Below are 72,089 nucleotides of genomic sequence, written 5' to 3'. Positions count from 1 at the left end.
TGACTGGTATTTCTATCCAGACGGTTGGTGTCACAATGGTTCCTCCATGCCACCCTGGCTATTTCCACTATCTTCAGCCTGGCAAGAGCCATTTTGCTTCGCTCATTGTAGCCGGTGACATCAAAATATTCTTCCACGGCTTCCACCCATTTCTCCACAGCCTCGCCTAGGTTCTCCCCTTCTCCTTTGAAGGGTCCTGGCTGAGTTCTATGAAGAGCCTTGCGAATGTCAAGGTCAAACTCATCATCTTCAGAGAGAGGGTCTGGCTGATGGCCACAGTTTCCTCGTCTCATGATTCTACCAAAAATGATATATTATTAAATTTCTTTTTTTTGATATCGTCCACCCACGAGATCCTAAGACTTAAGAGTTTCGGAAAACAATTTCTTAAACAAGACAAATGATCTTATTGGAGATCTATGACATATGTCCGATAATAACTTTTTCTTTATCAGCTCATCCATAAACAATCACTTATACAGCAGAGAATTTTTCTCTAAAAAACATTTCTTTATTTATATAAAAGTTTTAATATGTACATAGAGCAGCTCGGTTCCAGAAATCAAAATCTCCTCGGAAGACGCATAAGACGGCGGTACTGGGCCATAGCCATGCCCTGATACAAACATTCACTTACTACCAAGGGAGCTATTAGGAATAAAGCGACTAAGGAGTCTGTAGATAGTGTCTGAAATTCCAAGGCGTTGAATGATATAGAATGACACCATGTACCACTTTCAACTTTATCAGAATCATGGCCAATGAGAGGTTTTGCCTCAGCGTTGCACGCCGGTTGCAAGAGGCGTGGACATACTGCCCTGCAACCCACTTATACTGTCATCTCTCTGCTAGGTCACGAAAATATAAATCCTCGAAATGGCGTGTGAGTCTAACTCGGCTTGTTCGAGTTTGCAGTGGAAGAGATGAGATGCCCAAAGGTGAACGCAGTCATGTCTTGCCGACTGGGTGAGGTCGGGAATACTAGATAAGTATGGAACTTCCATCTAAAAAAATAATTTCTTTGATTAAATTTTTTTATTAATGAGACTTGCGGAATGAAAATACATTATGAAAAATGCCTTTTCTGAGTTTTTTGTTTCAATTTGTGATAAGAATTTGTTTATCCTTATTAGCTTTCAACAAAGCTCTGATACCAGCTCTAAGGTCCCCTGCCTGCTCCGTGGCTCCTGACGGCGGTGGAAGCGACGTCGGCCTCCCACGCAGGGCACGGTCCACACACTCGGGGTCTTGCCCGCGGATGTCCGGGATGAGAGGCTAGCCCGGGCGCCCCCCGGGCCCGAAAGACTCCCCTTGCCTGAAAGGCACGGACGATTCTGCCAATTGGGAAAAATCTTCTAACAAGGAAATTACTCTAACGAGTCAAGTCTTAACTAGATAAACTGATTTGACCAAACCTGAAGTCACATGGTCAGAGACTTGCACTTGGTCCATGGATCACCGCTTTTTTTCTCATTTACGAGAGGAACAACCGATGATTCCCTCCCTCACAAAACAAGGTCTTCTCAGGATTTAAAACTAAATAATGTAACTAATCGTATCTAGTTGTTTCTCAAGAATCCTCTGATCCAGCCTACCCCATCCGGCCCATGGATTAGCCAACCACCCAACCACTGAGTTGGTGGGATTCCTTTATAAAGATTTGGTGGGTTTTTGCCCGGGTACCGAGGAAAAGAGTTCCAAGGCCCCCTAGCCGGGGATTCATGCAAAAATCAAGGTAGGCATACCACGTACACACCCAATATGAAATTGCCAGTTATCAGAGATTCAACTGGCTTTAAAAACAATCCTTCAATAGAAATCATAATATTTATGATCATCATTTTCTAAAATTCCGAGTCCATTGTATTACAAAAATGTATCCTTTGAACTCTCCCTTGAAGACGAGCTGGCCAACCAACGAGATCCAGTATCAAAATTTGGTTCCCAAAAATCTTTCCTTTTTGTTCATCTGAAATCTTCCTCGATGTACGCATGGGTGTCCTAGCAACCGCAAGCCCGTCCATTGCCTGGTCAAAACCCTCTAGGATCCTCCTTAGGTGTCCTAGCACTTCACTCAGGGATCGCTTCATCGGTCTTTGCCCATCGTATCAGAAGCGTACCATTTTAACCGTACCGAGGCTGGTGGTCTCAAGACCTCGGCAGGCTTTGCCGTAAGCAACGTCCCTTGACGACTCCCCGCCAGCTATTCCAACACACCTCCTCTTAGAAAAACATAAGCCAAATGCTTCCTCCAGTATTCTGGCATAAAAAAGTCCTTTGAATGAAAAAGCAAAGGTTCCAATGAAAGTAAAATTCTAGTTTGAGATCGGTTCCAACAACAACCCTTTTTCCATAATTGCTAGTTCCATAATGAGGATCCTTGATCTCTAATTAGGATAATCTACCCATCATTTTGTCCATTTGTTCAACTAGATTCTTAGTGAGTTTTGTCAAGGAAAAACTAGATTAGTTTCGATAGTCTATTCTTTGGATTTAGTAACTGGAATTGGTCACAAAGTTTTTGTCTGATTCAGATCGAGAGAAGGACAGTTAGGTTTACTGTCCGTCCCTCACGTAGTCTAACCAAATTCATTCGGTTTAGTTCTAGAAGGATTCCCTTCAACTAAACATCTAGATTTTGGGTAAATATAAATTTAGTGATTTCACTAATTAAAATATCCAAAGATATTCTTTATGCCACATAATTTCTCAGCCTTAATTCATTAGGTAGAATTATGGTGGAAATTCATCTTTTGACACTAAAATTTAATTCAAATCCATCTTTTCTTAAATATCATAAAAATTTTCCTTTTAACTAAAATATCAATACCTATTTTTTTTAATAAACTTGAAATCCTTCATTTTCTCATCTCAATGAGTGCAATCCAATTACTATGGGAATTCCTCTTTTACCATAAATTAAATCTACTTAAAGTTCTTCTTACATAAAAATATCCATTAATTCCATTAAGCTAAAAATTCCACTTTTCTCATTTAAACATTTGAATTCCAATATGGTGGGAATTCCTCTTTCATCATTTAATCTTATCTTTACAAAAAGATAAATTTAACTAATTTTTCTCTTAGAATTTAAATAAAAATCTTCATTAATTCCTTTACACTAGGAATTACACTTTCCTCATTTAAATATTTGGATTCCAATATAGTGGGAATTCCTCTTTCATCATTAAAAATTTATCCATGCAAAAAGATAAATTTAACTAAATTTTCTCTTAAAAGTTTAAATAAAAATCTTCATTAATTCCTTTACACTAGGAATTACACTTTCCTCATTTACATATTTGGATTCCAATATAGTGGGAATTCCTCTTTCATCATTTAAAATTTATCTATGTAAAAAGATAAATTTAACTAAATTGTTTCTTAAAAATTCAAATAAAAATCTTCATTAATTCCTTTATACTAGGAATTACACTTTCCTCATTTAAATATTTGGATTCCAAAATAGTGGGAATTCTTCTTTCATCATTTAAAATTTATCTATGCAAAAAGATAAATTTAACTAAAATCCTTCTTTAATTTTTAAATAAAATATGCATTATTTTAGCATCATAATTTTTCTCTTACTTCATTGGAGTACATGGATTTCCATTGTCATGGGGATTACTCTTTTAACTTAAAAAATAGATTACTAGAAATTTCTCTTTTTTGTATTTAACTATTTATGCATAAACATAAAAATCAATTTTCCATGATGAAAAGGAGAATCATTCAATTAATCTAGGATGATGGATCCAAGAATATGGTAGGAAGTCCTCTTTTCATATTATGAATGAAATTATTTGTGTTAATTTTATAGAAATTTTACCATAGCTCCGCTGCTACTATTACTCGTAATTTTCAATAAATTTGAAAGAACAAATTTTAGTATTATTCATGTGATTAGAATAACCACTAATTGGATCATTATCCAATTATGGATTGATTCTTAATTTTACCATAAATTTAATAACATAAAAATATAAAAAAAGTCATTATTTTGGCCTCCAACTAGACAAGCATAGAAATTACTTTTTGATTAGAGAAATGCTTCATGAAGCTTTATTCGAATTGAGAATAGGTAATAGGAATGACCATTCTTTGGGGGAGAGAGAGAAATGCTTAAAAATCATAATAATTTAAGCATAAATGGAAATTTATGTATTTCTTCATTACAATACATTAAAGAACTTCAATAGTATTCAAAAGCCATTCAAATTAATGCTTCTCAAGCTTGAGAGGGGTTGAGAAGAGAAACATTTGGAGATTTAAGAAAAAGAAGACAATAATCCACACTTTACCTCCTAAATTACTTGATTCTTTGATCACAGTAGAGGCCCCCAACCAATCAATTGGTTTGGTGTGTTATTGGAGTCTCCAAGGAAGATTGAAGAGAGAGAGAAGCTCCAATCTCTTCAATTTGTAGAGGGTTTTTAGAGGATAATAGAAAATAAGCTTAACTTAGAGTAATACCGGCATAGCTTAGTTCACAGATGAGAATACAAAGCAATGAGGGTCTATTTATAGGTGAGGGAGGCCACTAACTGAGTCCAATTGAGTTCTAGAATTTTCGAGCTTCAGTTTGGCTGAATTTGGATAAGTTTTGGACTAGTTTGGCTCCCTTTTTGATTTGGTTTGATTTAGGAGAGAGGAGAGATAAAAATATCCTATTATGTTTTAGTTTAAAACTCATCCACACATGTGAAATAGGCGCTTCCTTGAAGGTCCCCCTTTTCCTTACCCATGTGTCAAAAATGAATGATTACTCCAAAATATCTCATTTTTTTATTAATACTTCATAATTTTTAACTAATAAACCTAGTACTTAGTCAACTCTTCATCTTATGTGGACATTTACTCATTTTTGGATATTTTCTTTTATTCTCTAGATTTATCTTGTCCCAACACTTGGATTAATCTTATTGGTCCATAGGGACCTTAATTGGACCATAATCAAATTTTTTTGAAAATCTTGACCCTTAGGCTAAGGTCTTCTAAATCAAATTTTATTAATTCCAATTGCACCTTGGAAAATCTATTTTGATTTTCTATTTAAGAGAAATATTTTTTTGATATCTGTAGAATTTATTTATCCAAAAATATCCCAATATTGATTTACCACTCTCAAGAAATTTTTATCTCACTAGGCAAAGCAAGGAAAAATAATATATTCTTGTATTAAAAAACATAGAATGATTACAAGGGATTGAAGTAGAGGCTTAATCAATATTCAGCCTGAGGAGGAATATTGATTTACCACTCTCAAGAAATTTTTATCTCACTAGGCAAAGCAAGGAAAAATAATATATTCTTGTATTCAAAAACATAGAATGATTACAAGGGATTGAAGTAGAGGCTTAATCAATATTCAGCCTAAGGAGGAATCTTACAATTTCTGCAACCAGGACTCTAGTAACTGCCTGCCCATCTAAGGCTGCCTTTGTATGCTGTTTTGAATGACCACAATGCTGAATCTAACTTATCATCTTAGTCTGATATGTTATCTGAAATAATCTTTTTCAAAATCCTCACCAACACCTTATTCGTGCTTTCAGCCTGTCCATTTGCTTGTGGATGATATGGGGTAGATTTCTTATGGAGGATCATGTGTTTGGATGTCAACTCCTCAATGATTGAATTCAGAAAATGAACACCCTGATCTGACACCAATTCAATTTGGCATCCAAATCTAGTCATGATGTTCTTATAGAGGAACCCTGCCACACTTGCTGCTTTATTGTCCCTCAAAGGAACTGCTTCTACCCACTTTGTAGCATAATCTGTTGCAACCAAAATATATCTTGCTCTTGTCCTCCTGGCCTTTGGCTTTATTGGTGCAACAAAATCTAGACCCCATTTCTGAAACGATTCAAGTGACAGTACTAGGTGATCCTGCATCTGATCCATCTGAGTTGGTTGACCAATTTTTTGACATTGAACACATTCTCTGGTAAACTTGTGTGCATCTCTTAACAACAATGGCCACCATAGACCTGCTTGCATAAGCTTCCGCCTTGTAATTTCTCTTGAAAAATGTCCTCCAGCTATTTCGCAATGTGCCTCTTGCAAAATTGCTTTCTGTTCTTCATCTTGAACACATCTACGAATAATCTGATCTGCTCCTCTTCTATATAATGATCCCGCAATAATAAAAAATGGCCTACTCCTCAAGGAAAATTTCTTCTTCTAATCCGTTGTCATATTAGAAGGTAACACTCCATCTGTCCAAAAACTACAACATTTGGTCATACCAATTGTCAAAAAATTGACCTTCCACCCGAAAAAATTCCGCATCTGCTGGAACTGATACAACACTCCTGGTGTCTCTTGTGAATTTTCCAGCCTACTGAGATAATGTGTCATTGCATGCTTATTTTCAGGAGTATACAACATTGTATAATTGAATTCCTACAACAAAAGCATCCACCTGGCAAGTCTTCCTTCCAGCTTTAGCTTATTCACCAAGAATATCAGCGCCTAATGGTCAACATGAAAGACTACTTTGTTCCCCAACAGATATTGCCTAAACTTTTCCAATGCAAAAATCATCCCTAAAGCTTCTCGTTCTATAATGGTGTAATTCTTCTCTGTTGGCTACAACATCCTGCTGGCATAATAGACTGGTCGAAACCATCCCCGGATCTTCTCCTGCATCAAAACCGCTCCAACAGCCATATCCGATGCATCTACAAATACATGAAAAGGTAACTCCTAATCTTGGAGAATAGGAGATACTACCAACATCTTCTTCATGATCTGGAATGTTTTTTCCTGAGCCTCACCCCATATAAACTCCACATCTCTCTTTGTCAAATGACTCAATGGATCACTAACATTCTCCAAATACCTCAAATATCAATTATGCCATTTAATTTGACCCATAAACCTTGAAACTGCCTTCAACTTATCACGTGTTGTTGCTTTCTGAATTGCACTGATCTCAGCATCAATCGACATACCTTCTTCCGAGATGATATGCCCCAACAATTTCCATCTTTGAACTACAATAGCACACTTGTTGGATTTAGGGCCATTCTAAACATTCTGCATCTTTCAAAACACTTCCTGAGATACTCTAAATGCTTAACTTTCTTTCCAAACACTGAAAAGTCATCCATAAAGATCCGCATAAACTCTGTCACATATGGCTCAAAAGTTTTGAAAGCTGCTTTTGAAAATGAAGGTGGTCCATTTTTGAGACCAAAACTCATAACTGTATAAGCAAATGCTCCCCATTCAGTAATAAATGCAGTCTTTGCTATATCCTCTTCAGCCATCCGGATCTAATTATACCCTAAAAAACCCGTCAAGAAAGCTATACATCTCATGTCTTGCTACATCATCCAGAACTGAATCAATAAATGGCAATGAGAATGGATCTACAATGGTTGCTGCATTCAATTTCCTATAATCCACACACACACACACACACACACTGATTTTTCCTAACTTCTTAGGCACTACTACAATTGGTGACAACCACTCCGCCTGATCCACTGGCCTTATGAAATCAACTTGCAGAAGCTTATCCAACTCCTCCTTGACTTGTTTGGCATAATTCGGATTCATCCGATACCTCTGCTGAATCATTGGAACTGCACCCTCTTTCAAATTGATCTGATGCTTATACACTTCAGGATCCATACCCTTCAAATCAGAATAATCCCAAGCAAACACATCAATGAATTCCTGTAACAATTCCTTCAAATCCCCCTTGAATTCCTCATCCAAATGGACACTGACTTTGACTACTTTCAAATTTTTCTCTGATCCCAGATTTAGATCCTGCAGATCATCTTATTTGACTCTTGAAACCTTGTCCATCAACTTTTCATACAAAAACTCTGCTCCACACTGATTGCCTCCTTTGGTGCAACATCTCCATCTAAACAATTCGTACCCTCCTTCAGAGGTTAACTTGGACACCCTTATCTGACTTCTGCATTTGATCTTGTGCTGAACCGTTCTCCACCACAGGTTGACTAGACACCATCTTTGATCTTGTGCTGAACATTTCTCCACCCACCACAGGTTGACTAGACACCATCTTTGATTCCTCCTGCAAGGCATATCGATCAATAATTTGTTCCACATCTACTTCAAATATAGGAACTACAGTCGGATTAGCCGCCAAGAAACAGGCCTCTTCATCATCCTCAACTTCTTCTGCCAAATTGATTGTCTGAGCCATCATCGGCTTCAGTGACATCGACAACTTCTTCCTAGAACCCATCGAAAATCTTACCAAATTCTTCCCCTTTTGCAATATCACTTCATTCTTTTACCAATCCTGCTTAAGCTTTGCTGTTTTAAACCATGGCCTTCCCAACAACATTGTATAAGCATTCCTTGCATCTTGCATCTTTAAGACAACAAAATTTGCTTGAAATTGCAATCCGTGCACTTTGAGAGATTGGCGTCTAAGCATTCCAATTGGTTGAACCCTTGGCTGATCCGCCATCCTCACTTAAAATGGTGCTAGTTCGAACTTTGCATTTTTCAACTTCAACTAATGCACCCATTCATGAAATATCCCGCCACTAGAATTTCATCCGTAGGTCTCTCCACATTCGTGAGCCTATTTAGATACTGATTAAACTTTTGTGCATAATTTAAAATTGAGAAATGGTCAGCCATACACAGGAGGTTATGGTAAAAAATTCTTGAATTTTGTGGAAAATAAATTTTATTTTTATGTTATTCTAAAAGAGTAATTCCCACCATTTGTGCATTCTAAAAGAAATATTTTTATTTACTCCATGTACATATTCACCTATGAATATGCATGGATATCATTGATATTAATTATTGAAATTAATTTCTATGCATAGAAAGATGCATATTTCAAATCTTTTTATTATAAAAGTGTTGTTTTCATTGAATTTAATTTATATGCATAGAAAGATGCATAATGGAAATTTTTATTATAAAAGTAATATTTTCATTAAAATTGGTTTATGTATAGAAAGGTGCATAAAAGATTTATTTTTATTTCAAAAGCGTTATTCTCATTAAAATTGATTTATGCATAGAAAGATGCATAAAAGATTTATTTTTATTTCAAAAATGTTATTCTCATTAAATTTGATTTATTCATCGAAAGATGCATAAAAGATTTATTTTTATTTCAAAAGTGTTATTCTCATTAAAATTGATTTATGCATAGAAAGATGCATAAAAGAATTATTTTATTTCGAAAGCGTTTTCAAAAGCATTATTCTCATTAAGTGATTTATGCATAGAAAGATGCATAAAAGATTTATTTTTATTTCAAAAGCATCATTCTCATTAAAATTAATTTTATGCATAGAAAGATGCATAAAGGATTTATTTTTATTTTAAAAGCCTCATTCTCATTAAATTTGATTTTATGCATAGAAAGATGCATAAAGGATTTATTTTTATTTCAAAAGCGTCATTCTCATTAAATTTGATTTTATGCATAGAAAGATGCATAAAGGATTTATTTTTATTTCAAAAGCGTCATTCTCATTAAAATTGATTTTATGCATAGAAAGATGCATAAAAGATTTGTTTTTATTTCAAAAGCGTCATTCTCATTAAATTTGATTTTTTGCATAGAAAGATGCATAAAGGATTTATTTTTATTTCAAAAGTGTTATTCCCACTGAAGTTGATTTTATGCATAAATAGATGCATAAAGAATCTTTATATCAGAATTAGAATCCTCTTACAATCTATGTTTAAATTCTTTGATTGGATGTGATTTGAATAGAGAGATGTGAGGTGAATAGATGTGATGAGATGTGATGTGAATCAGATAGATGTGAATGGATGGATGGATGTGATGTGAATAGAGGTGATGAGATGTGAGGTGAATAGATGTGATGAGATATGATGTGAATTAGATAGATGTGAATGGATGGATGGATGTGATGTGAATAGAGGTGATGAGATGTGAGGTGAATAGATGTGATGAGATGTGATGTGAATGGATGGATGGATGTGATGTGAATAGAGGTGATGAGATGTGAGGTGAATAGATAAGTGTGGAGTGAGGTCGGAGGGTAGAGCCGCTAGGACCCAATCCCAAGCCTAGAGACAGGACGGGTGAGATCCAAAGATTCTAGCAATGAGGGTCGTTTTGGAGTCTTTCTCTATTTTGGCATAGAGGACCACGAGCTCGGCTTTGGAAAAAACAATAGTTCGCCCGGCCGAGGGAGAATGATTAGCCATGCTGCTAATCAAAGAAAAAGGCCGACTTGACATGCACCAATTTTAAAATCACCATTCAACATTTTATAGGATTCAACTGTGGACTGCTCTTCTTTACTCTCCTTAACATTTATTAAGGTCATAGAAAGTATCATGGTCTATTGCTTAATTATGGGAATTGTCATTATGATTACTTGAATCACTGTTTCCATTTGTCTTATCAATTCTGGGGTGATAAGTAGTGCATATATTCTATTCGTACCAATCTTCATAATCTCACAATAAAGATTGATCATGGTCAATTCTTTTCTTTGCAATCTTGTAATATACTCCATGCTCTAAGATATCTTAGGATTGTAACATACTTGAAAGCTTCTCTCTTTTTATCCACTGGTTTAGAGGCTATGTGATAGCCACTTTGGTGCATTAGAGTTATGGCATAGTTAAAGCATCGGCTCATGTAGTCAGGTTCACAGTATGAGATGCAGTCCCCATTGGAGACTAGCTGACTTATTGCTCATCAATTGATTTATGATCGGTCTCAATAGCAAGAGGCTTCATGACCTTCATGACCATCTCTACACGTCTAAACACTACATCTTTGATGAGTGTGTTGATGTCCGCCGGTCAAGACCCCTTCTACCAGTCCTTCTTCTATGGCAAGGCCCCCAGAGACAAATTTAATTGGTTTATCCAGGCCATACCTAGGCTCATAAACCCTCCTCCTGCTCTGCTGCTTACTCCTATGGCCAACCCTTCTGCTTTCATCCACCCTCTGGAACTGCACTTCGATGGGCTTGGCGTAGGGGTACTTCTTCCTAGCCCTTTCCATTGCCTCTATGGCCATCCGCGTAGCAAAAGCATGTGGCTCAATTAGCTCTCGAAGGATGGCAACATTTCTAGATAATGTTTGCGCATGCTCTCTAGCCCTTCTTATTTCTCCTTGGCTCCACTTCCACCCATAGGGAAGTCTACTTGTTGGCTCCAGAAGGGTTGTTGTCCTTTCTCTTTTTGCCATGAAGCTTCGTTGGCGAGGGGCACTGGCAGTTCTGCCGTGTGCGTGAGCTGTTGCTTCCTCACCCAGGTCCATGAGTCACAAGATTCCCCCACTTCCACGTATAGCTTGGGATCCGGATGAGGGGATCCTGCTGTGTGCTGACTCCCCTGCCTATGCTCTGCCCTTGCTTCTCCACCCTTTCGTCCAACTAGTTCATAAATAGTGCAATTTCATTCTGGTTGGATGGTTATACTGCTCCCGCTTGTTTTGCAGCCTGGATCGGACTCCTCATGTGTTTGAGAGCTATCTCCTTATAGAATTCCATACTTCCATACTTCCCCTCTTCTCGGAGCCTTTTCTATATTTCCTCCTTTTTTGCCTTCTCTCTTTTTGCCCACTCGTGGAAGTCTTCAATCATTTTTTCTTTGTTTCCTACTTCCATGGCATGAGCTTTTTTCATAGCGTCTAGCTATTCCTGTCTCTTTTTTAGATCAGCATGAGTTATCTTCATAGCGACGTTTAGCTCATTAACCGTCACTTTTCCCCCTTTCGCTCTTGTGATCTTGGCTCTAGCTGTTCTTGCCTCCTTCTTTAGGGCTTCGATTGGCTCCCCGTCTTCTCTTTGATGTTCTTTGTATTCTTCCACCAATCCTTTGTACTCTTCAAGATGGGCCCTCAGGGCAGCTTCATCATTAGCCCTCTCTTCTAGCCTTTTAGTTGCTGCTACCCAAACATGATCTCGTAGCTTGTCATTGGGGTAAATGTCCATTGATGTACCTTTGTAGATTACGAGGTCCTTCCCTTTCCCCTCGAAGTGCTCAGCTGGTTTCTTTCCACTCTCTTTCAAAAGCGTGAACCACTTTTTCTAGCCTTCTACCTCTGTTTCTAGCTGCTTAATCTTCCTGAAGCTCTTTTTCTATAGTAGACTCTCCCATGCTGTGTCCTGCCTCTATGCCCTTCTCGCTGTCTCCAGTAGTCCCCACAACTCCCATCAGTTGTATTCTTGTTGGTTCTGGGAGTGTTTGGATTTTTGGATCCCCCATACGGATTCCTGCCTTGAGTCTGGAGGGGAGCTATTTGCTTGCAAGTAGGTGTGGGGGCTCGCATGGCCACTTTCAGCTTCGTCAAAGATTCCTCCCATTCCTCCTTTATGTCCTCCAAAGCATGGTTCTCCCATTGCTCCATCTTCTCCGCCTCTAGCTCATAAACGTCTAGAAAGTCTTCTATGTCCAACACAGCCAGTCGGGCTTCCACCTTGACCAGTTCCACCTTATCCTTGTCTGCCCTGGCTTAGACTTCTCTTATGATCCTTAAATGTTCTTCTCTAATCATGGTCACCTATCCTTTGGCCCTAGATTGGCTTTCAGCAACCCTATCTACCTCTTCTTGTAGCCTCTTGTTTATTTGTTTTTTCTGGACTAGGACTTCCCCTTAGTACAGCCATCTCCTGTTTTGTTTCTTCATTTGCCCTCTCGAGTTTTGCTAACTGTCTTTTCATTTCCTCCATCTGGGCTGCTTTTGTCCTTCTTCTTCTTAGCCCCTCCTAGAGCCGTGCCTTTTGGCTTCTTAACTCTTGAATGGTGGCCTCCTTCTGCCTTACTTTAGCTTGTAGTGTGGTTATCTCCTTATTCATCATACACCTCTGTAGATAGTTTAGGCTCCCCTATACCCAGCCTGCATTAATACTTTCCGAAAAATGGTAGGAAAGGGTAGAGAGGGCTCTTTCAGTGCTTGCTCAAGGTGGATGGGCTCTATCATCATGATGTCCCTCTGTTCTTGACCCATGCGTAGAGGTCCTTGGGCAGTGCTCTCCTACTGTGTCTGCAAACATTGTGTAGAGGTCCTTGGGCAGTGCTCTCCTCCTGTGTCTGCAAACATTGTGTTGAGGGGGCTTCGTGTTGTTGTTCCTCGAGCCTTTTGCAAGAGGATGGACTTCCCAATCCTAGCAAAGTCCTCCTTGAGCTCTCTACTACTCTTTTCATCTCCTCCCATCTTTCCTTTCTTCCCCTTCATCTTGTCACCAAATTTGAATGCCCTTTTTCTTTCGGACAGCGTCTGTCCTGAGCTTCCTTCTTCCTGGGGATTTGCAACAGTTTCCTCCTCATGCTCCAAGCTCTTGCTCCTTCCTTCTTTACCTTTTCCTCTTCCCCAACTCTTGTCTATGTTTTGAAGTTATGTAAGGACCAATATTTGTCTTTGTGTTCAGGCAGTTGACCTTGCCAATCTGATCCTTGATGTTGTTATACAGAACCTCCACCACCACTTTAGTTCTTGCTTCTATAGCCTTCACTAGTCCATACACTCTTCTTGACATGCAGTACGGTGTGTGGGTGAGATTGATCATGTCTACCACAAAGCACATACGCTTTTGTCATCGGGTGTCCCTGTGATTTTGAATTCTTTTGCTTTCCTTCCAGAGGACCAAACTCCTTCATAAGATCATTGTCGTCTTCTTCCTTGATCTCTTCCTCACCTTCTACTGTGGTAGTTTGAACACCTCAACCACATAGAGGGGATCAAAGGTCCTCTTCTCCCCTCTCAAGAGTGTAATTGTATTGGTCTTCTACAGAGACAGATGCTCTAGCTACTCCGCTACTTTGTAGTTCTGCTAGAGCTCTTCCCATGGCAGTTCCACGAACTCTTTGAGCCCATCCTATCCAACTATTGCACATGTTTGTCCACCTCCTTGTATATTGTGGATGATAGGGCTCAAATGCCATCACATGTTTGTCCACCTCCTTGTATATCGTGGACGATAGGGCTCAAACGCCAGCACCATATCGTCTTCTTCGGGAACAGTCTGATGGCTTGGAAGAAGGCGTCTACCCATTTTGTGCAATAATAAGTGGGCCACCAAAATGTATTTGTTTCATGTCATGTGAGCAGTTGGCTTGAATGGATAAGTCCAGACCCCATTTTTAGAATGGCTTGAGCGGTAGGATTGGATTATGGGGCATTTTGTCTACATCGCTTGGTTGCCCCATCCTCTCGCACATGTCACACTCTTTTGAGAACTTATGCACATCTTTTAATGCAGTTGGCCACCACAAACTTACCTGAAATACCTTTCATCTTGTGACTTCTCCAAAACAAATGTGCACCGCTTACACCTTGATGTGCTTCTGCTAACACGGCCTACTTCTCATGCTCAGGGACACATCTCCTAAGAATTTGGTCGATGCCCATTTTGTATAGCTACCCAACCACTACCATGAATGACTTACCCTGGAGAGTCAGCTTCTTCCTTTGATCTCTGGACATGTACTCTTGAAAGGACATGTTAGATAGGAATTGTAGCATTTCGTCATACCATCTAGGCCTTTCTCTTATTATGAGGAAAAGCTCTGCGTCTGGGAAATTGTCTTCCACCTCGTCCGGTTCTTCTCCTATTTCTAGTCACACAGGAATTTTTCCACTGCATGCTTGTTACCAGGGGTGTGCCTTATGTTGAACTCAAATTCCTACAACAAGAGCATCCATCTGGCCAGCTTTTCAGCCAAGTCTGGTTTGTTTATTAATAAGTACACGAGAGATTTATGATCTACATGAAACTCAAACATCTTACCCAGTGCCTCAATTCTTGATGGAGTAGATCATTCCAAGTGACTCTTTCTCTATGGTGGAGTACTTTTCTGGTCTAGACAATCTCCTACTTCCTACATGAGGGCACTACCAATGGCCACATCCGAGACGTCGATAAACACATGGAACACTAGGTCATAGTTGGGATGTTGCAAGATGGGCGCGGCTGACAGTATCCTCTTCAGATTTTGGAATGCCTCTTGATAGGATCCGAACCAGATATATTCCACATCCTTCATAGTAAGGTTGTATAAGGGCATTATCACATTAGCTAGGAACCTCATGAACCTACTGGGCCACTTGATTATCCCTAGGAACCTTGCAAGCTCTTTGTCTATCTTGGGATGTTGCAGCTTTAAAATGACCACAACCTTGGTCGGATCCATTGCCAGTCCTTCTGCAGACACACTGTGCTGCCCAAGAGAGATCCATTGGTTACAACGAAGGCACATTTAGCTGGATTTAGGCTCAATCTGGCCCTCCTGTGTAATGTGTTCTTATTTCTTCCCGAACACGTCATCCATAAACACCCTCATGAAGGTGGTCAGATATTCATAGAATATTTCCTAAACCATCCTCTGGAATGTAGTAGGAGAATTTTTTAGCCCGAATGTCATCACATTGGAGGCAAAGGCTCCCCATTTTTTTACAAAGGCTCCTTTTTCTTTATCTTCCTGGGCCATTTTCACTAATATGTTTCATGTACTACTACTCCATCCAGCAAGGAATCAATGAAAGGCAGTGGGAATGGGTTGGATATAGTGGAAGCATTGAGCTTGCGGTAGTTAATACACACACTAAGCTTCCCATTATTTTTTGGAACAATAAATATCGATGATAGCCATTTAGCTTGATCCATAAGATAGATGAATCCTACTTTCAGTAATTTGTCAATCTCTTCTTTTACCTGCTTGGCATAGTTGGGGTTCATCATGTATCTGATTTGTCTTATAGGGGTTGCATCTTCCTTTAAGTTAATTTTGTGCTGATAGAAATCCGGGTCAATCCCTTTCATGTTAGAATAGTTTTAAGAAAATACATCCTTAGAGGAATTCAACAATTCAAGGAGCCTGTGAGATCCCACTGCCCCCTCTATGCACCGGCGGATTCCCGGATGGTAATAGCAGAAGTAGCTTCCTCTTGTGCGGGGCAGGGTTTCTCACACTGGGCCTTGCCCTCGAATGTCCGGGCACACGAGACTAGGCTGGTGGTCATTCCGAAAACCGAAACCGAGAAAATTTTCCATGCTCGGAAAGGGGGGACGATTCCACCATTTTTATTTTCTTAACAAATTTTTCTAACGAGGTCAAGATGCTGAACTAATCTTTATCTGAATAAACTAGATAGAAGGGAAACTATTACAAAGTTAACTTTTATGAATCAGCGCTTTTTTTCTGATTGAATCAGGCACAGCCATTGATTTATTCTTTAGAGAAGTCTTCAGGATTCTAATTAACTACTTTAGTTCTAATTAACTACTCGAGTTCTAAGTGTATTCCTATCTATCAATTTTATTATTAAAACTCTACAGATTCTAGCCTAACCCCATCCGGCCCATGGGTTAGCCACCGCTCGTAGAACCAGACAAGTACTCACCCACCCATAATTGAATGCCTTTCTTAACTTTTGCTTTAGAATACAGATACGCACACACTCCTCTTTAAACTTTAACTTATAAACCAATCCATTGTCAAACATTTACTGGTTACACATGTCATAACTCAAAATTCCCATTGAGTCTTTGTTTCTCACAAAACAGTATCACTCTGGACCCTCCATTGAAACCAGTGGGTCAACAACGAGATCCAGTAATAGATTATAATAAAAATTGGTCCATCATACAATATCTTCCTCGACATACGCATGGGTGTCCTCGGCACCGCGAGCCCGTGCATCGCCTGGTCAGAACCCTCCAGGATCCTCCTTAGGTGTCGTGGCATGTAAGATTCTTCCCCCCAGCTTTTGAGGTATATAGGAGTAAGAACCTCCCTTTCTGATCTTATAATTATTCCCCTCTTTGAAATAAAAGAAAGATTCTATTTTACCTTGTTTTGACCTAGAGAGAGAAAATGTCTAGAGAGAGGTAGTCTAAAATTGAGATATTTTTGGATATAAAAATCCTCCTAGTGTCTAAAATGGGTTCCCCTGAAACAAAAATTCAAAAAGAACTTTCCACTGTGCAATTGGAATTAATTGGAAATAGGTATAAAGGACCTTAGCCTAAGGGTCTAGATTTTCAGAAATTTTTGGATTATGGTCCAATTAGGGTTCCTGTGGGCCAATAGGATCAATCCATGTGCGGGGAGGAGATAAATCCAATTTGTAAAAGAAGATACCCAAAATTACACATAAAGCATTTTCATTCAAAGTATGAAAAGAAGCTACCATATTCTAGGAATTATCATCCTAGATAGACTAATTGATTCTCATTGTAATCATAGAAATATTGATTTTTAGGTTTATGCATAATTAATGAATTTTTAGATAAGTTTATTTATCTATGAGAAATAATTAAATGTTAAAAGAGGAATTCCCATTACATTTGGGAAAAGAGAATTTCCTATCATATTGGAATTATGGGATAATTCATTTAATTTCAAAAATAAAATTTTAAATAAATTTATTTATCTATGAGAAATAATTAAGTGTTAAAAGAGGAATTCCCATTACATTTGGAATTCCATGATTGGATGGGAAAAAGAGAATTTCCTATCATATTGGAATTATGGGATAATTCATTTAATTTCAAAAATAAATTTTTAGATAAATTTATTTATCTATGAGAAATAATAAAATGTTAAAAGAGAAATTCCCATTACATTTGGAATTCCATGATTGGATGGGAAAAGAGAATTTCCTATCATATTGGAATGATGGGATAATTCATTTAATTTTAAAAATAAATTTTTAGATAAATTTATTTATCTATGAGAAATAATTAAATGTTAAAAGAGAAATTCCCATTACATTTGGAATTCCATGATTGGATGGGAAAAAGAGAATTTCCTATCATATTGGAATTATGGGATAATTCATTTAATTTCAAAAATGATTTTTTAGATAAATTTATTTATCTATGAGAAATAATTAAATGTTAAAAGAGGAATTCCCATTACATTTGGAATTCCATGATTGGATGGAAAAAAGAGAATTTCCTATTATATTGAAATTATGGGATAATTCATTTAATTTCAAAGATGAATTTTTAGATAAATTTATTTATCTATGAGAAACATTTAAATGTCAAAAGAGGAATCCTTATGACATTTGGAATTCCATCATTTAGATGGAAAAAGAGAAATTTCTAGCATATTGAAATAATGGATATTTTAAATGAATTTATTTTATAAGAAATATTTGATGGCAAAAGAGGAATTCCCATGGTAATTGGGATTCTAGAAATTAAATGGGAAGAAGAGGAATTTTATTTATGATTATTTTACCATAAAAGGAAATATGGGTAGAACTGATTTCTACAAATCCCATGAATTCTTTTATTCAAAAGAAGAATATTGAATATAATTCAATTGAGGAATTGAGAAGGAATACAGAACTAGTTGTGAGAAAAAGAATCTTTAATTAGGCCAAGCAATTGGCTAAAATTTATAAAAAGTCCTATTATCGGTATCAATCTAGAAAAAGCTATTAAATGGTAATAGCATGTGACTGGATCTGATAAGAAGAAAATAGGATGTGATAAGATGTGTATGGGCTATGATAGGATGAGAATGGATGTGTGTATGGGATGCGATAGGATGTGAATGAATGTGATAAGATGAAAATAGGATGTGATAAGATGTGATGTAATGGAAATAAATGTAAATGCGAATAATGAGATGAGAAAAGGGTTGAGAGAATATGTGAAAGGGTGAGATGGGAAGTACACGGATGTGAATACGGATGTATATATGAAAGAAGGGATATGCATGTGTATGTGGATGTATAGATGTGGATGTGGATGTGGATGTATGAATGTGGATGTGGATGTGGATGTGGATGTATGGATGTAGATATGGAATGTGGATGTGGATATGGATGTATGGAAGTAGATGTGGATGTGGATGTATGAATGTATGGAAGTAGATGTGGATGTGGATGTGGAAATGTATGGATGTGGATGTGGATGTATGAATGTGGACGTGGATGTGCATGTATGAGTGTGGATGTGGATAGGGATGTATGGATGTAGATGTGGATGTGGATGTATGAATGTGGATGTGGATAGGGATGTATGGATGTAGATGTGGATGTGGATGTAGGAATGTGGATGTGGAAATGGATGTGTGGATGTGGATGTATGGATGTGGATATGGATGTGGATGTATAGATGTGGATATGGATGTGGATGTATGAATGAGAATGTGGATGTGGATGTATGAATGTGGATGTGAAAATGGATGTATGGATGTGGATGTATGAATGTGAATGTGGATGTGGATGTATGAATGTGGATGTTGAAATGGATATATGGATGTGGATATGGATGTGGATGTGGATGTATGAATGTGGATGTATGGATGTGGAAGTGGATATGATATGGAATGTGGATGTGGATGTATGAATGTGGATGTGGATGTGGATGTATGGATGTAGATATGGAATGTGGATGTGGATATGGATGTATGGATGTATGGAAGTAGATGTAAATGATTGTTTTAAAGATGGCTGAATCTCTAAAAAAGGCAATTTCATATTGGTTGTGTAAGTGGCATGACTGGTGTTAAATTTGCATGAATATCCGGCTAGGGGACCTAGGAACTCTTTTCCCCAGTACCCGGGACAAAACCTAATTAAATTCTTAATTGGATCCCATCATTACAGTGGTTGGGTGATTGGCTAGCCCATAGGACTAGATGGGGTTAGGCTGGACGGATGGATCCATAAAATGAGACTCAATTCTGTTAAAATACGATAGATGAAGTAAATCCCGGATAGTAATTGTTCTATGGATAAGAATCAACGGATGTGCCTCTCGATGGGGAAAAAAGCGTTAATCTTTATGATCCAAGTGCAAGTTTCTTCCTTGATCTAACCGAGTGTCTTTATAGATTCGGTCGGATTAGTTTGGTTAGTAATGACCTTGACTACGTTAGAGTAAAAATATCTTGGAGGAATCGCCCGTGCTTTCCGGGCAAGGGAAGTTTTTTCCGGGTTCGGTTTTGGAAGAACCGAGGGATTAGTCTCCTGTCCGGATATCCGTGGGGCGAGGCCCCGAGTGAGAGGACCCTGCACCGCGCAAGGAGTGCTACTTCTGCTGCTAGCACCCCCGAATCCGTTGCGCGGAGGGGGTAGGTATCTTTCATGGCACTTCACTCAGGGACCGCTTCGTCGGCCCTCGTCCATCGTACCGGAAGCGGACCATTTTAACCATACCGAGGCTGGTCAAGACCTGGGCAGGCTTTGCCGCGTGAGATATCCTTTGAACACTCCCCACTAGCTGTTGCAACCAAACTTCCCTTAGAAAACACATATACCAAATGCTCCCTCCACCAGCATTCTGGCGTAAGTCAGTCTTTTAAGAAGACACGGTTTCTATGCAAGTTTTCAGTTTTGATTTTCTTTTGAATACAAGGAGTATATCTTAATTCCTTATCCCAAGACTTCTAGATCACAATCTGGATTCCCAAGCAGAATTCCTCGAATTTTGAACTCTTAATCCTTAGATCAAAATCAAAGGTCTCAACTTAGTTTCAGATTCGGTGGGTGATTTGAGTGTAGATTAAGGGACTGGTCACATCGTCATTTCTTGGAGCTGACGAAGGAGTTATGTCTTGGTCATAGTCTGATTCAGGTTTTGAGTTTGGAAAGGTTCTTCTTGAGCTATCTTTATCAAAGGAAAATATTTCAATTACTATACTGAATTTTAAACTAATCACCGATTCCTATGAGGAATCTTTTATCTAAAATTTTGATTTCGATAGTTTTACTAAATTTTCTCATTGTCATCTTAGAGAATATGAAACGGTAAGATTTTCTTTCACAGAGTATTTACTTTAATCATTTACAAATTTTCAGGGGGGTTAGGCATAGGATTAAAGAGAGCTCTTATTTTGAAATAAAAATAAAATTCTTTTATGCATCCTTTTATGCATAAAAATCGATATTGGTGAAAGTAACACTTTTATAATAAAAAAATTTCTTTTATGCATTATTTTATGCATAAAAATCAATAATGATGAAAGTAACATTTTTATAATAAAAACAAAATCTTTCATGCATACTTTTATGCATAAAAATCAATAATGATGAAAGTAACACTTTTATAATAATAAAAATCTTTTATGGATTATTTTATGCATAAAAATCAATAATGATGAAAGTAACACTTTTATAATTAAAAAAAATTCTTTCATGCATAAAAATCAATAATGATAAAAGTAACACTTTTATAATTAAGGAAAATTCTTTTATGTATCCCTTTATGCATAAAAATCAATAATGATGAAAGTAACACTTTTATAATTAAAAAAATTCTTTTATGCATTATTTTATGCATAAAAATAAATAATGATGAAAGTAACACTTTTATAATACAAAAATTTATTCTTTCATGCATAAAAATCTATTTTGATGAAAGTAACACTTTCATGCATAAAAATCCATTTTGATGAAAGTAACACTTTCATAATAAAAAAAATATTCTTTTGTGCATAAAAATCCATTTTGATGAAAGTAACACTTTCATAATAAAAAAATTATTCTTTTATGCATAAAAATCCATTTTGATGAAAGTAACACTTTCATAATAATAAAAATTATTATATTATGCATAAAAATCCATTTTGATGAAAGAACGCTTTCATAATAAAAAAAATATTCTTTTATGCATAAAAATCCATTTTGATGAAAGTAACACTTTCATAATAAAAAAACTTATTCTTTTATGCATAAAAATCCATTTTGATGAAAGTAACACTTTCATAATAAAAAAAAATATTCTTTTATGCATAAAAATCCATTTTGATGAAATTAACACTTTCATAATAAAAAAAATGATTCTTTTATGCATAAAAATAATAATCAATATGCATCTTCTATGCATGAAAATGACACTTTTAGAATATAGAAACGATAGGGATTACTGTTTTAGAATAATAAAAGATGATACTTATTTCCAAATTTTTGAAAAATTTTGCCATAACCTCCTTTGTATGGCTGACCATTTTTCAAATTTTCCTACTTAATTTTTCTTAAAAATTAACTTAAAAAAATTATTGCCATAACCTTATTTGTATGGCTGACCATTTTTCAAATTTTCCTACTTAATTTTTGTTAAAAATAAACTCAAAAAAACTATTCTTTTATGCATAAAAATCCATTTTGATGAAAGTAACACTTTCATAATAAAGAAAATTATTTTTTATGCATTAAAAAAATAATCAATATGCATCTTCTATGCATGAAAATGACACTTTTAGAATATAGAAACGATAGGGATTACTCTTTTAGAATAATAAAAGATAATACGTATTTCTAAATTTTTAAAAACTTTCGCTATAACCTCCTTTGTATGGCTGACCATTTTTAAATTTTCCTACTTATTTTTACTCAACAATTAACCTCAATTAGAAATATTTGATGGAAAAAGAGGAATTCCCATGGTAATTGGGATCCTAGAAATTAAATGGGAAGAAGAGGAATTTTTAGTATAAATTCAATTTATGATTGTTTTACCATAAGAGGAAATATGGGTAGAGTTGATTTTTACAAATCTCATGAATTCTTTTATTCAAAAGAAGAATATTGAATATAATTCAATTGAGAATTTGAGAAGGAATACGGAACTAGTTGTCAAAAAAAGAATCCTTAATTAGGCCAAGCAATTGGCTGAAATTTAGAAAAAGTCCTATTATTGGTATCAATCTAGAAAAAGCTATTAAATGGTAATAGCATGTGACTGGATGTGATAAGAAGAAAATAGGATATGATAAGATGTGTATGGGCTGTGATAGGATGAGAATGGATGTGTGTATGGGATGCAATAGGATGTGAATGAATATGATAAGATGAAAATAGGATGTGATAAGATGTGATGTAATGGAAATAAATGTAAATGCGAATAATGAGATGAGAAAAGGGTTGAGAGTATATGTGAAAGGATGAGATGGAAAGTACACAGATGTGAATACGGAAGTATATATGAAAGAAAGGATATGCATGTGTATGTGGATGTATAGATGTGGATGTGGATGTGGATGTATGAATGTGGATGTGAATGTGGATGTGGATGTATGGATGTAGATATGGAATGTGGATGTGGATATGGATGTATGGAAGTAGATGTGGATGTTTATATAAAAGTTGCAATATGTACATAGAGTAGCTCGGCTCCAGAATTCAAAATCTCCTCGGGAGACGCATATGACGACGGTACTGGGCCATAGCCATGCCCTGATATAAACGTCCACTTACTGACAAGGGCGCTATTATCTTTTCCTTAGGAATAAAGCAATTAAGGAGTCTGTAGACTTGGCATGAAAGTCTGAAATTCCGAGGCGTCGAATGATATAGAATGACACCATGCACCATTTTCAACTTTAACAGAATCATTGCCAATGAGAGGTTCTGCCTTAACATTGCACACCGGTCACAAGAGGCGTGGACATACTGCCCTTGCAAACCACTTATGCTGTCGTCTCTCCACTCGGTCATCAAGAAAATATAAATCCTCGAAATGGCTTACCAGTCTTGCTCGGCTTATTCGAGTCGAAGTGGAAGAGATGAGATGCTCAAAGGCGAACGCAGTCAAGTCTTGTGATTGGGTGAGGTCGGGAATACGGGATAAGTATGGAACTTCCATCTATAATTTCCAATTCAATTTATAAGTTTTTAATTTTTGAAGTTCATTCAACATAATATTAACAAGAGAAAACATTATTTCCCAAACTTACTTTCAAAATTTTAAGCAATTTCTACTACTGTCACGTAAAATTTTCAATAGCACTCTGATACCAACTGTGAGATCCCCGGATGGTAACAGCGGAAGTAGCTTCCTCTTGTGCGGGGCAAGGTTTCTCACACTCGGGGCCTCGCCCTCGAATGTCCAGGCACGAGACTAGGCTAGTGGTCATTCTGAAAACCGAAACCGGGAAAATTTCACATGCCCGAAATGCGGGGACGATTCCATCATTTTTATTTTCTTAACGATTTTTTCTAACAAGGTCAAGATACTGAACTAATCTTTATCTGAATAAACCAGATAGAAGGGAAACTATTACAGACTTAACTTGAATGAATCAACGCTTTTTTCCTAATTGAATCAGGCAGCACGGCCGTTGATTTATTCTTTAGAGAAGTCTTCAGGATTCTAATTAACTACTCGAGTTCTAAGCGTATTCCTATCTATCAATTTTATTATTAAAACTCTATAGATTCCAGCCTAACCCCATCCGGCCCATGGGTTAGCCACCGCCCAACCACTGGAATAGTAGAACTAGACAAGTACTCACCCACCCATAGTTGAATGCCTTTCTTAACTTTGGCTTTAGAATACAGATATGCACACACTCCTCTTTAAACTTTAACTTATAAAACAATCCATTGACAACACATGTCATAACTCAAAATTCCCATTGAGTCTTTGTTTCTCACAAAACAGTATCACTCTGGACTCTCATACGCTTGGGTGTCCTCGGCATCACGAGCCTGTGCATCGCCTGGTCAGAACCCTCCAGGATCCTCCTTAGGTGTCCTGGCACTTCACTCAGGGACCGCTTCGTCGGCCCTCATCCATCGTACTGGAAGCGCATCGTTTTAACCATACCGAGGCTGGTCAAGACCTGGGCAAGCTTTGTCGCGTGAGCTGTCCTTTGAACACTCCCCAGCTGTTGCAACCGAACTTCCCTTAGAAAACACATATACCAAATGCTCCCTCCAGCATTCTAGCATAAGACAGTCTTTTAAGAAAACAAGGTTTCTATGCAAGTTTTCAGTTTTGATTTTCTTTTGAATACAAGGAGTATATCTTAATTCCTTATCCTCCCAAGACTTCTAGATCACAGTCTGGATTCCCAAGTAGAATTCCTCAAATTCTGAATTATTAATCCTTAGATCAAAATCAAAGGTCTCAACTTAGTTTCAGATTTGGTGGGTGATTTGAGTGTAGATTAAGGGACTGGTCACATCGTCCTTTCTTGGAACTGACGAAGGAGTTATATCTTGGTCATAGTTTGATTCAGGTTTTGAGTCTGGAAAGGTTCCTCTTGAACTATCTTTATCAAAGGAAAGTATTTCAATTACTACTTTACTGAATTTAAAACTAATCACGAATTTCTATGAGGAATCATTTATCTAAAATTCCGATTTCGACAGTTTCACTGAATTTTCTCATTGTCATCTTAGAGAATATGAAACGGTAGGATTTTCTTTCACAGAGTATTTACTTAATCATTTACCAACTTTCAGGGGGGTTAAGCATAGGATTAAAAAGAACTCTTATTTTGATATAAAAATAAAATTCTTTTATGCATAAGAATCGATATTAGTGAAAGTAATACTTTTACGATAAAAAAATTTCTTTTATGCATTATTTTATGCATAAAAATCAATAATGATGAAAGTAACACTTTTAAAATAAAAAATTATTCTTTCATGCATACTTTTATGCATAAAAATCAATAATGATAAAAGTAACACTTTTATAATTAAAAAAAATTCTTTTATGCATAAAAATCAATAATGATGAAAGTAACACTTTTATAATAAAACAAATATTCTTTCATGCATACTTTTATGCATAAAAATCAATAATGAAAAAAGTAACACTTTTATAATAAAAAAATTCTTTTATGCATAAAAATCAATAATGATGAAAGTAACACTTTTATAAATAAAAAAATTCTTTTATGCATTATTTTATGCATAAAAATCAATAATGATGAAAGTAATACTTTTATAATACAAAAAATTATTCTTTCATGCATAAAAATCCATTTTGCTGAAAGTAACACTTTCATAATAAAAAATTTATTCTTTTATGCATAAAAAATCAATAATGATGAAAGTAACACTTTTATAATATAAAAAATTATTCTTTCATGCATAAAAATCTATTTTGCTGAAAGTAACACTTTCATAATAAAAAAAATATTCTTTTATGCATAAAAAATCCATTTTGACGAAAGTAACACTTTCATAATAAAAAAATTATTCTTTTATGTATAAAAATCCATTTTGATGAAAGTAACACTTTCATAGTAAAAAAATTATTCTTTTATGCATAAAAATCCATTTTGATGAAAGTAACACTTTCATAATAAAAAAATTATTCTTTTATGCATAAAAATCCATTTTGATGAAAGTAACACTTTCATAATAAAAAACATTATTCTTTTATGCATAAAAATCCATTTTGATGAAAGTAACACTTTCATAATAAAAAAATTATTCGTTTATGCATAAAAATCCATTTTGATGAAAGTAACACTTTCATAATTAAAAAAAATATTATTTTATGCTTAAAAATCCATTTTGCTGAAAGTAACACTTTCATAATAAAAAAAATTATTCTTTTATGCATAAAAATAATAATCAATATGCATCTTCTATGCATGAAAATGACACTTTTAGAATATAGAAGCGATAGGGATTACTCTTTTAGAATAATAAAAGATAATACTTATTTCCAAATTTTTGAAAATTTTTGCCATAACCTCCTTTGTATGGTTTACCATTTTTTAAATTTTCCTACTTAATGTTTCTTAAAAATTAACTCAAAAAAATTATTCTTTTATGCATAAAAATCCTTTTTGATGAAAGTATTTCATAATAATAAAAAATTATTTTTTTATGCAGTAAAAAAATAATCAATATGCATCTTCTATGCATGAAAATGACACTTTTAGAATATAGAAACGATAGGGATTACTCTTTTAGAATAATAAAAGATAATACTTATTTTTAAATTTTTAAAATTTTTTGCCATAACCTCCTTTGTATGGCTGACCATTTTTCAAATTCTCCTACTTATTTTTACTTAACAATTAGCCTCAATTGGTTTTAAGCATTCTAAACTAAACAATTTTCACTTTTAAATGAGAAATAATATGAAAGTTTAATTTCAACTATTAGTTCACTTAACTAGGATAAAGAAGGGCTGATTTTAAGAATGAGAGAGTGTGAAAGCCTTTCCACAAGGTATAGCATCCATTTATCACTTAAAACAACACAAAAATTAGAAAGCATAAAAAGAATAAAGAAAAATAAAAAATTTCTAACTTACATAAATTCTGGAAGCTTTCCTTTGGCTTGATGGTTTGAGGGTTCTACTCTTGTTTGTAAGAAGAGTGGCCACCAAATCTTTGGAACAGGGAAAGGTCAAAAACTAGTGAATTATTAAGAAATTCACAGTTCTTGGCTCTTGGGAGGAGTAGAGTAACAGTGCATAAACACTATATTTTTTTCAACAAAGGGGGAGGCTTCTATTTATAGGAAAAAGTGAGCTCCTAACCAAGCAAACTGATTCTAGAATTTTCCAAATCAGTTTGGTCAATTTTTGACCATTTTTAGGTCAGTTTAGCTTACTTTTTGGAACTAGACTTGAAGTAGGAGAGAGGAGAGATGAAATATCTCAATTTTTGAAGATTTAAAACTCCACCCCACATGTGAAGTAGGTGCCTCATTCATGAGGGGGGGAATCTCCATTGTGGTGTCCGGGGCAGGGTCCCACACTCGCGACCTCACCCTCGGATATCCGGACAAGAGACCAATCCATCGATTCTTCGAAAACCGAACCCGGAAAAACTTCCCTTGCCCGAAAAGCATGGGCGATTCCTCCAGGATAACTTTTCTCTAACGTAGTCAGAAGCCTTATCTAACAGAACTGATTTCACTGAACCCGTAAGTCCCCTAGTCAGATCAGGGAAAAGATTGCACTTGGATCATAGAGACCAACGCTTTTTTTCCTCATTGAGAGGCACAGCCGTTGATTCTTTTCCATAGACCAATTTTTGTCCGGGATTTACTTCATCTATCGTACCATAACAGAATTGAGTCTCAATTTAGGGATCCATCAGTCTAGCCTAACCCCATCCAGTCCCATGGGTTAGCTAACCGCCCAACCACTATAGTGATGGGATCCAATTAGGAATTTGGTTAGGTTTTGTCCCGAGTACCAAGGAAAAGAATTCCTAGGCCTCCTAGCCGGATATTCATACAAACTTAAAACTAGTCACACCACTTACACACCCAATATGAAATTGCCTTTTTCACAGAATCAGCTATCAAGGAAAAGAATTCCTAGGCCTCCTAGCCGGATATTCATACAAACTTAAAACTAGTCACACCACACCCAATATGAAATTGCCTTTTTCACAGAATCAGCTATCTTTAAAAACAATCATTTAATGAAACCATGGTGTCACTGATCATAATCCTCAAAATCTTTGGTTAAGTCCTTATCTCCAATCATTCCTTCATCGGTGTACCTATGGCATCATTGGCAACGTGATCGCTCACCAATTGTCCACTCAGGGGCCTTTTCGGTTCCTAGCTCATAGTAACCGGCAATATATTCACATATCAAAACGGAATCTCCGTTGAAGATCAGCAAGATCAGCCAACAGATCCATATAAAAGAACCATGGACTCATCTATTGAGGGGAGACCAGCAAAGTCAATCAACCAGATCCATGCCCGAATTCAGAAAACAACTCTTACTCGTTATTCAATATCTTCCCCGACATACTTGTGGGTATCTTCGGCTACCCAGAGCCCGAGCACCGTATGGTCAGTACCCTCTAGGATCCTTCGCAGGTCACCTAGCGCTTCACTCATAGGCCGCTTCCTAGGTCCCTCATCCACCATACTGGAAGCTCACCATTTAAATCGAAGCGAGGCTGGTCAAGACCTCTGCCGACCTTACTACGTGAGACATCCTCCATTGACTCTTCGTCAGTTGTTGCAACTTTATCAGCTAGGTCTCCCACGACCTCATTCACAAGATGGTCAAAATGCTTCCCCAGCATTCTTGACATAAAACAGTCAAACAATTTCTATAACGAACTCTCGGCTTTCCACATTAATCAACAACATTACTTAATCCACATTCATTTTATATAAATTCCCATTCTCATCCAATCACATCATTTTTCATCTCATCACTTCTTTCCTCAAATATCCTCATCAGATCTCATCCACTCGCATTTACCCATATCCACATCTCATCACATCACATTCATCACATCTCATCCATTCAGACCACATCACATTCACTCACATCATATCTCATTCAGACCACATCACATTCACTCATGTCACATCTCATTCAGACCACATCACATTCACTCACATCACATCTTATTTAGACCGCATCACATTCATTCACATCTATCCCAATTTACATGACATCACATCCATTCACATCCCATACCATTCATTCTCATCCCGATTCTCATGCCATCACATTCATTCACATCCCTTATCATTCATTCACATCCCGATTCACAGACTATCACATTCATTCACATCCCTTATCATTCATTCACATCCTGACTCACATGCCATCTCATTCATTCACATCCCTTATCATTCATTCACAACCCAATTCACATACATCCATTCTTTCACATACATCCACTTCCATTCTTCATATACATCCACATCCATTCTTCACATACATCCACATCCATCCTTTCACATACATCCACATCCATCCCATATCATTCATTTACATCCTGATTCACATGATATCTCATCACTTCTATTCACATCACATCTATCCATCCATTCATTCACATTTATCTGATTCACATCACATCTATCCATCCATTCATTCTTTTATAAAAATCAACTTTACTGGGAATAACACTTTTATAAAAATCCTTTTATACATTTATTTATGCATAAATTCAATTTTAAGGAAAATAACACTTTCGAAATAAAAATAAATCCTTTATGCATCTTTCTATGCATAAAATAAAATTTAATGAGAATAACTCTTTTGAAATAAAAATAAATTCCTTTAGGCATCTTTCTATGCATAAAATCAAAATTAATGAGAATAACGCTTTTGAAATAAAAATAAATTCCTTTATGCATCTTCTTATGCATAAAATCAAAATTAATGAGAATAACTCTTTTGAAATAAAAATAAATTTCTTTATGGATCTTTCTATGCATAAAATCAAAATTAATGAGAATAAGTCTTTTGAAATAAAATACATTCCTTTATGCATCTTTCTATGCATAAAATCAAAATTAAATGAAAACAACACTTTTATAATAAAAAGAATTTTCAATATGCATCTTTCATGCATAGAAATTAATTCTAATGAAAATCACACTTTTATAATAAAAAAATATCCAATATGCATCTTTTTATGCATAGAAATTAATTCTAATGAAAATAACGCTTTTACAATAAAAATATTTCCAAAATGCATCTTTCTATGCATAGAAATTAATTCTAATGAAAATAACGCTTTTACAATAAAAATATTTTCAATATGCATCTTTCTATGCATAGAAATTAATTCTAATGAAAATAATGCTTTTACAACAAAAATATTTCTAATATGCATCTTTCTATGCATAGAAATTAATTCTAATGAAAATAATGCTTTTATAATAAAAATATTTCCAATATGCATCTTTCTATGCATAGAAATTAATTCTAATGAAAATAATGCTTTTACAATAAAAATATTTCTAATATGCATCTTTCTTGTTGAAGGCCGTAGCCCTCAACAAGATATACACACACACACGACTCTCATTGAAGCATTACACAGAGATTGAGAGAGAGAGAGAGAGAGAGAGAGAGAGAGAGAGAGACGACCCGTAACTGAATTCTTGATTTTTCACTTTGATTGCACACACATACATATTCCACGAGATTACAACTAATTTCCCTTTTATAGTCTTTATGTAACCGTTCCTATGACCCTACGTAACCGTTCCTATGACACTTCTGTCAGACAACTAAAATGACATCATTGACGACACTTTTGATGACAACTTTGACGACACTTTTGATGACAACTCAGATGACAATTCTGATGACAATTTTATGACACTGTAAATGACACTTTTCTGCACCCTTATACACTGGCACGTACGATGGAACATTTGCGTAGCAATTGAGAACCCACAAATTCCCTTGAGAGAGGTCAAATGCCTTATCCTAGGGTTTACATTAAATTTTGAGACAATAATTGAAAATCTCTCTTGGCATTGATTCACCAAAAGACTCCTCCATCAGCTTTTCCTAGATTCGTGCCTCTTGTCGGCTTCGCGTCGCCAGGTAGTACATTCGATCTTCTCTTTGTCGGTATGCCTCCTTTGGAACACTCCATCCTTGCAAAAAGTCATCTTCTTGAATCCGCTTCAAAAAGATCCTCTTGATGTCGACACTTTGAAAAACTTCCGCTTCAGAAAATCCCCTCATGAAATGCTTAAACATGACTCCGCTTGATAAACACCCTTTTGCACAGCATGAACGCCCCCTTACTTCACTGAAATAATAAGAACAAAAATAAATTATGTGAATAACCATATTTTCCTGCATTGATGTGTCTACAACATGGCACTGGGAAAAAACAACGACTTCTTCGGGGAATCTTCGCTCCCAATATTCTGCTGAAACTCCGCCATCATTGGTAGCCGCACTGTATTTTGCTCACAACAGCGTCTTCCTCAGTGCTGGCTGTCAAACATGCTTCATCTTAGTAAATACCAGTAGCGCTTGGAGCTTCTTGATAACTGTGCGCTGAAATGAAAATGCCGAGCATTCGAGAGAAAACGAGAGAAAGCTGTCGTACAGGGGAAACAATTTTCCTAAAAGCTATGAGTTCCTTCCCTAATCTACCCTTAAAGTAGAAACCAGTAGAAATCGCCAGTGTTAGGGGGATGTCCCTTCCTACAGTTGGATTAATCTTATTGGTCCATAGGAACCTTAATCCAAAATTTTCAAAAATTTTGACCCTTAGGCTAAGGCCTTTTGAACAGATTATAATTTTTTTCTAATGCACCTTCTGAATTTCTTTTTGAACTTTTATTTTGGGGGAATTTATTTTAATAGGAAGAGATATTTTTCCATCCAAAAATATCTAAAAATTAAATAATCTCTCTCTAGAATATTTTCTCTCTCTAAGCCAAAATAGGTAGAAACAAGATCTGTTAATATTCTGACAAGGGGAATGATTTACAGGGGGAGAGATTGGATAGCTTGAGGGGCTGGGGGAGGAATCTTACATCCTACCCCACTTAAAAAGCGCGAGATGTCCTCATCTCGCAGGTGGAGTATGATCTCTTTCATCTTCTTCTTCAATCACTTCCAGCGTTACTGCCTTGGAAGTGGACGGCTGATTTGGGAACAACTCTCTTTGACTTCCCCTATTCTGAGGCAGAGGTCTTGCATTACTTTGGATTGAAACTGCGGGTTGGTTAGAGGGTCTAGCTCTGGGAAATACTTGATTTTGGCGGATAAAAACCTGATTACTTTGGAAGGAAGGAGCTGGAGTTTGGAATCTTGATCCCTGATTTCCCTGCCCTGAAAACCTTGATCCAAAAGGAGTTGGACAATCCATACTACGATGTCCAAATCCTTGACAGTTATAGCATTTTACCCCCTTGTTCAAGGGTGGAACTTCTATAGTTGAATTCCAGGGGATTGAGTTTCGGGAAAAGGACATTTCTTCCATTCTAGAACTTTCCATATCCTGGGCTTGACCCTGATATCTCTTAGGTGGTGGAAGGTTGGAATCACCTTCTGGAACTAAAAACCTTTTGAAAGGTGATTGTGCTGGCTTTGGTGGGAGAAATCCTTGGAGAAATCCTTCACCATCCGCACTACTTCGGCCATGGATATTGGCTTGGCGTTCTTCACCAAAATATACAAAGGTTCGTTCAGTCCCCGAATGAACCTGGCCGTGTTCTTCATTCAGTGGTGGCGAGTATTTGAGGAGGAGAGTGAATGGTTGGTGATATACTTCAATAGTTCTGCTCCCCTAGGTTAACTCTAAGAATTCGTTCATCTTTGTTTCCACCAAAAAGCCGGGAGGACAGAACCTCGTCCTTAGGTAAATTTTGAGATCATTCCATGTCTGGGTATTCCGATCTAGACGGTTCATTCATCTTTGTTTCCACCAAAAAGCCGAGAGGACAGAACCTCGTCCTTAGGTAAATTTTGAGATCATTCCATGTATGGGTATTCCGATCGAGATGGTTTGTCGTTTCTCCATGACACTCTGGCTGTTTCTACTATCTTTAGCCTTGCAAGAGCCATTTTGCTCTTCTCATTGTACCCGGTGACATCAAAGTACTCGTCCATTGCTTCGATCCACTTTTCCACAGCTTCGCCCAAGTTTTTTCCTTCACCCTTGAAAGATCCAGGCTCCGAGCTATGAAGAGTTTTATGAACATCTAGATCGAGCTCTTCCTCACATCGAGTGGGGGTTATCATTTCTATCATGAGCGACGACCTCGATCCATGTTCCTATCAATACAAAAAATCTTGTTAAGTTCTCTTTATTTATGATTCAATTCCGATTTTTGATTCATCTAATTCTGGGGTTCTTTAGATAGGTCGGCTCCCCACAGAGTCATGGGATAAAGATACTTGCATTATCAAATAACAATTCATTCAGAACATACCATTCATATCTTTAACACAATAATGGTCTAATAAACCAAAATTTCCATCTAAACAATCCTCTATGGAGGGATTTCAGTTTTATAGATTTTTAATTTGTCATCCCTTAACTTGATCCACTTGGTCAAGAGTTAACAGTAGCAATCTGTTCAGCACAATCCACTAATCTCATAGTGATTTGCTGAAGTCATTATCGTCATTCCAGTTACCAATATCAACAAAGGGACTCGTCCCATTCATCTTCATTGTGGTTTTGCTCAGTTTATCGCTTTTCAACCAAAAATTCAGGAATCATCATTTTTCAATCAGAATCCAATTCAACTCATCAATTCTCAACCAGAATTTTAAAATCATATCAACCACATTCGAATTCATCATTTGGATAGCATTTTAGCTTATAATTTTAAGATCTTAGATTTACTTGTATATACTGCCAGTAAAGAGTTGCAGTTATACCCTCGGTATATATGGGTAGTCACGGTCCTTCGAACTATAAGGTAAATACCATCATGTCTAGGCCTCAAGCAAGTCAAGGATTCCATATAATTGCAGTACTTCCATCTGAAAACCCAATTAGCAATTTAGAAATTTCATTCTGAATATCAACTTGTATGAGTTTCATCACACAATTCCAACCTTTCACTGCTTCTTCATAAATTTATGACATTCTTGGCTTCTCGGTTGATCCATTTTAGCCAAATTGCTCTCATACCAACTGTAAGATCCCTGTCCCCACCACGCAACGAATGCAAGGGTGCTAGCAGCGGAAGTAGCACTTCTTGCATGGGGCAGGGTCCCACACTCGCGGCCTCACCCTCGGATATCAGGACAAGAGACTAATCCATCGGTTCTTCCAAAATCGAACCTGGAAAAAATTCCCTTGCCCGAAAAGCACGAGTGATTCTTCCAGGATAACTTTTCTCTAACGTAGTCAAAAGCCTTATCTAACAGAACTGATCTGACCGAACCCGTAAGTCCCATAGTCAGATCATGGAAAAGATTACACTTGGATCATAGAGACCAACGCTTTTTTTCCTCATTGTTGAGAGGTACATCCGTTGATTATTTTCCATAGAACAATTTTGTCCGGGATATATCAATTTACTTTATCTATCGTACCATAACAATATTGAGTCTCAATTTAGGGATCCATCAGTCCAGCCTAACCCCATCCAGTCCCATGGGTTAGCCAACCACCCACCACTGTAGTGATGGGATCCAATTAGGAATTTGGTTAGGTTTTGTCCCGGGTACCAGGGAAAAGAGTTCCCAGGCCCCCTAGCCGGATATTCATACAAACTTAAAACTAGTCACACCACTTACACACCCAATATGAAATTGCCTTTTTCACAGAATCAGCTATCTTTAAAAACAATCATTTAATGAAACCATGGTGTCACTGATCATACTCCTCAAAATCTATGGTTAAATCCTTATTTCCAATCATTCCTTCATCGGTGTACCTATGGCATCATTGGCAACCAGAACACTCACCACCTGTCTACTCAGGGGCCTTTTCGATAGTTCCTAGCTCATAGTAATTGGCAATATATTCACATATCAAAATGGAATCTCCGTTGAAGATCAGCAAGATCAACCAACGGATCCATATAAAAGAGCCATGGACTCATCTGTTGAGGACTCATAGTAATCGGCAATATATTCACATATCAAAATGGAATCTCCGTTGAAGATCAGCAAGATCAACCAACGGATCCATATAAAAGAGCCATGGACTCATCTGTTGAGGACCAGCAAGGTCAATCAACCAGATCCATGCCCGAATTCAAAAAAGAACTCTTACTCCTTATTCAATATCTTCCCCGACGTACTTGTGGGTATCTTCAGCGGCGACCGAGAGCCCAAGCACCATATGGTCAGCACCCTTTAGGATCCTTCGCAGGTCACCTAGCGCTTCAGTCATAGGCCGCTTCCTTGGTCCCTCATCCACCATACCGGAAGCTCACCATTGAAATTGAACCGAGGCTAGTCAAGACCTCCGTCGACCTTGCTACGCGAGACGTCCTCCCTGTTGAAAATACAAGTGAATAGGGTGTGTGTGGGAACAAGCTCTTGGATAGAGGCTGTAAAAGAGGAGATGTAATTGTGAAAGAACCTGTGAAAAGGTTAGGAGAATCTACTGGGAGAGAATAATGGGTAGCATGAGGGAATTTAGGAGTGTGGAGATATTCTGGGAGATATTCAGGGAAAAGAGAAGAGGTGGAGAGAATCAGGCAAAAGGTGGAGATATTCAGGGAGTAAATCATGGAGAAATCAATGGGATTTGATGCTTGATGTAAACTCTATAAATTGAGGCATAGCCCTAATGAGAATTTGCTGGTTTTTTGAGTATCCATGCCTACATTAATCTATGTGCTAATTATTCACTAATTACGTCTTAATCACTTACTAATCACTTTGTTAATTATGTTGATTCTAGTGTTTGATCCACCATAGCTCATCATTTAGCTCAAATTTCAACATGGTATCAGAGCCATGCCTAGAATCAACCAGATTTATGAGCCCATTAGTGAATTAATCAGGATTAGTAGGTAATTAGCAAAAAAATCAGTTTTTAGTGAGTTTTTCATCTTCCCCTTCACCCCCAGCCAGTGGAGGTCTCTAGCATCTAGCACACTCAGAGTTAGGGTATAATCTTTTAGCACTAGCTAGGTAACATCTTTGGCTTCAAGCCTATGCAAAAAACGCAGCAAACCGCGGTCAGGATGCGCCGATTTTCGCTGATTGCTGGGCGCCGATTTTCTGAAGCATTTTGAAGATTTCTCCTTGTGCAAGTCAAATTGATTCAATTCCTCCTAGCCCAAGGTGTAATCAAGCATGCTCTACAAGCTAGTGAAGACAAAAATCAATTTCATCAAGTCTACAGTGAGATCCAAGCTCTTCATCAAATCTGCAGGTGACTTTGGTAAAACAGAGATTAAGCTTTCATTATTTGGTCAAATCTTGTGTTTCTTGGCTTAATCCTCTACTAGACTCATTGCTATTGATGCCTGTGAAAGCATTTGAGCTCATTTGAAGTGGAAGGCACCAGATCTGAGCTCCCCGCATACTCTGTTTTCTGCACACAAACCAGAGCATTAATTTGCTAATCAGTGATTAATCAGTGCTAATCACTGTACTTTGGTGCAATTGAGGGTTCAAATTAACCATTAGGTATCTGATACAGATCCCTATAACTTCAGATTTCAAATCGGAGTTGGTTTGATACTCCAACCATTCCGTACAAATTGGTTACCCTTAATTTAGTGTAATTTCTGGGAAAATTGTGCTGATAAAATTGTGAAAATCATCATTTTGCATTTAACCCTTGGTTAATGCCTATAAATCTCACTCAAATACAAGATTATTCACAGCCAGAGTTGCATTTGGAATGTGCATGAGAATGAATGCTATACGCATTATGTATTGGGCACATTTTATCAGTGTAAAAATGGGAACAGACACTGCCCTTGTCCAGATTAAGGCAAGAGGTAAGACCTCCCGCATAAATTTGGGTTTGCATTGCATAATGATACAAAATAAACATAAAAAGCCCAAAGGAACTGTCAGCAAAACATTGAAACATGTTGCTCACATGGAGCAAAATGACCTGACGAACGAGCTCATGGCCCCAACCATGAAAGAAGAAGAATATCTCTTCCCAAGAAGAGGATCCACACCGAGAAGAAGACCTGAAGGAAGACATGGACACGAGAAGAGAAGCTGCCACAAGAAGAGAAGCTGCCCCGAGAAGACTGAAGACAAGAGAAGATGTGAGGCTCCAAAGAGTGAGGAGCCATGTGAAAATCTCTGAGAGAGAGAGAGAGAGAGAGAGAGACCCCACAACCCAATGTAACCTGCCCCAACAAAGTAAAACCACCTCTGAGCCACCGATGATGTAGGCCACGTGGTAGATGTATGTGTGAGCACTTTAGTCAAGGTCGCGGGCAACTATAGTAAGCCTTGGACACATCGAGAGAGAGAGTGTCAAGGACTATGGGTTTAGGGACTTGAGGCACTGGTCGCAGGCTATCAAGTAAGAGAGAAACTTGATATAGGGTCCAGGTGTGCTGAGATAACTTGAGGGGAGGAGTAGACACAGGTCGCGGACTGCCAAGTAAAGGGAGGCAAACTTGGTATAGGGTCTAGGTGTACTAGGAGTATTCACTTGAGGGGAGGTGTTGAAAATACAAGTGAATAGGGTGTGTGTGGGAACAAGCTCTTGGATAGAGGCTGTAAAAGAGGAGATGTAATTGTGAAAGAACCTGTGAAAAGGTTAGGAGAATCTACTGGGAGAGAATAATGGGTAGCATGAGGGAATTTAGGAGTGTGGAGATATTCTGGGAGATATTCAGGGAAAAGAGAAGAGGTGGAGAGAATCAGGCAAAAGGTGGAGATATTCAGGGAGTAAATCATGGAGAAATCAATGGGATTTGATGCTTGATGTAAACTCTATAAATTGAGGCATAGCCCTAATGAGAATTTGCTGGTTTTTTGAGTATCCATGCCTACATTAATCTATGTGCTAATTATTCACTAATTACGTCTTAATCACTTGCTAATCACTTTGTTAATTATGTTGATTCTAGTGTTTGATCCACCATAGCTCATCATTTAGCTCAAATTTCAACACTCCCTTGACTCTCTGTCCGCTGTTGCAACTTTATCCACAACCTCATTCACAAGACAGTCAAAATGCTTCCCCAGCATTCTCGACATAAAACAGTCATTTAAAAACAGGTCATAATACAATTTCTATAACAAACTCGTCTTTCCACATTAATCAACATTACTTAATCCACATTCATTTTATGTAAATTCCCATTCTCATCCAATCACATTAGTTTTCATCTCATCACTTCTTTCCTCAAATATCCTCATCAGATCTCATCCACTCGCATTTACCCATATCCACATCAGATCCACTCACAGTTACCCATATCCACATCTCATCACATCACATTCATTCACATCTACTCCATTCAGACCACATCACATTCACTCACATCATATCGCATTTAGACCACATCACATTCATTCACATATATCCTGATTTACATGACATCACATCCTTTCACGTCACATACCATTCATTCTCATGCCATCACATTCATTCACATCCCTTATCATTCATTCACATCTCGATTCACAAACTATCACATTCATTCACATCCCTTATCATTCATTCACATCCTGACTCACATGCCATCTCATTCCTTATCATTCATTCACAACCCAATTCACAAGCTATCACATTCATTCACATCCCTTATCATTCATTCACATCCTGACTCACATGCCATCACATTCATTCACATCCCATATCATTCATTTACATCGTGACTCACATGCCATTACATTCATTCACATCCCATATCATTCATTTACATCCCAATTCACAGGCTATCACGTTCATTCACATCCCTTATCATTCATTCAAATCCCCTATCATTCATTCACATCCCTTATCATTCATATATATCCAATTTACATCACATCTCTTATCATTCATATATATCCAATTTACATCACATCCCTTATCATTCATATATATCCAATTTACATCACATCGCATCGCCTCTATTCTCGTTCATATTCATCACATTCACATCCACATATATTCTTCCACATACATCCACATCCATACTTATCACACACATTCACATCTATCCTTTCACCTACATCTACATCCATCCTTGCACATACATACATCCACATCCATTCTTTCACATACATCCACATCCATTCTTTCACATACATCCACTTCCATTCTTCACATACATCCACATCCATTCTTCACGTACATCCACATCCATCCTTTCACATACATCCACATCCACATCCATCCCATATCATTCATTTACATCCTGATTCACATGACATCTCATCACTTCTATTCACATCACATCTATCCATCCATTCATTCACATTTATCTGATTCACATCACATCTATCCATCCATTCATTCTTTTATAAAAATCACCTTTAGTGGGAATAACACTTTTTAAAAATCCTTTTATACATCTATTTATGCATAAATTCAATTTTAAGGAAAATAACACTTTCGAAATAAAAATAAATCCTTTATGCATCTTTTTATGCATAAAATAAAATTTAATGAGAATAGCTCTTTTGAAATAAAAATAAATTTCTTTAGGCATCTTTCTATGCATAAAATCAAAATTAATGAGAATAACTCTTTTGAAATAAAAATAAATTCCTTTATGCATCTTATTATGTATAAAATCAAAATTAATGAGAATAACTCTTTTGAAATAAAAATAAATTTCTTTATGCATCTTTCTATGCATAAAATCAAAATTAATGAGAATAACTCTTTTGAAATAAAAATAAATTCCTTTATGCATCTTTCTATGCATAAAATCAAAATTTAATGAAAACAACACTTTTATGATAAAAAGAATTTCTAATATGCATCTTTCTATATGCATAGAAATTAATTTTAATGAAAATCACACTTTTATAATAAAAAAATATCCTATATGCATCTTTCTATGTATAGAAATTAATTCTAATGAAAATAACGCTTTTACAATAAAAATATTTCCAATATGCATCTTTCTATGCATAGAAATTAATTCTAATGAAAATAACGCTTTCACAATAAAAATATTTTCAATATGCATCTTTCTATGCATAGAAATTAATTCTAATGAAAATAACGCTTTTACAATAAAAATATTTCTAATATGCATCTTTTTATGCATAGAAATCAATTCTAATGAAAATAACGCTTTTACAATAAAAATATTTCCAATATGCATCTTTGTATGCATAGAAATTAATTCTAATGAAAATAACGCTTTTACAATAAAAATATTTCCAATATGTATCTTTCTATATATTAATTTCTATGCATAGAAATTAATTCTAATGAAAATAACGCTTTTACAATAAAAATATTTTGAATATGCATAGAAATTAATTCTAATGAAAATAACGCTTTTACAACAAAAATATTTCTAATATGCATCTTTCTATGCATAGAATGAAAATAACACTTTTAGAATACACAAACAAAGGGGATTACTCTTTTTGAATAACATAAAGATAAGACTTATTTCTACAAAATTTAAGAAAATTTTGCCATAACCTCCTTTGTATGGCTGACCATTTTTCAATTTTTGCATTCTAATTCTACCTAGAATTCAACTCAAGATGAAATTAGCACTCTAATCTAATCAATTCTCTTTTTTCAAAAAGAGAGAACAATATGCAGACTTTAACTCTATTTAATTGATTACACATCTTGGATAAAGAAGGGCTGAATTCAATGAAGAGAAGGGGGAAGCCTTTCCATCAAGGCATAACATCCAATTTTAATTTAAAAGAAGCAAGAAATCATAAAACCATAGAATAGAATTAGAAAAAAATAGAATTTCTTACTTACATGGAGTTTTGTGAGCTATCCTTTGGCTTGATGGATTGAGGGTTCTACTCTTGCTTGGATCAAGAGTGGCCACCAATTCTTTGTAGAGGAAATAGTAAAAAACAAGTGAATTATCAAAGAATTCAATGTTTTTGGCTCTGGGGGAGGAGTAGAGTAACAGTGCATAAAACACTATTAAGCTTTTACAAAGGGGAGGCTTCTATTTATAGAAAAAAGTGAGCCTCTAACCAAGCAAATTGATTCTAGAATTTTCCAGATCAGTTTGGTCACTTTTTGACCATTTTTTAAGGTCAGTTTAGCTTACTTTTTGGTTCTAGTTGAAACAAGAGAGAGGAGAGATGAAAATATCTCATTATTTGTGAGTTTAAAACTCATCTATACATGTGAAATAGGAACCTCCTTCATGAGGGGAATTCCCCACACTGAGGTGTCAGAAACGCATCAATTCCTCTAAATATCTCTTCTTTTTTAACTAATAACCTTGTCCTTAGTCAACTCTTCATCTTATGTGAGTATTTACTCATTTTTGGGAGATTTTTCTTTTATTCTTCAATTTATCTCCTCCTTACAAATGGAATAATCTTATTGGTCCATAGGAATCTTAATCCAAAATTTTCAAAAAATCTGGACCCTTAGGCTAAGGCCTTTTGAATAGATTATAATTTATTTCTAATGCACCTGAATTTCTTTTTGAACTTCTATTTTGGGAGAATTTATTTTAATAACAAGAGATATTTTTCCATCCAAAAATATCTAAAAATTGAATAATCTCTCTCTAGAATATTTTCTCTCTCTAAGTCAAAATAGGTAGAAACAAGATCTATTAATATTCTGACAAGGGGAATGATTACAGGGAGAGAGATTGGACATCTTGAGAGGGAATGGAGGAGGAATATTACAAACAACAACTAAAATCAAGTTTTGAGGACGTGTCGGTTCATATTTCTTGTGAATTCAAGGTTTTAACTAAATTTAGGGTGTGGATCTTCATCAATATTATTAAATTAAGCTACACACAAGATTTTGTTTACTTTAAATAAGGAAAAATGATTAACTATGTAAGATTCCTCCCCAGCCTCTCAAGATGTCTAGCATCTTCCCTTGTAATCAAATCCCTCTTCATAAATATAAAAGATCTTGTTTCTACTAGTTTTGGTTTAGAGAGAGAAAATATTCTAGAAAGAGAATATTCAGATTTTAAATATATTTAGATAGAAAAATATCTCATCTTATTAAAATAAGTTCCCCTAAAAGAGAAGTTCAAAAATATTTTCAAAAGGTGCATTAGAAATTAAGTATAATCTGTTCAAGAGGCATTATCCTGGGGTGAAGATTTTTTTAAAATTTTAAATTAAGGTTCCTATGGACCAATAAGATTCATCCAAATGTAGGGAGGAGATAAATAGAAGAATAAAAGACAAATCCCCCCAAAATGAGTAAATACTCACATAAGATGAAGAGTTGACTAAGGACAAGGTTAATAGTTAAAAAAGAGAGATATTTAGGTGAAATGATGCATTTTTGACACCTCAGTATGGGGGAATTTCCCTCATGAAGGAGGCACCTATTTCACATGCTTGAATGAGTTTTAAACTCCCAAACAATGAGATATTTTATCTCTCCTCTCTCCTATTTCAACTAGATCCAAAAAGTGAGCAAAACTGACCCAAAAATGGTCAAAAATTGACCAAACTGATCTGAAAAATTCTAGAATCAGTTGGCTTCGTTAGAAGCTCACTTTTTCTTATAAATAGAATCCTTCCCCTTTGTTTAAACTCAATAGTGTCTTTCACTGTTACCCTGCCTCTCCCAAGTGCCAAAAACAGTGAATTTTACTCATAATTCATTAGTTTTTAACCTTCCCTCTTCCAAAAGATTGGTGGCCACTCTTGTTTCAAACAAGAGTAGAACCCTCAAACCATCAAGCCAAAGGAAAGCTCTCAAATTATCTATGTAAGTTGGAGATTCTTCTCTTTTCTATTTCTTTTATGGTTTTTTATGATTTTTGTCTTCTCTAAAATCAAATGATGTTATGCCTCATTGAAAAAAGGCATTCCCCTCTCTTCTTTAGTAAATCCAACCATTCTTTATCCTAGATGATTGATTATTGGATAAAATCAAGTTTTTCATAATGTTTCTCTTAAATAAGTAGAAAATGTTTACACTAGAATGATTTAAATGCTTTTGGTGAACTTCTAATTAATTTTAGTGAATTAAAAATTAAAAAATGGTCAGCCATACAAAGGAGGTTATGGTAAAATTTTCTCAAAATTAATGAAATAAATTTCATCTTTTATTAATAAAAAAGAGTAATCCCCATTGTTAGGGTATTCGAAAAGTGTCGTTTTCATTCATGCATAGAAAGATGCATATTGATTAATTTTTTATAAAAGAATGATTTTCAATAGAATTAAATTCTATGAAAGATACTTATTGATAATTATTTTTTACGAAAGTGTTACTTTCTTCATTATTTATTTTTATGCATAAAAGTATATTTTTTTATTACAAAAGAGTTACTTTCTTCATATTGATTTTTATGCATAAAAGTATGCATAAAAGAATATTTTTATTATTATAAAAGAGTTACTTTTATCATTATTGATTTCCTTGCATAAGAGTATGCATAAAAGAATATTTTTTATTATTATAAAAGTGTTACTTTTATCATTATTGATTTCTATGCATAAAAGTATGCATAAAAGAATATTGTTTTATTATAAAAGTGTTACTTTTATGATTATTGATTTCTATGCATAAAAGTATGCATAAAAGAATATTTTTTTAATAAAAGTATTACTTTTATCATTATTGATTTCTATGCATAAAAGAATAAAATTTTTTAATTATAAAAGTGTGATTTTCATCATAAATGATTTTTATGCATAAATGGATGCATAAAAGAAATTTTTTTATATTAAGATTTTCATCATAAATGATTTTTATGCATAAACATATGCATAAAAGATATTTTTTAATAATAAAAGTGTGATTTTCATCATAAATGATTTTTATGCATAAATGGATGCATAAAAGAAATTCTTTTATATTAAAAGAGTGATTTTCATCATAAATGATTTTTATGCATAAACATATGCATAAAAGATATTTTTTATATTAAAAGTATGATTTTCATAATAAATGATTTTTATGCATAAACATATGCATAAAAGATATGTTTTTTATATTAAAAGTGTGTTTTTCATCATAAATGATTTTTATGCATAAACATATGCATAAAAGATATTTTTTTATATTAAAAGCATGATTTTCATCATAGATAATTTTTATGCATAAATGGGTGCATAAAAGATATTTTTTTATATTAAAAGTGTGATTTTCATCATAAATGATTTATATGCATAAACAAATGCATAAAATAAATTCTTTCATGATAAAAGAGTGATTTTCAACATAAATGATTTTTATGATGATAAAAGTGTGACTTTCATCAGAATTGGATTTTATGCATAATTAGATGCATATAGAATCTTTATAATTAAATAAGGGTTCTCCTTAATCCTCTGTTTAATTTTCGCAAAAAATGGAAAAATGAATAAGTAGATAATTTGTGAGAAGAAATGCTACCGTTTCATATTCACTAAGATGGTAATGAGAAAATTCAATTAAACTATCGAAGTCGGAGATCGAGATAAATGATTATTTTATTCCTCATAAGAAATTCATGTTTTAGAAATCTGTAAAAGTAAATATTTGTTGAACGAAATTTAGAAAAAGAGAAATTGAAATAGTATCTTTTGAGAAAGATAGTTTAGGAAGAACCTTTCCAGACCCAAACTCTGATTTAGACTATTGACCAAGACCTAATACCTTCGTCAATTTTCAGCAATAACGATGTGTCCAGTTTGGGAAAAATATACTCAAATCTCCCACCTAATCTGAAACTAAGTTAAGACTTTTGATTTTGATCTGAGGATCAAGTTAACAGAATTCGAGGAATTGTGTTTGGAATTCAGACCTGGATCTAGAAGTATTGGGATACGGATTTAAGATTATTCATGGTTTTCAAACAAAATAAAAACTGAAAACTTGCATAGAAACCCTGTTTTCTTAAAGGACTGTCTTACGCCAAAATGTTGGAGGGTTTGGCATGTATGTTTATCTACGGGAAGTTCGGTTGCAACAGCTGACGGGGAGAGTTCGAGGGACAGCTCACGCGGCAAAAACCTACCCAGGTCCTGACCAGCCTGGGTATGGTGAAAAATGGTGTGCTTCCGGGTACGATGGGCGAGGGCCGACGAAGCGGTCCCTGAGTGAAGTGCTGGAACACCTAAGGAGGATACTAGAGGGTTTTGACCAGGCGATGCACGGGCTCGCGGTGCTTAGGACACCCATATGTATGTCGAGGAAGATATATATATGTATGTTGCCAGAACACCTAAGGAGGATCCTGGAGGGTTCTGACCAGGCGATGCACGGGCTCACGGTACTTAGGACACCCATACATATGTCAAGGAAGATATATATATGTATGTTGACAAAATGATTATTGTAATCTGTTATTATGATTACTGGATCTCGTTTACTGACCAGCTGGTCCCAACGGAGAGTCCAGAGTGGTACTGTTTTTGTGAAAAAAGGGATTGAATGGAAATTTCGAGTTATGAAATCTGTGATCATATTTGTTTGGCAATGGATTATTTTTATATTAAAGTTTTAAAGAGGAGTGTGTGCATATCTGTTTTCTAAAGCTAAAGTTAAGAAAGGCATTTCAATTATGGGTGGGTGAGTACTTGTTTGGTTCTACCGATTCTAGCGGCAGGGTGGTGGCTAACCCATGGGCCGGATGGGGTTAGGCTGGAATCAGTGGAGTTTTAATAATCAAACTGAATGATATCAAAATAACAAAATTTAATAATATATAATTTTTTGGTAGAATCATGAGACGAGGAAATCGTGGCCATTAGCCAGACCCTCTCTCTGAAGATGACGAGCTTGACCCTGATGTTCGCAAGGCTCTTCATAGTGACTCAGCCAGGACCCTTCAAAGGAGAAGGGGAGAAGTTGGGAGAGGTTGTGGAGAAATGGGTGGAAGCCATGGAAGAATATTTTGACGTCACAGGCTACAATGAGCGGAGCAAAATGGCTCTTGCCCAACTGAAAATAGTGGAAACAGCCAGGGTAGCATGGAGGAGCCACTGTGACACCAACCGTCTGGACAAAAATACTCAGTCCTGGAACAACCTGAAAACCTATCTAAGAAAGAGATTTTGTCCCCTTGGATTTTTGGAAATCAAAATGAACGAATTCTTAGAGCTAAAGCAGGAGAGCAAAACCATCGAAGAATATCACTAGGCCTTTGCTCTTCTACTCAAATATTCACCACCTCTAGATGAGAACAACTCATGGCCAGGCTCATTCGCGGAATGAACAAACCCTTCTACACACTGGTCAAAAATGCCAAGCTAGTGTCCATGGCTGAAGCAGTAAGAATGGCAAAAGATTTTGCCAAAGCCTTTGTAGTAAAGGTCCCGCCAAAGCATGCACCCTCTAACTTTAAAAGATTCCAAGCCCAGGGAAGTACTTCGAACTTTCCACCCCCGAAGAGGTAGCAAGGCCCGAATCAGAATGAGGATGCACGAAGATTCCAAAGTGAAGGAAGAACCTTCCCCCAGAATACTTTATCGGGAGCCCCACCTCTTTCAAGAAATCAGAGGGATGAGCTCAAAAGTGAAAACCGATGTTTTGGATGCCAAGGTTTCGATCACCAACTGAAAGACTGCCGACTCTTGCCATGTCAAGGGGACAAGGAAGTCAAGGACCCCGAGGGGACGGCCTCTGGCTCACCACCCAGCCATAGAGGAAGAATGAGGATTTCCCCTCATCCCCCAGAGCATTTGGCATATATGTTTATCTAAGGGTAGTTTGGTTGCAACAGCTGGCGAGGAGTGTTCGAGGGACAACTCACACGTCAAAAACCTACCCAGGTCTAGGTATGGTGAAAAATGGTGTGCTTCTGGTACGATGGGCAAGGGCCGACGAAGCGGTCCCTGAGTGAAGTGCCAGGACACCAAGGAGGATCCTGGAGGGTTCTGATCAGGTGATGCATGGGCTCGTGGTGCTTAGGACACCCATACGTATGTCGAGGAAGATATATATATGTATGTTGACGAAATGATTATTGTAATTTGTTATTATTATTGGATCTCGTTGGCTGACCAGCTGGTCCCAATGGAGAGTCCAGAGTGGTACTATTTTTGTGAAACAAGGGATTGAATGGAAATTTTGAGTTATGAAATCTGTGATCATATCTATTTTATCAATGGATTATTTGCGTATTTGTTTTCTAAAGCTAAAGTTAAGAAAGGCATTTCAATTATGGGTGGGTGAGTACTTGTTTGGTTCTACCGATTCCAGTGGGTAGGGTGGTGGCTAACCCATGGGCCGGATGGGGTTAGGCTGGAATCAGTGGAGTTTTAATAATCAAATTGAAAAATCTTAGGATCACGCTAGGATTCGAGTAGCTAGTTAATTCCCTGATAAATTTCTCAATTGAGTGGATCAACGGCTGTGCCTGATCTTGATTAGGAAAAAAGCGTTGAATTTACTCAGATGATCAAATTATATCAGTGATAGTTTCCTTCTATCTGGTTTATTCAGGTGAAGGATAGTTTAGAGTTGATCTCGTTAGAAAAAAATTCGTTAAGAAAATTCAAAAAGGTGGAATCGTCCCTGCTTTTCGGGCATGGGAAATTTTCCCGATTTCGGTTTTCGGAGTGATCACCAGCCTAGTCTCGTGCTTGGACATTCGTGGGCGAGGCCTCGAGTGAGAAACCCTACCCCGTGCATGAGGGGGCTGCTTCCGCTGTCAGCTACCGGGAGTTTTAGTGCACGGAGGGGGCAGAGGGATCTCACAAACTATGTAATCTAGAAAGAAAAAAGATGTTTTTTTATGAATCTAAAGTGATCTTTAAATGTCGGGATGAGTTGGCATATGTTGTACACATAGGATATGAGTTGTCCAAGCAAGAATCCACATCAAATGCCAACTTGGATGCCATGTAGACAAGTTACTAGAATCATGGAGGTAGATTTAGCGCACGGAGAGATATTAGGAGGCACATCTTCCTTGCCCTTTTGGAGGTCTTTTGAAGAGGAACAACTAAAAAATACGTTCTAGAAGAGGGGAAACACAAGTTCAGGCCATTGGGCAATATGGAGATCACAAAACTGACATTTATATAACACCCATGTGTGGATAAAAAATTCCACAGAATAAGAAAGCATGTACTTGCAGGTCCACGAGAGCAATTAATAAGGAGAGAAAACCATATCCCGATGGTGGAACACATCGGCGTGCACTTGAACCTCCTCTAGAAGAGGTCTTCTCCTTATTTCCCTATTTTGTGTCAAAATTCACAAAGTGGCTGCTGATATGCATTCTCTCCCAATGCTTCCTTGGCCTTGGAGTTAGCTATTAAGCTTCTGATATACTGAGAATAGATCATATATGTGACTATGTAATAATTCAAAAAAAATTAGGTTTAGAATCAAAATTTACACTGCTAATTTGAGCTAGAGAGTTTTCTTGGGGACAGAGCTTCCTTTTGAGTCTTTTTCATGAGTTTGTAATCTCAAGCTTGTAAAGTACATCATATATGAATGTCATCTTTCCTAAATTTCTGAATTTCTCTCTGCAAGTATGTGAATCAGTTTTCGACATGACTAGTTCTTTCCATGTGATATTATATGGTGTAAGTGGTTAAGAGAGAGGAGCAACCTTGGATAGGACTTAGTTTTAATTTTTGAAAAGGTTTTTCTTTTGGTTATGATCTAAGCCACCTTGTGATCACCTACTGGAGTCTCTTCCCTCCTGGCACTTTGGGAGAGCTATCACTACAAGTTGAAGATGTCTTTCCTTGCTTGTGGTTTGAGAGGCTTGGGTGATAGAGATTGATGCCTAGGGAGGTGTTGGGTTTGGGTTTGGGCTGTTAGTAGCTTAGTTAGTTGATGGTTGATGTTTCCTTGGGGTGTAGAGGCCATCTCTAGAAAAACTCAGTCATGTTGAGAAGAGCACCTAACTAGGGTGGAGAGTCAGCAAATGCAACTGAAGCCTACAAATGTGACGATTCAAAAACAATCACACTCTGCATCTCCCTCCAAGTTGAAGATGTCTTTCCTTGCTTGTGGTTTGAGAGGCTTGGGTGATAGAGATTGATGCCTAGGGAGGTATTGGGTTTGGGTTTGTTTGGGGGCTGTTAGTAGCTTAGTTAGTTGATGGTTGATGTTTCCTTGGGGTGTAGAGGCCATCTCTAGAACTGCATCTCCCCCCAAGGCACAAAATGGGCCTATATCCATACTAATCAACTAAGGTAGAGATGCCCAAAAGTTCAAAGCATTACCATATGCCCAAGGTCAACTATCTCTGGAATTCCAAACCTTCACCCCCAAGATGCGGCTCTCAAATGCTTCCATTCTTCCCACCGACATCACCATTCTTCAAGTCTCAACAAGCGGACAAATTAGCAACCAACACTTCAAAAAGAGGATCAAAAAGCACCCAGATCTATTTGACCACGTTCGAGTTCACAATTACCCATGTTCATGCCTAGCTATATGCCCTAAATTCTTCCATTCTTATAGACAACCCAACCTCATTCACACCTACCTTATCAACCATTCTTGTCACATCAACAACCAATTCCCTATCTCAAAAACCACGTGTAAGATTCAAAGAAAGTAGAAAAACAAGTGCCCAAGAAAGTAGACAAATAAGTGTTTAAGAAATTAGAGTGTTAGATTTTCACCAGAAGAAGCTTTTACGTGGGCCCACTTTTTATCCAATGCCCATGTGCATCACTTGTAATATCCATGGGCTTTTTATGTAATAGACACATAGGCACTGGTCTTTTACAAACATATACTGAGCCTCATCATCACCAACATCTGTCCAAGTACATTTTTGGATATGGGGGGACCATGGCAAGTGTGCAAGCGTGACCCATGGTACAACCCATCATCACCAAGATCTTGCTACAACCAGCAAGAACCTTACATGCCTCATCTTTAACCACCCCACCTATTCACTACACCCTGCCTCTAGCCCAAGTGCTCGACAACATCAAGTCCATCGAGCCACCTAAGTCCCTCGTCTCTGTGGGTATAACCATGCATACATCTACTACCATGCCACAAACACTCTAGTGATCTTGGATTTCCAAGAAACGGGATGTCTAGAAATGTCAAAGAAAGTAGCAAAAGAGAGTTGAAGAAAGCAATTGAATTGGAGAAGCCTTCATACTAGAGAAGTGCACACACACGACTACACCTTCCACCCATTTCCCATACATGTTACCTACATATTGAAAGGATGCAGGGAGGAAGAGAGCTTGAGCTCTTGCAAGCACACACACACTCACAAAAACACTAGAAGAGAACACACAAGATGAGAGGCTGAAAATTGTTCTTCTTCTTCTTCTCCACAAAAGGGTTCTACAAAAAAAGATAAGGGGAATACAACATAAGTATGCCATAACTCAATAGTGGACTAGTAGTAGTTGGTGTAGTAATAAAGTACTATGTACATGTGGTCCATAATGTGAACACGCTAAAAGTGAGTGATCTGGCAAGATAAGCATGTCATAACTCAATAGTGGACCAGTAGTAGCTGGTGTAGTCTAGATGTAGAATCATTGGCAAAGATCTATCATGTCAACATCCTACCAAACACGCTAGTGATGTAAGGGGTAGAAATGATCACCCAGGCATATCATAAGTGTTAGCTCGTGTTGATCTTGACATCTCAACACTCCCCCTCAAGCTTAACTCCATCTCTAGGACTCCAAGCATAGTCCACAATTTGTGAAGCTTCTCTGCTCCTCCCAAGGCTTTCGTGAAAATGTTAGCTACCTGCTCCTCTGTGCTAACATACATGAGATCAATATCTCCTGCTAAGATTGATGATGTGATAGTAGACCTCTATGAGTTTGGTTCGCACATGAAAAAAAGGGTTCCTTGCCAACTCTATACTGCTAAGGTTGTCACAATAGATGACCGCCTATCTATCAGCCTCTTGCAACCCCAAATCACCAAGTAGCTTGCACAACCAAGTCACTTTACATGCTGCCATTGCAGCACCCCTATACTCTGCCTCTATACTCGACAAGGCAACTGTTGGTTACTTCTTGCTGCTCCATGTCACAGCACCACTCCCAAAGGAAAACATGAATCCACTGGTAGATCTCCTACTAGCCCAATCTATATCGGTGTATCCAATCACCTGCAACTCCGTACCAACCTCATAAAAGAGTCCATAGTCTACTGTAGACTTCACATAGTGCAATGTGCACCTCACACCATCCAAAGGTGGTTTCCGAGGAACTTGCATAAATTGACTCTACAATCTAACGTTTTAGTTCAAGTCTTCGTCATGTAGATCAAGCTACCCACTATCTTTTTGTACATAGTGGGGTTCTCTAGAATCTCAGCCATCGGCAACTGCACTCAGCTTGCCATTTGAATCTAATGGCATAGAAATTGGCTTATAACCAACCATACCATATTTGGACAACATGTCCAATGCATACTGCCACTGTGGGCAGCCATATACCCTTGGTCATCTCCTAATGACCTCAATGCCAAGGTAGTACCTCAACTCACCCAAATCCTTCATGTCAAATTTTTGCTTGAGGAGACATTTCACACTCTCAACTTCCTCTCCACTGTCACCCCCAACAATCAAGTCATCCTCCACATAGATTGTGGTGACCATAAGGCCCCTATCACTCTTCTGCACATAGAGTAAATGATCATCATCTGCTACATGAAAACCAATGGTGATAAGATATTGTGCTATTGATTAGCATCTGCTACATGAAAACCAATGGTGATAAGATATTACGCTATCTTATCATGCCATGCTCTAGGTGCCTATTTTAAGCCATACAAGGCCTTACGTAAATTGCATACAAAATCAGGGTGACCCACATCTTCATAACCTGGTGGTTGATCCATATACACCTCTTCTTGTGAATCACCATGCAAGAATGCATTCTTAATATCCATTTGTTGTAAAACCCATCCTTTTGATGGAGCCACCGCAATAACAGCTCTCACAATTGCCATCTTGGCAAGGTGGGGCGCTGAACATCTTCTCATAATCAATGCCATAAGTTTGAGCATAACCTTTGGCAACCAATCTTGCTTTATACCTGCTAATACTTCCATCTGAGTTGTGCTTTATTTTGTACACCCACTTGCATCCTACAACCTTCTTGTCCTCAAGTAATGGTACCAATTCCCAAGTCTCATTTTTATCCAATGCAGCCATTTGTTTATCCATGGCTTTCTCCCAATTAAAATTTCCAACAGTTTCTTCAAAACATGTGGGCTCAGCATCTTGCACAACTTTAGCCATCTATGCATAATGATGAGCAACATAACCATCACTTATCAACCTATCGATAGGTTTTTCTAAATCTCCCTGACGACCTGCATTGTCCATAATCACTACCTAGAATTTTTGCAGCTTCTCTTGCCTTTATTACACTAGGTGTTCTAATAGTTGGAATCCCAAGTTCATCATCAAGGCTTTGCTCTGAGCCAATAGACTTTCCATTAATATACGAATGCCCCACAGAAATGTCTGGCATACCAAGAGACTCACCAACCTTCTCTTTACCTTTTCATAATGTACCAACTACATTTTCAGGAATGGTATTTTGATGTAGTGTAAGATTCCTCCCCCAACCCCTCAAGATGTCCAGTTTCATCCCCTATAATCAATCCCCTTATCAGAATAATAACAGATCTTGTTTCTATCTGTTTTGGCCTCCTAGACAAAGAAAATTTTCTAGAGAGAGGTAATTCAGTTTCTAGATATCTTTGGATGGAAAAATATCCCTTCTTATTAAAATGATTTCCCCTGAAAAATAAATTCAAAAAGAGCTTTCCAGTGTGCAATTGGAATAAATTGAAAATAGGTAAAGGACCTTAGCCTCCTGAGGGTCCAGATTTTCTAAAAATTTTAGATTAAGGTTCATATGAACCAATAAGATTAATCCAAATGTAGGTAGGAGATAAATTGAAGAATAAAAGAAAATCCCCCAAAAATGAGTAAATACTCACATAAGATGAAGAGTTGACTAAGGACAAGGTTTATTAGTTAAAAAAGAAGAGATATTTAGAGGAAATGATACATTTTTGACACCTCAGTGTGGGGAATTCTCCTCATGAAGGAGGCGCCTATTTCACATGTGTGGATGAGTTTTGAACTCACAAATAATGAGATATTTTCATCTCTCCTCTCTCTTGCTTCAACTAGATCCAAAAAGTAAGCTAAACAAACCTAAAAATGGTCAAAAAGTGACCAAACTGATTTGGAAAATTCTAGAACCAGTTTGCTTGGTTAGAGGCTCACTTTTTCCTATAAATAGAAGCCTCCCCCTTTGTAAAGGTTAATAGTGTTTTATGCACTGTTACTCTACTCCTCCTCCCCAGAGCAAAAAAAAAGTGAATTCTTTGATAATTCAGTTGTTTTTGACTAATTCCTCTACAAAGAATTGGTGGCCACTCTTGATCCAAGCAAGAGTAGAACCCTCAATCCCTCAAGCCAAAGGAAAGCTCACAAAACTCCATGTAAGTTAGAAATTCTACTTTTTTAAACTCTGTTCTTTGGTTTTCTGATTTCTTGTTTTTTTTAATGTGAAATTGGATGTTATGCCTTGATGGAAAGGCTTTCCTCTTCTCTTCATTAAGAATTTCAGCCTTTCTTTATCCTAAAAGGAGAAACAAACAAAATAAGTTAAACTTTTCCTATTGATTGCTCTTTAGAAGTGAAAATTGACTAGATTAGAGTGTTTTAATTCATCTTGGGGTAAATTCTAAGTAGATTTAGAATGTAAAAATTGAGAAATGGTCAGCCATACAAAGGAGGTTATGGCAAAATTTTCTTAAATTTTGTGGAAATAAGTTTTATCGTTATATTATTCAAAAAGAGTAATTCCCTCCGTTTGTGTATTCTAAAAGTGTTATTTTCATTCTATGCATAGAATGATGCATAAGGGAATTTATTTTTATTTCAAAAGAGTTATTCTCATTAATTTTGATTTTATGCATAGAAAGATGCATAAGGGAATTTATTTTTATTTCAAGAGTTATTCTCATTATTTTGATTTTATGCGTAGAAAGATGCATAAAGGAATTTATTTTTATTTCAAAAGAGTTATTCTCATTAATTTTGATTCTATGCATAGAAAGATGCATTTATTTCAAAAGAGTTATTCTCATTAATTTTGATTTTATGCATAGAAAGATGCATAAAGGAATTCAGTTTTATTTCAAAAGAGTTATTCTCATTAATTTTGATTTATGCATAGAAAGATGCATAAAGGAGTTGATTTTTATTTCAAAAGAGTCATTCTCATTAATTTTGATTTATGCATAGAAAGATGCATAAAAGAGTTTATTTTTATTTCAAAAGAGTCATTCTCATTAATTTTGATTTATGCATAGAAAGATGCATAAAGGAGTTTATTTTTATTTCAAAAAAGTCATTCTCATTAATTTTTATTTTATGCATAGAAAGATGCATAAAGGAATTTATTTTTATTTCAAAAGAGTTATTCTCATTAATTTTGATTTTATGCATAGAAAGATGCATAAAGAAAATTATTTTTATTTCAAAAGAGTTATTCTCATTGATTTTGATTTTATGCATAGAAAGATGCATAAGGAAATTATTTTTATTTCAAAAGAGTTATTCTCATTAATTTTGATTTTATGCATAGAAAGATGCATAAGGAAATTTATTTTTATTTCAAAAGAGTTATTCTCATTAGTTTTGATTTTATGCATAGAAAGATGCATAAAATAATTTATTTTTATTTCAAAAGAGTTATTCTCATTAGTTTTGATTTTATGCATAGAAAGATGCATAAAGGGAAGATGCAAAGGAAATTTTTTTTTTCAAAAGAGTTATTCTCATTAATTTGATTTTATGCATAGAAAGATGCATAAAGGAATTGCTTTTATTTCAAAAGTGTTATTCTCCTTAAAATTGAATTATGCATAAATAGATGTGTAAAGAATCTTTTTAAAAAAAGAAAAAATTTAGGATTCTCTTAAATTCTATGTTTAAATTATGTGAATAGAGGTGATGAGATGTGAGGTGAATAGATGTGAGGTGAATAAATGTGATGAGATGTGATGCAAATTAGATAGATGATTGGATAGATGTGATGTGAATACAAGTGATGAGAATATGAGATGAATAGATGTGATGGGATGTGATGCGAATTAGATAAACGTGAATGAATGGATGAGATGTGATGTCATGTGAATCAAAATGTAAATGAATGAAATGAGATGTGAGTGAATGTATGTGATGATAAAGGATGTGAATGTGTATGTGAGGAATGGATGTGAATGTGTATGTGAAGAATGGATGTGAAAGAATGGATTTGGATGTATGTGAAAGAATGGATATAGATGTGTATGTGAAAGAATGTGAGGCGATGTAAAGAGATGAGATGTGACATGAATATATGTGGATGTGAAGTGATAGATATGAATGTATGGATAGATGTGAGTAGTCGTACATGTGAACGATTGGATGGATGTGGATGAACGAAATGAGATGTGTATGAATAAGATATGATGTGGATAGAAGTGATGTGATTTAATGGTGATGAGAATGAATGTGATGGATATGAATAAATGTGAATGTGATGAATATGAATGAATGTGATATGATGGGATGTGAATCGGGATAGATGTGAATGAATGAGATGTGAGGTAAAATGAATGAGATGTGATGTGAGTGAAAATGATATGGTCTGGAATGGATGAGATGTGAGTGAATGTGATGTGGTCTGAATGGATGAGGTATGAATAAATGTGATGTAATGGGATGTGAATCGGGATAGATTTGAATGAATGAGATGTGAGGTAAAATGAATGAGATGTGATGTGAGTGAAAATGATGTGGTCTGAATGGATGAGATGTGAGTGAATGTGATGTGGTCTATATGGATGAGATGTGAATGAATGTGATGTGATGACATGTGGATATGGGTAGATGCGAGTGGATGAGATCTCATGAGGATAAATTGAGGAAAGATTTGATGAGATGAAAAATGATGTGATTGAATGAGAATAGGAATCCTTATGGAATGGTTGTGGAATTAAATAATGTGGGTTGATGTGGAAGTGTGGAAAGACGAGAGTTCGTTATTATAGAAACTATATTTTTGAACTGTTTTTAAATGACTGTTTTATGTGAAGAATGCTAGAGAAGCATTTTGATCGTCTTGTGAATGAGCGAGGTCATAAAGACCTAATCTGATAGTGCAACAGCTGACACAGAGAGTCAATGGAGGATGTCTCGCGTAGCAAGGTTGACCGAGGTCTTGACAGCCTCGGTTTGATTAAAATGATGAGCTTCTGGTATGGTGGATGAGGGACCAAGGAAGCGGCCTATGAGTGAAGCGCTAGGTCACCTGTGAAGGATCTTAGAGGGTGCTGGCCATATGGTGCTCGGGCTCTAGGTCGCCGAAGATACCCACATGTGCATTGTGGAAGATACTGGAATAAGGAGTAAGAGTTGTTTTCTGAAACCGGGTATGGATGTGGTTGATTGACCTTGCCGGTCCTCACGGATGAGTCCATGGCTCTTTTATAAGGATCTGTTGGTTGATCTTGCTGATCTTCAACGGAGATTCCATCTTGATTTTTATAAGTGAATATATTGTCGGGTACTATGAGCTAGGAACTATCGAAAAAAGGCCCCTGAGGGACAGGTGGTGAGCATTCTTGGAACCAATGATGCCATAGATACACTGATGAAGGAATGAATGGAAATAAGGATTCAACTGGAGATTTTGAGGATTATGATCAATGACACTATGGTTTCATTAAATGCTTGTTTTAAAGATAGCTGAATCTGTGAAAAAGGCAATTTCATATTGGGTGTGTAAGTGGTGTGACTGGCATTAAATTTGCATTAATATCCGGCTAGGGAGCCTGGGAACTCTTTTCCCTGGTACCCGGGACAAAATCTAACCAAATTCCTAATTGGATCCCCATCACTATAGTGGTTGGGCGGTTGGCTTACCCATGGGATTGGACGCGGTTATGCTGATGGATCCGTAAAATAAGACTCAATTCTCTTATGGTACGATAGATGAAGTAAATCTCGGATAAAAAGTGTTCTATGGAAAAGAATCAATGGCTGTGCCTCTCTATGAAGAAAAAAGCGTTGGTCTCTATGATCCAAGTGCAATCTTTTCCTTGATCTGACTTTGATACTATGGGTTTGGTCAGATCCGTTCAGTTAGTTAAGGCCTTTGACTACGTTAGAGAAAAATTTATCTTGGACGAATCGCCCGTGCTTTCCGGGCAAGGGAAGTTTTTTCGATTTTTGATTTTGGAAGAACCGATGGATTAGTCTCTTGTCTGGATATCCATGGGTGAGGCCGCGAGTGTGGGACCCTACCCTACACAAGAAGTGCTACTTCCACTGCTAGCACCCTGAATTCGTTGCGCGGTGGGGACAAGGATCTTACAGTTGGTATTAGAGCAATTTGGGCTAAAGTGGATCAACCGAGAAGCCAAGAATGTCATAAATTTAAGTAGTAGTAAAAGGCTGGAATTGTGTGATGAAACTCATACAAATTGATATTCAGAATGAAATTCCTAAATTGATAATTGGGTCTTCAGATGGAAGTACTACAATTATATGGAATCGTTGACTTGCTTGAGGCCTAGACATGATGGTATTTACCTTATAGTTTCAAGGACCATGACTACCCGTATATACCGAGGGTATAACTGCAGCTCTTTGCTCGCAGTATATACGAGTAAATCTAAGATCTTGAAATTATAAGCTAAACTGCTATCCAGATGATGAATTCAAATGTGGTTGATATGATTTTAAAATTCTGATTGAGAACTGATGAGTTGAATTGGACTCTGCTTGAAAAAATGATGATTCCTAAGTTTTTGGTTGAAAAGCGATAAACTGAGCAAAACCACAATGAGGATGAATGGGAAGAGTCCCTCTGTTGATATTCATAACTAGAATGACGATAATGACTTCACCAATCACTATGAGATTAGTGGATTGTGTTGACAAATTGCTATTGTTAACTCATGGAGGACGTCTCGCGTAGCAAGGTTGACCGAGGTCTTGACCACGATTAAAATGGTGAGCTTCCGGTACAGTGGATGAGGGACCAAGGAAGCGGCCTATGAGTGAAGCACTAGGTCACCTGCGAAGGATCCTAGAGGGTGCTGACCATATAGTGCTTGAGCTCCAGGTCTCCAAAGATACCCACACGTGCATCGTGGAAGATATTAGAACAAGGAGTAAGAGTTGTTTTCTGAAACCGGGTATGGATCTGGTTGATTGACCTTGCTGGTCCTCAAACGGATAAGTCCATGGCTCTTTTATATGGATCTGTTGGTTGATCTTGCTGATCTTCAACGGAGATTCCATCGTGGTTTTTATAAGTGAATATATTGTCGATGCTATCAGAGCTAGGAACTATCGAAAAGGTCCCTCAAGGATACGTGGTGAGCGTTCTGGTTGCCAAACAATGATGCCATAGATACACTGATGAAGGAATGAATGGAAATAAGGATTCAACTGGAGATTTTGAGGATTATATGATCAGTGACACTATGGTTTCATTAAATGCTTGTTTTAAAGATAGCTGAATCTGTGAAAAAGGTAATTTCATATTGGGTGTGTAAGTGCTGTGATGACTGGCATTAAATTTGCATGAATATTTGGCTAGGGGGCCTGGGAACTCTTTTCCCTCTAGTAACCAAATTCCTATTGGATCCCATCACTACAAAGGTTGAGCGGTTGGCTAACCCATAGGACCGGATGGGTTAGGCTAGACTGATGGATCTATAAAATAAGACTCAATTCTGTTATGGTACAATAGATGAAGTAAATCCCGGATAAAAATTGTTCTATAGAAAAGAATCAACGGCTGTGCCTCTCTATGAGGAAAAAAGTGTTGGTCTCTATGATCCAAGTGCAATCTTTCCTTGATCTAACTTTGATACTACGGGTTCGATCAGACCAGTTCAGTTAGTTAAGGCTTTTGACTACATTAGAAAAAAATTTATCTTGGAGGAATTGCCCCGTGCTTTTCGAGCAGGGGAAGTTTTTCCAGTTTCGATTTTGGAAGAACCGATGGATTAGTCTCTTGTCTAGATATCCGTGGGTGAGGCCCCGAGTGTGGGACCCTACCCCGCGCAAGAAGTGCTAGCACCCTGAATTCATTGTGCGGTGGGGACAGGGATCTTACAGCTAGTGTCAGAGCAATTTTGGCTAAAGTGGATCAACCGAGAAGCCAAGAATGTCATAAATTTAAGAAGTAGTAGTAAAAGATTGGAATTGTGTGATGAAACTCATACAAATTGATATTCAAAATGAAATTCCTAAATTGATAATTGGGTCTTCAGATGGAAATATTGCAATTATATGGAATCCCTGACTTGCTTGAGGCCTAGACATGATGGTATTTACCTTATAGTTCCAAGGACCGTGCTATCCGTATATACTGGGGGTATAACTGCAGCTCTTTACTGGAATTATATATGAATAAATCTAAGATCTTGAAATACTGGGGATATAACTGCAGCTCTTTACTGGAATTATATATGAATAAATCTAAGATCTTGAAATTATAAGCTAAAATGCTATCCAGATGATGAATTCGAATGTGGTTGATATGATTTTAAAATTCTGATTGATGAGTTGAATTAGACTCTGATTTAAAAAATGATGATTCTTGAATTTTTGGTTGAAAAGTGATAAATTGAGCAAAACCACAATGAGGATGAATGGGACGAGTCCCTGTGTTGATATTCGTAAACTCAAATGACGATAATGACTTCAGCAAATCACTATGAGATTAGTGAATTGTGCTGATAGATTGCTACTATTAACTCTTGACCCAGTGGATCAAGTTAAGGGATGACAAATTAAAAATCTATAAAATTGAAATCCCCCATGGAGTACTGTTTAGATGGAGATTTCGGTCTAATAGACCATTATTGTGTTAAAGATATGAATGATATGTTCTGAATGAATTGTTATCTGATAATGCGAGTATCTTTATCCCACAATTCTGTGGGGAAGTCGACCTATCTAAAGAACCCCAAAATCAGATGAATCAAAAATTGGATTTGAATCATAAATAAAGGGACTTAACAAGATTTTTTGTATTCATAAGAACATGGATCGAGGTCGTCGTGGTAGAAATGATAACCCCCAACTCGATGAGGAAGAGCTCGACTTGGATGTTCGTAAAACTCTTCATAGTTCGAAGCCTGGGCCTGTCAAGGGTGAACGGGAAAACTTGGGTGAGGCTGTGGAGAAGTGGATCGAAGCAATGGAAGAGTACTTTGATGTCACCGCGTACAATGAGAAGAGAAAATTGGCTTTTGCAAGGCTAAAGATAGTAGAAATAGCCAGAGTAGCATGGAGAAACCACTGCAAGACAAACCATTTGGATCGGAATACCGAGACATGGAATGATCTCAAAATTTACCTAAGGACGAGGTTGTGTCCTCCCGGCTTTTTGGAAACAAAGATGAACGAATTCTTAGAGCTAACCCATGGGAGCAGAACTATTGAAGTATATCACCAAGAGTTCGCTCTCCTTCTCAAATACTCGCCACCGCTAAATGTAGAACAGCTGTTGGCCAGGTTCATTCAGGGCTTGAACGAACCTTTGAATATTTTGGTGAAGAACGCCAAGCTAGTTTCCATGGCCGAAGCAGTGCCGATTTGGCGAAGGATTTCTCCAAGGCCTTTGAACGAACCTTTGAATATTTTGGTGAAGAATGCCAAGCCAGTTTCCATGGTCGAAGCAGTGCCGATTGGCGAAAGATTTCTCCAAGGCCTTTGATGTCAAGGTCCCACCAAAGCCAGCACCATCACCTTTCAAAAGGTTTTTAGTTCCAGAAGGTGATTCCAACCTTCCACCGCTTAAGAGATATCAGGGTCAAGCCCAGGATATGGGAAGTTCCAGAATGGAAGAAATGTCCTTTTCCCAAAAATCAATCCCCTGGAATTCAACTTCAGAAGTTCCACCCTTGAACAAGGAAGTGAAATGCTATAACTATCAAGGATTTAGACATCGCAGTATGGATTGTCCAACTCCTTTTGGATCAAAGTTTTCAGGGCAAGGAAATCAGGGATCAAGATTCCAGACTCCAGCCCCTTCAAGTTTCTATCCCGCCAAAATCAGGGAAATCCTAGAGGAGGTAGACCCTCTAACCAACCCGTAGTTTCAAACCAAAGTAATGCAAGACCTCTACCTCAGAATAGGGGAAGTCAAAGAGAGTTGTTTCCAAATCGACCGTCCACTTCCAAGACAGTAACGTTGGAACTGATTGAAGAAGAAGAAGAAGATGAAAGAGATCACACTCCACCTGCGAGATGAGGACATCTCGTGTTTTTTAAGTGGGTAGAATGTAAGATTCCTCCCCCAACCTCTCAAGATGTCCAGTTTCTCCCCCTCCTGTAATCAATCCCCTTTTAGAATAATAACAAATCTTGTTTCTATCTGTTTTGGCCTAGACAGAGAAACTTTTCTAGAGAGAGGTAATTCAGTTTCTAGATATCTTTGGATGGAAAAATATCCCTTCTTATTAAAATGATTTCCCCTGAAATAGAAATTCAAAAAGAAATTTCTAGTGTACAATTGGAATAAATTAAAAATAGGTAAAAACGACCTAAGCCTGAGAGTCCAGATTTTCTGAAAAATTTTGGATTAAGGTTCCTATGGACCAATAAGATTATTCCATATGTAGGGGAGGAGATAAATTGAAGAATAAAAGAAAATCTCCCAAAAATGAGTAAATACTCACATAAGATGAAGAGTTGACTAAGGACAAGGTTTATTAGTTAAAAAAGAAGAGATATTTAGAGGAAATGATGCATTTTTGACACCTCAATGTGGGGAATTCCCCTCATGAAGTAGGCGCCTATTTCACATATGTGGATTAGTTTTGAACTCACAAATAATGAGATATTTTCATCTCTCCTCTCTCCTGTTTCAACTAGATCCAAAAAGTAAGCTAAACAAACCAAAAAATGGTCAAAAAGTGACCAAACTGATCTGGAAAATTCTAGAATCAGTTTGCTTGGTTAGAGGCTCACTTTTTCCTATAAATAGAAGCCTCCCCCTTTGTAAAGGTTATAGTGTTTTATGCACTATTACTCTACTCCTCCCCAGAGCCAAAAACAGTGAATTCTTTGATAATTCAGTTGTTTTTGACTAATTCCTCTACAAAGAATTGGTGGCCACTCTTTATCCAAGCAAGAGTAGAACCCTCAATCCCTCAAGCCAAGTGAATTCTTTGATAATTCACTTGTTTTTGACTAATTCCTCTACAAAGAATTGGTGGCCACTCTTTATCCAAGCAAGAGTAGGACCCTCAATCCCTCAAGCCAAAGGAAAGCTCACAAAACTCCATGTAAGTTAGAAATTCTACTTTTTTTAAATTCTATTCTTTGGTTTTTCTGATTTCTTGTTTTTTTTAAATGTGAAATTGGATGTTATGCCTTGATGGAAAGGCTTCCCTCTTCTCTTCATTAAGAATTTCAGCCTTTCTTTATCCTAAAAGGAGAAACAAACAAAATAAGTTAAACTTTTCCTATTGATTGCTCTTTAGAAGTGAAAATTGACTAGATTAGAGTGTTTTAATTCATCTTGGGGTGAATTCTAAGTAGATTTAGAATGTAAAAATTGAGAAATGGTCAGCCATACAAAGGAGGTTATGGCAAAATTTTCTTAAATTTTGTGAAAATAAGTTTTATCTTTATGTTATTCAAAAAGAGTAATTCCCTCCGTTTGTGTATTCTAAAAGTGTTATTTTCATTCTATGCATAGAAAGATGCATAAGGGAATTTATTTTTATTTCAAAAGAGTTATTCTCATTAATTTTGATTTTATGCATAGAAAGATGCATAAGAGAATTTATTTTTATTTCAAAAGAGTTATTCTCATTATTTTGATTTTATGCATAGAAAGATGCATAAGGGAATTTATTTTTATTTCAAATGAGTTATTCTCATTAATTTTGATTTTATGCATATAGAAAGATGCATAAAGGAATTTTTTTTATTTCAAAAGATTTATTCTCATTAATTTTGATTTTATGCATAGAAAGATGCATAAGGAAATTTATTTTTATTTCAAAAGAGTTATTCTCATTAATTTTGATTTTATGCATAGAAAGATGCATAAGGGAATTTATTTTTATTTCAAATGAGTTATTCTCATTAATTTTGATTTTATGCATATAGAAAGATGCATAAAGAAATTTTTTTTATTTCAAAAGATTTATTCTCATTCATTTTGATTTTATGCATAGAAAGATGCATAAGGGAATTTATTTTTATTTCAAAAGAGTTTTTCTCATTAATTTTGATTTTATGCATAGAAAGATGCATAAAGGATTTTTTTTATTTTCAAAAGTGTTATTTTTCTTAAAATTGAATTATGCATATATAGATACGTAAAGAATCTTTTAAAAAAAAGAAAAAATTTAGGATCCTCTTAAATTCTATGTTTAAATTCTGTGAATAGAGGTGATGAGATGTGAGGTGAATAGATGTGATGAGATGTGATGTGAATCAGATAGATGATTGGATAGATGTGATGTGAATAGAAGTGATGAGAATATGAAATGAATAGATGTGATGGGATGTGATGCGAATCAGATAAACGTGAATGAATGGATGAGATGTGATGTCATGTGAATCTGAATGTAAATGAATGATATGAGATGTGAGTGAATGTATGTGATGATAAAGGATGTGAATGTGTATGTGAGGAATGGATGTGAATGTGTATGCGAAGAATGGATGTGAATGAATATGTGAAAGAATGGATGTGGATGTATGTGAAAGAATGGATATAGATGTGTATGTGAAAGAATGTGAGGCGATGTAAAGAGATGAGACGTGACATGAATATATGTGAATGTGAAGTGATAGATATGAATGTATGGATAGATGTGAGTAGTCATACATGTGAACGATTGGATGGATGTGGATGATGAGATGAGATGTGTATGAATAAGATATGATGTGGATAGAAGTGATGTGATTTAATGGTGATGAGAATGAATGTGATGGATATGAATAAATGTGAATGTGATGAATATGAATGAATGTGATGTGATGGGATGTGAATTGGGATAGATAAGAATGAATGATATGTGAGGTAAAATAAATGAGATGTGATGTGAGTGAAAATGATGTGGTCTGGAATGGATGAGATGTGAGTGAATGTGATGCGGTCTAAATGGATGAGATATGAATGAATGTGATGTGATGGGATGTGAATCGGGATAGATGTGAATGAATGAGATGTGATGTGAGCGAAAATGATGTGGTCTGAATGGATGAGATGTGAGTGAATGTGATTTGGTCTGAATGGATGAGATGTGAATGAATGTGATGTGATGAGATGTGGATATGGGTAGATGCGAGTGGATGAGATTTGATGAGGATAAATTGAGGAAAGATGTGATGAGATGAAAAATGATGTGATTGAATGAGAATAGGAATCCTTATGAAATGGTGTGCAATTAAATAATGTGGGTTGATGTGGAAGTGTGGAAAGACGAGAGTTCATTATAGAAACTGTATTTTTGAACTGTTTTTAAATGACTATTTTATGTCAAGAATGCTGGAGAAGCATTTTGACCATCTTGTGAATGAGGTCGTGGAGACCTAATTTGATAGTGCAAGAGCTGACGGAGATTAAATGGAGGATGTCTCGCGTAGCAAGGTCATTGACCGAGGTCTTGACCAGCCTTGGTTTGATTAAAATGATGAGCTTCCGGTACGGTGGATGAGGGACCAAGGAAGCGGCCTATGAGTGAAGCGCTAGGTCACCTGTGATCCTAGAGGGTGCTGACCATACGGTACTCGGGCTCTGGGCTGCCAAAGATACCCACACGTGCATCGTGGAAGATATTGGAACAAGGAGTAAGAGTTGTTTTCTAAAATCGGGTATGGATCTGGTTGATTGACCTTGCTAGTCCTCAAACGGATGAGTCCATGGCTCTTTTATATGGATATGTTGGTTGATCTTGCTGATCTTCAACGCAGATTTCATCTTGATTTTTATAAGTGAATATACTATGAGCTAGGAACTATCGAAAAGGCCCCTGAGGGACAGGTGGTGAGCGTTCTGGTTGCCAATGATGCCACAAATACACTGATGAAGGAATGAATGGAAATAAGGATTCAACCGGAGATTTTGAGGATTATGATCAGTGACACTATGATTTTATTAATGCTTGTTTTAAAGATAGCTGAATCTGTGAAAAAGGAAATTTCATATTGGGTGTATAAGTGGTGTGACTGGCATTAAATTTGCATGAATATCCGGCTAGGGGGCTTGGGAACTCTTTTCCCTGGTACTTGGGACAAAATCTAACCAAATTCCTAATTGGATCCCATCACTATAGTGGTTGAGCAGTTGGCTAGCAATTGGCTAACCCATGGGATTGGATGGGGTTAGGCCGGACTGATGGATCCGTAAAATAAGACTCAATTCTGTTATGGTACGATAGATGAAGTAAATCCCAGATAAAAATTGTTCTATGGAAAAGAATCAACGGCTGTGCCTCTCTATGAGGAAAAAAACGTTGGTCTTTATGATCCAAGTGCAATCTTTTCCTTGATATGACTTTGATACTATGGGTTTGGTCAAATCAGTTCAGTTAGTTAAGGCTTTTGACTACGTTAGAGAAAAATTTATCCTGGAGGAATGGCGCGTGCTTTCCGGGCAAGGGAAGTTTTTTCGGTTTCGATTTTGGAAGAACCGATGGATTAGTCTCTTGTCCGGATATCCGTGGGTGAGGCCTTGAGTGTGGGACTCTGCCCCATGCAATCTTACATGTAGCCTGCCACTCCATGGTCTATCAATAGCCCCAACACAAGAGGACTCTCCAAGTTCAGTCAATGAGTGTGACTATGATTGCTGCATTCAGTGCAATCACATTTCCAGTTACATCAACCCCAACGACATTTTTCTCAACAGCATACCAGCTAGTCATTTCATCAAACACAACATCTGTGCTTACCTTCAACTCACGTGTAGTAGGGTTATAGCATATATATACCTTTTGCTCAAGGGAATATCCAATAAACACACATTTTTCTACCTTTGCATCATCCAGATTCGTACACGCAACTCATCTGGCACATGCACATAGGCAATACATCAAAAAACTTTCAAGTGAGACAAATCAGGTTTCTTGCCACCACTGAACTTCTCTGAAATTACCTCATGTATGGCTACAGTAGGAGTCATGTTCATGATATAAATTGATGTAGAAATAACTTCAGCCTAATAGCTATGTGGCATGTTGTTCTCTATCACATCAATGCTTGTGCTATCTCTACAAATGTGCTTGTTTTCTGCTCAGCAAATCCATTTTGTTACAGAGTGTGTCTACATGTAGACTATCTCTAAATGCCATTCTTCCACAAGAAATCCGAGAACTCATTGGAGAAGTACTCTCCCCCTCCATTTTACCTTAAGCACTTCACATGCTTTCATGTCTGCTTTTCAGCCATCACTCTGAAATTCTCAAAATGAGTGAAAACTTCACTCTTCTACATGAAATACAACCACACTTTCTTTGTGTGATCATCAATGAATGTTACATAATACCTGCAGCCACCCATAGACATAGTTTTTACAGGACCCCATACATCTGAATTCATAACATCTAGTATATTCTTGCTCACATTTTTGTCATATGGAAATACATGCTTTGCCTGCTTTCCAAATTGACATGCTTCCCAAACTTTCCACATACCATCAACCTTAAACTTAGGCAGCCCTTTCACAATTTCGTTAGTCTGTATAGACTTCATTCTTTGCACATTTACATGCCCAATTCTCTTGTGTCACATGTTTGTATCTGCAAAAACTCATGAACCTTGTGTAAACATTGCAGCTTTCACTTCAAGCATATTTACATCTAGTGTAAACATTATGCCCACTCTATTGCCTTTTGCAACCAACATGCACTTGTCTTTAAATTCTTTGGCATAACAACCAACCATTAGGGTTAAAGTGCACCTGCAAACCCTTCTCAATCATCTAGCCAATAGAAACCAGATTCTTTGTAATATTTGGAATGTGAAGTACATCTGCAAGATACTTCACCTTACCATTCTCAATAGACAATGGCACATTTCCAACATGGGCAATTGGATGAGTAGTATCATCCCCTATTTCAACAAAACCTGGCTTTTAGGATTTTTTATATCCTTGAACCACTCGCCATAACTAGTCATGTGGTTCAAAGCACCTGAATCCACATACCACACATCATCATTGCATGCGGATACATCATTTTTCGACACAAAATTAAACACATGTCACATAACAAACAACATTTCATTGTCCTCATTACTTCTACCTCGTCCTCTACCTCGTCCTCTACTTGCACTTGTGTACAAGGCATGTTGCTCCAAACTGCCTTTGTTTTGTGAAGACTGGTCTTCACCCAAACTCTTTTCTTCAATGATCAGCATTGACACCAAATCTATAAAGTTGGGAATTTTCTCCTGAAGAAGCAACCCACAGTTGCCTTGTCGAGCACAGAGGCAGAGTACAGAGGAGCTGCGGTGGTAGCATGTGAGGTAGCTTGGTTATGCAAGCTACTTGTTGATTTGGTATTGCATGTGGAGAGAAAGGTTGCATATATTGTGACAATCTTAATAGTATACACTTGGCCAAGAACCCAATTTTCCATGAGTGGATGAAACACATTGAGGTGCATTACCACTTCATTAGAGAGAGAGAGTCTTGGCAGACAGGCGACATCGACTTGGCCTACGTCAGCACACAGGATCCGGTTGCTAACATCTTCACGAAGGCCTTGGGAGCTGAGAAGCTCTGCAAATTTCGAGATATGCTTGGAGTTCACGAGCTGGAGTTGAACTTGAGGGGGAGTGTTGAAATGTCAAGCTCAACATGAGCTGACACTCACGAGGCGCCTGCATAACCGTTTGACATTTATATCACTGGCGGGTTTGATATCTAGCACCAATATATCTTCGCTAGAGATTCTACAGTTGGACTACACCAACTAGTCCACATCTACTCACTCCTATTATAGACCGCTTGTATATATACTCTATTATGTGTGTTAGTTGTTGATATTCAAGCTTGATGTCAGCTTGTGCTAGTTGCACTATATGTGCTGGCATGTTAGGTAGTAACATGTGTGAGACATAAATGACCGTGTCCAGCTGGTCATCATTAGTTGTGTGGACAGTAGCTACGGTTAGCTGTGTGTGGACACAACACAAGTAGTGTGTTGTAGCTTATGGATTATGGCTTTGTGCATTGTGTGAGAAGGGACATGGCTTTCCTCTATGGTTAGGGTTTGATTAATACATTAGGGTTTGCTTCTCTGTGTGTGTCTCCTCTCCCTCTACCTGTTTTTCATCATGGTATCAGAGCTTGGTGCTCTCTATTAGGGTTTATGAGTGAGTGAGAGAAGAGGGAGAAGAAGCTATGAAGAAAAGCTGTGAAGCTTGCCATTGGAGCTGTGAAGCTTGGAGCACACTGATTCTCATCAAATCTAAGAGCTTGGCCTACTGGATAAGGAATATTAAACATCCTTTAGTGGATTGCAGGTGCAAAAACACAAACAACATCAGATTTGAGTTGCCCAAAGCAAAGGAAAAAAATCTATTTTGCAAGCTCTCCATTGAAGCTTGAGTGTGGTGAATGTATGAGAAAAATAGTTACAAATTGGACAAAGAATCATGTATCTGGCAAATGGGAATGTGTTGGCAACTCATGTGCAAGCCCTACAATGAATTTGGAGCAATTTTGATGCATTTGAGTGATTGAAAAATTACTGTCCTCACAAAAATAGAGAAGAGAGGTCCATTTTTGATGCAATTGAAGCTGGTCTTTTGCAAAAATCAACACATTGGTGGATTGTGTACGTACCTAGGAGTGTTGGGAACCTACATATGCATTCAATAGCCACAACAAACCACCCAATTCTCCTCTACAGCAGGCAGTGCATCCTGAAGGCCAGGAATAGAGCAGTTTGTTGGAAGTCTTATAACGTGGAGGCCAAATTCAAGCTTGGTGATTGATTAACATCAAAATTTTCTTAGAAATTTTGTGATAGACACAATGAGAAGGTTGCTATGTGGTTGGTTGAAGCAAATATGCATTTTGGAGCTAATTATGAGCTGATTAAACAGGCTGTATACAGTGATTAGTGAAACAGAGGATCGTTAATTGGGCTAATTACTCTCTCAACTTTTACAATTGGTCTAATTCCTTTTACATGGAGTTAGTAGACATCATTGCTAAGCTAATAAATTCCTGGTCCCCCAATTTTGACAAGAATTGAACAAATTAGAGCACTTTTCCTACTGGTTTTATTGGTTTTTCTCAAAGAAAAGAAGGGGATTTGATATTTTTGGTATGTACGCACCTTGGCTGGTGTTAATATGTAACATTGAGCTTTTTTAGGTGTCAACGCAAATTATCCACACTTGATTGAACCACTCATTGCAATTTGAAGCCTTGGAAAGCGCACCAAAATAGGGTACTTTGGATTGCGTATGCTAGTTCAATTTGAATGTAATCAGAGTGATTTTTTACATCAACAGTGAAGTTTGTTGAGTATTTTGGAGTATTTGGAACAGTTATTAGAGTGTGGTTGAGCTGAGGAAGGCTCGTTTATAGAATTGGACATGTGTGGAAGGTGCATTTACATTAAGTAAATATGTCAGACAACCCAGTACAGATTGTGGGTGAGAAGTTGGATAGAAAGAACTTCCAGGCATGGAAGTACATGATTTAAAGCTTTCTAAAAGGAAAAGGATTTTGGAATCTTGTTACAAGTGTGGAGCCAGAGCCGATACTACCCCGACAACCTACATAACAACAAGTTGTAGCTCATAAAACAGTGGTCAGAGAGAGCATACAAAGTTTTGCATTACTTGTCTATATGTATCTGGCATGCTATACTCATACATATACATGATGCTAAGAATCCCAAGAATGCATAGGATACTTTGGTAAAGCTATTTGATACATATACTAGTGCTCAAAAGTCTTAGTTGAGACAACAGATTCATAATGTGAAGCGAAAAGGAAGGAGTATTCATGATTATATACAAGAGATAAAGAAGTATGCAGATGCATTGGCAACTATTAATGCCCCCATGCCTGATGATGATTTGGTAGACATTGCCTTGTGTGGTCTTGGCAAGGAGTACAAGTCTTTTGATACATCTATCTCTGTTCGGAGTAGAGGTTTACCAAATTTTGATGAGTTGGTTTCACTCTTGCTTGTTGAGGAAATCAAACTCAATGACTCTTTTCATGATGCATCTACTAGCCATGATGATAATGGCAGGAATCAGGCTTTCTATTCACAAAGGGGATTTAGAGGTAGGGGGAGATTTACATCACAAGGTCGTGGTAATGGTTGTGAATGGCAGGATATGTCACCACAATAGAATTTTCAGCCTTCAATGGTGCTAGAGGTGGTCATGGATATACACCTCAGATAGGCAGAGGTAATCCTTGTGGAAGAGGACGTTGGCAAGGGTAACAAGCATCTATGCAAAATGGTGCTAGAGGTGGTCGTGGATATACACCTCAGAGAGGCAGAGGTAATCCTTGTGGAAGAGGACGTTGGCAAGGCCAACAAGCATCTATGCAAAATGTGGAATGCCATTACTATGGAAATCTTGGTCATATGGCACGTGATTGTTATTGCAAACAAAATGATTTGAGAGGGGGTAGAGCACAACATGGTGGACATTTTGCACAACATGGTGGAAATTATGCAAATGGTGGAAATTTTGCATCAAGCAATCATGATGGCAGTGCAAATCACTTGTTTGCCATGAAACATGTCGTGGGATCTATGATGACAAATGGTGACAATGATGACACTTGGTATATGGACTCTGGAGCATCAAACCATATGACTTGTCATGGCAAATGGTTTGAACATATGACTTGTCATGGCGAATGGTTTGAATATATGAAGTCAATGGATGTGAAAGGCTATGTGGAGACAAGTGATGATTCCTAGCATGCTATCACTCATGTTGGAAGTGTACCATTGGTGATGCACAATGGTGAAACAAAGTTTATGGTAGATGTCTTGTATGTGCCTTCTATTACAAAAAGTTTGGCCTCAGTTGGTCAAATGGGTGAACAAGGTTTACAGGTTCGTTTGAATGAGCATGGTTGCTTCGTTGAGGATTTCAAAAATGGATGTAGAGTCATTGCCAAAGGCAAGAAAGAAGACAGGTTATTTAAGTTGGATGATGCTGGGATTCCTGAGTTGAAATCGGCCATGTTCTCTAAGAGCCGAAATGTGGTACAAGACATTGACATGTGGCATAAAAGGATTGGACATGTGAACATACAAAGGTTAAAGAACATGCAGGCAAGAGGCATTGTTGGTGGGCTACCTAGATTCAAGTATGATGGGAATATGCATGTCTGTGATGCTTGCTAGTTTGGAAAGCAAGCAAGGTTGCCATTTCCTAAAGAAGGCAACATGAGTAGCAGGCCACTTGAGATAGTTCATAGTGATGTATGGGGTCCTGCTCAAAACCCATCCATTAAAGGCAGCTTGTATTATGTGACATTCATTGATGATTTCAGCAGAATGACTTGGATTTACTTTCTCAGAGAGAAAAGTGAAGTATTGGGAAAGTTTATGGACTTCAAAGCTTTTGTAGAGAAGCAATATGGCTCTTGGATAAAATGTTTGAGGACAGATGGAGGTGGTGAATACACCTCACATGCTTTTGAGAATTTATTGAGAAAGCATGGCATAAGAAGGCAGCTAACTTGCAGGTACACACCTCAGCATGCTTTTGAGAATTTATTGAGAAAGCATGGCATAAGAAGGCAGCTAACTTACAGGTACACACCTCAGCAAAATGGTGTTATGGAGAGAAAAAATAGAGTCATTAGTGATGTGGCTAGGGCAATGCTCAATGAAAAGAGCATGCCAGACTATTATTGGGCAGAAGCATGTGCCAGAGCAGTGTATGTACTTAATTAGACACCCACAGCTACCATACATGGATGTACACCAGAGATGCGTCTTCTTACAGGTTTTAGGCCACACATATTGGACACCTCAAAGTGTTTGGTAGCATAGCTTATGTGCATGTGCCAGATGAGAGAAGGAAAAAGTTGGATCCTGAGGCAAAAAAGTGCATTTTTGTTGGGTATGCATAGGATCACAAGGCATATAAATGTTACAATCCACATACTAGGCAAGTGGTTATCTCACAAGATGTGGTGTTT

This window comes from Cibotium barometz, chromosome 42 (assembly GCF_041138505.1).
Source record: "Cibotium barometz isolate CiBa-2024 chromosome 42, ASM4113850v1, whole genome shotgun sequence".
Taxonomy (NCBI): Eukaryota; Viridiplantae; Streptophyta; class Polypodiopsida; order Cyatheales; family Cibotiaceae; genus Cibotium; species Cibotium barometz.
The sequence above is the reverse complement of the archived record's forward strand: the minus strand, read 5'-3'. Positions refer to the sequence as shown.